Raw genomic sequence first — 72,089 nt, 5'->3', positions numbered from 1 at the left:
CTTCCATAAGCCTGTGTGGCAGGCAGGATTCTGAACAGAACACATATGCACATGTACGGGGGGTGGGGGGGGAGTTCATTAGATCAGCTTGCACAGTAGGTAGGAGCTGGGTAGTGCAGCAAAGGCTATGTACACCGACGGATACACAGCAGTCCTCAGCAGTCCTAATCCAGTGCTTCCCGCCTGGAAGTTCCTGGAGAGTAGATACTGAGTCCGCATTGAAAGGCCAAAGATGCTGGAGTGCAATGTCATCAGATGACGACAGTAGCAGTGATAGTCACACTCAGGAGGAAACAGCAAAGGCAATGCTTTATCCTCAGCCCTCTTCATAGCTGAGCCACTTGTTAGAAGACGTCACCTACACTGGAAGCTGGTCTTCCTGCCTCCAATAACTATTTCTTGAAACATCTTCACAGAGGTGTGTCTCCTAGGTGATTTTAAATCCAGTCAAGCTGACAGTGAAGACCAGCCATCACACCCTGCCTTCTGTGAGTGGGATTCGGATGTGAATGAGATTTGTGGAGTGCCATAATGACTCAGATATAGAATAGGGCATAAAAACAACCTCTAAAACTAAAGTATTATCAACCTTGTGACAGCCCACAAGAAAACAAGACCTCATGGGCCAGCAAGATGGATCAATGGGTAAAGGCGTTTTCTACCAAACCTGACACCTAAGGATGATCCCCAGGCACCACAGGGTGGGAAGAGAGAACTAACTCCTGAAAATTGTCTTCTGACCTCACACATGTGTTGTGGAACATTCACACACACATTATATATATATATATATATATATATATATATATATATGAGACCTCAGTCTACTACTGATATCCCAAATGAACTTGGACATGGATTCCCCATCAGAGTGCCCAGACAAAAACTCATGTTTGAGATCATGGGCAGGGTGAGTTAGTGAATCATTTTCACTTAAACGGCTAAGCTTGTGGTCACGTGTTATGCAGCAGTAGAAAACCAATACACCTGTCTTGGGTTTCAGGTGAGGACAGTCACATAAAGAACACAAGATAAAGGAAAATTCTTCCAAGAAACTTAGTTCTCCTCATAGGAGAGTGGCTGAATGTTGAGTTTTCACTCCTGGAGCTTGCCTGGATTGACTTAATGAAGATGTCTGATTAGGGTGTGCCTGTGTGTGTATGTGTGTCTGTGTCTGTGTGTGTGTGTCTGTATGTGTGTCTGTGTCTGTGTGTGTGTCTGTGTGTTCATGTATATGTAAATGTGTGTGTTCATATGCATGTGTGTGTGTAGGTGCAAGGGGACCTCAGTGTCATTCCCTAGGAGCTAGCCACACTTTGAAACAGGGTCTCCCACTGGGACCTGGAGCTTAAAGATTGGGTAGGCTGGCTGACCAGCAAACCCCAAAAGTCCTCCCGTCTCTACCTCCCCAGTACTGGGGATTGCAAGCCACCATGTGTGGTGATATTTTATTTGTGCTGAAATGTGGTGATATTTTATTTGTATGTTAATAAAGTTTGCCTGGAGATCAGAGGAAATAGCAAGCCAGTAAACACAAATGTCAGGCAGTAGTAGCACACACCCTTAATCCGATCACATGGCAGGCAGAGTCGTGTGTTCAAGGACACACTAGGGAACAGCTAAGCATGGTGACACACACCTTTAATCCCAGTACCAACCATAGAGACCTGGAGGTCTATACAGATAGGCAGTGACAAGGAAGTGAGGTAGCTGGGCTAAGAGCCAATGAGAGGGCAGAGCTGGAGAGGTAAGGTTGGTGGCTATCACTATTTCCCTGATCTCTAGGCTTTCGCCCCTATATTTGGCTTTGTGGGTTTTTTATTGAATAAGACCGTTTAGAAATTCATCTGCAACCATGCCTGGCTCTTATCCTGGCTGCCGAACTGAACTCAGATCCTCACACTTGCTCACCCAGCACTTCATACTCAGTTATCACCCACCCCCTATCTGATCACAGAGTTACAAATATTGGACTTTTAAAGGAAGACCAAAAGCTTCAAAAAAAGAACAGTAAATGTTCCTGGAACCAAAAAGACCAAAAATAAATAAATAAAAATAAAAAGGGTTTTCTCTGTGCATAAAATTTGCATTTGAAAAGCAGAGTGCATTAATATCTTGTCGGCTGACACTCAGAACCCACATGCCATCTCTTCAGAAATGTGCTTACCTCCAAAAGAGAAAGCCAAATATGTACAAGCCAGAAAACAGAAGGCCAAACCTAAGTCCCCTGCCTTAGAGGCTAGACAGTGATGGCAGGGGGAAGGGGGACATCTTGAAAACAATACCTTGAACTGTTGCCACAGAGATAATGAATTCAACTAACCATTAAAGCATTCTTCTGAAAGAAACGACATTGTGAAGCTATTCCCTGGGAAGGATGAGAAGTCACGCACCCCTTCCATCACAGAGAATTTAAAACCCACTCATGTCACCAGCTAACAGGCGGTGGGAGATGAAACCTTTATAGCCACAACAAGCACGCCACTGAGTCCGTCACTTTATAATGACAGCACAAGGGAGGAGCCCGTGCCTTCCAGGTTCCAACACATCACCACAGGGAGATCACTAGCTCACAGAGAGGACAACTGAGTGGGTAGGCCTCCACTGTGGGGAAAGGCATATTTGTCAGCTAGATTGAAGGATCCTGAGGCTGGACAGATGGCTCAGTGGGAAAGAGTGTAGACTGTTCTTCCAGAGGAACCAAGTTTGGTCCCAGAAGCCCTGTCAATAACCTGTAACTCCAGCTCCAGAGGTATTAGATTCCTCTGGCATCCTAGGCTCCTGCACTTGTGCATATGCATGCATGTGCGAGTGCACACACACACACACACACACACACACACACACACACACACAAAATTAAAAATATTTTTAGCCAGGCGGCAGTGGCACATGCCTTTAACCCCAGCACTCAGGAGGCAGAGCCAGGAGAATCTCTGTGAGTTCAAGGCCAGCCTGGTTACAGAGTGAAATCCAGAAAGGCACCAAGAACTACACAGAGAAACCCTGTCTCAAAAAAACAAAAAAAAAAAAAAAAAAAAAAAAAGAACCAGTTGATTCTGTGTATCTCAGGTTCAGCAAAAGACCCAACCTTAGTAAACAAAGTGGAGAGCAATGGAAACAGCTAACATGAACCTCTGACTCCACAGGCATGCACAGACAGACAGACAGACAGACACACACACACACACACACACACACACACACACACACGCACACTTGTGAAGATGCATATATACACACATGCCCAGCACACATGAGCCTACACCAGTGGTTCTCAACCTTCCTAACGCTGTGATCTTTAACACAGCTCCTCATGTTGTGGTGACCCTCAACCATAAAATTATTTCGTCGCTACTTCATAACTGTAATTTTGCTACAGTTATGAGTCATAATACAAATATCTGACATGCAGGATATCTGATATGGGACCCCTGTGAAAGGGTTGTTCAACTCCCAAAGGGGTTGCAGCCCACAGGTTGAGAACCTCTGGCCTATACAAATAATATAATGACCCTTGATCTCAGTTTCCTCCAATAAATCTACCCAGCCATCAAATGCTAGGAGAAATCTGTGTCACTGCCACATTGTTATATTTATATTTGAACCTCCTCTAAGGGCCGCAGTGTACTGCGGCACACTGGACAGTACAGTTCAGCTTTTCTAAACATCACCTGGCTCATATCTCCTCACCAGGAAGCCTGTGCATCTGACATCCATGTCTGCCGTGGCCTGAGTAGATAAAAGGTCATCCTCTCAGCCCACAGAAGGACATGATGGAGGAAACCTCCTGCTCTGCTCGACAAGAGAGATGTGAAGCCAGAATGGCAGCCTGTAGAAGCCACATTCCATCACCCACAGCACCAGGGGAGGTGTGACCAAAGATGGAGCGGAAGGAAGTGAAAATACCAAGCTAGTTTCTCTTTTCCTGTCTGAATATGTCAGAAGTGAATCTGAAACCCTTTCATACAAAGGCTTCCTGGCATCTGGTCGGAGCAAAGCAGGAAGAGGTCTGAGTCTTCCTCTGCCCCCAGAAGGGGAGTGAGGATGAGCTCAGAAACCACCTCTCACGGGTCAGCGCCTAGGCAGAATTATGAGACAATGGGTGGTATGGTCCAGCCTCACCCCCTCACCCTCCTGGCTTGCCTGAGAACTCCCTAGTTTCAACACTGAACGTCCCATTTGCTAAAAGCCCCTCAGTCCTACCTGAGTCTTGTCTGTACACATCAGCGTTGGAGGAATTCCTTCTCAAACATATCCACCCCTCCCCATAAGGACCCAACAACAAACCCAAGTTCACCCCGGGGAATCAGTGTGTTCACTGGGCTTTCTCACAGAGCACGGATGGGGAGTTACTTGCAGGAGTCAGTGACCCCAAAGAACTGGGAAATCTTCACCTAGCTTAGATAGATAGATAGATAGATAGATAGATAGATAGATAGATAGATAGATAGATAGATAGATAGATAGATGCCTTCCCCATAGCCACCGTAATTGGATCCCCCTCAATTATCATCCCTTAGCCTATGTACTCTAGCAACTCCCAACACACATGCACCCAAGGCCATGTGTAATTAAGGCAGAATTGTATACAAATGGCTGGGAAGAGCAGCTGGAATCTCAGATGGGGGTCCAATGGCCGTTTCCACCTATTCCTTCTCTGAGGGAGCTTCCAGTTAACATCTCCACCTGATGGCCGCTTGCAAACAGACAGCTGATCCGACAAAGATGGTGGTGGCTGTGTTGTCCTGAGGGCTGCCTTCTACAACAGTCTGCTTGCAACCATGCACAGTCATGAATGTAAAAGTAAGAAATCTGACTGGATTTGGTACCCAGTCACGCAGCCTTTAATAATGTGATGTCTCTCCTCTACAGGCAGCATCAGAGACTCATAGTTAGCAATGAGCACACGGTTCAACATGTCTTTTGAGAATTGCTTACTGGCACAGTTTGGGTGTGACTTGTGAGTTGTTACAGTCTTAAGGTGCTCCACGATGTCCTAGCTAAGTGCTGCAAAGAGTGGTCATTCTTGGCACTATAGGTGAACTGAGACAGCATGACATCTGTTCCTTAGAGTTGGTCTTAGCTATACAGAATACCTGAAATGGCCCTATCAGTGGGGTCGCCCTGAGCAGCAACAGGACAAAGGCAGAAGCTAGCTGAGCAGCATCAGCAGAAGTGGGATGGATGGTCAGCTCTGCCCCCTCCTCTGAGAGCCTGTCCATATGTGGGAAGGAAGAGTGGCGGAGGGTAAGAAAGAGAGAAGCTGGAAGCTCTTCCTGCCGCCCTCCTCCCCGCACCCCAGATGGAAGTGGAGTCACGTGTCTGCTGCCTTCAGACACACTTATAGAACTGGTCGATAATGTGCCTCTGTTCTCAGCATACAAAATCAATATGAAAATAACCAATGACACAGAGAAAATTTATGATAACTGTCAGGGAAATATGTCCTGTCTGAACGGTGGTGCAGATGCAAAGGCCATGTAGAAGGACTCTAAGACGTAATCGATAGGATCCATTTCAATATGCTGTGCACTTACCCCTCAAAGAGTCGCAGGTGAGCAGAAAGGCGCTAGGCCCCTCATGCCCTCCCTGGGGGCTGGTGCCTGCTTGTCTCAAATCTCTGAGAGCTGGGAAGTTGCCATTTGAGTGAGCTCAATAGAAATGGGGGTAATCTCAAACCCCAGAACACTTGTTAGATAAGGCTTTTCTCCAGAAGGGGATGGGGAGTTTGGGAAGGGGGTTGTACTAGAAGAGCCAGAAGATTGTGATTCTCTGGAGTACCCACTGGAGAAGAGGGCAGAGACTTCTGGAGATCTGGGACCTTAAAACCCAGTCTTTCGCCTCTTCTCCATGCCGACATCCCTCTGCACAGTGGTGTACTAAACACTGCCTTGCTTTTTCTATCACCTTAATTTATTACAGAGTGTGAGCAGCTTGTTCCCCGCGGGACTCAGCTCAGGCCCTCTGAGTTTCAGCTGCTCTCCTTTTCAGTACCCAGTGCCGCAACAGATGCGAGAAATAAAAGTAAACTAGGGAGCCAGGCACGTCGCTCACTCGGTGGACTGCTTGCCCCGCATGCATAGAGCTCAGGGTTTGACCCCATTAGTGCTGGTGTGGGATGGTTACAAAGCTGAATGTGGGGACACATGGGCGTGTCTGTACCGGTTTGGTTAAATGTCCTGTAAATCTATAATTATTCATGGTCCTGTGTAGTGGGTAGCCATTCCCGCTTTGATCTGGAAGTTCCAACCCCCATTAAGGCTTCTGTAACTGTCACGCCTACAAGGTGGGGCCAAGAGAGGACCCTGAAGACCCGAGATCCGGATGTGCCGGCTCTCTTGGTTCCTGGATGCTGGAGGTAGACGGAGCAGAGTTCTCCAGAGAACACTGCCGGACTGCGCTACACCTTTCCCAGACCCTGTTACCCATCCCTTCACTTGTAAGTTAGCCCACAAAATAAACCTCCCTTTTAACTATGTGGAGTGGCCTTAATAATTTCACTAACAGTCCTGCCATGGGACAGTATCTGCCAGGAAGTCTTCACCAGAGCCACGCCAATGCCCCCACATCCTTGAATATTCACAGTATTGAGCTAAATAAGCTTCCTTCCTTCATAAAGTCTTCAGACTCGGGCATTTTACTACACAATAGAAAATAGACTGATATAGCGGGCACACACAATATAAAGAAGTAGCTTCAGAAAGCAGGAATATGAGTGGAGGGAAGAGATGGGAGACAGCGGGTTGGGTATGTGATTGAAGTAAGGTGTTTTATTTTGTTTGTTTGGGGTTTTTTGTTTTTGGTTTTGTTTTTTGTTTTGGGGGGGGTTGTTTTGTTTTGTTTTTGGAGACAGTGTTTCTCTATATAATAGTTCTGGCTGTCCTGGAACTCACTTTGTTGATCAGGCTGGCCTCAAATTCACAGAGATCCACCTGCCTCTGCCTCCCGAGTGCTAGGATTAAAGGCACAGGCCACCACCGCCTAGCTTGAAGTAAGTTTTTTAGGTTTAAAATAAATTATTATGAATTTTTTTTCCTAGCCAGTCATGGTGACTACTGAAAATCTTTATTTTCTACATTTCTATATTAAACAATTATGTTTCTGTAAGGGCAGAAAACTTTGTATATACAGTAAAATTACAGCAGTGGTCTTTAAGCCAAAGTGTTTCAGACTGTATACACCGGTATGTGTGGCGTGAGGGCACACACAGTATAAAGTATTCCTGTTGCGTGTTTAGAACCGAGGCGTATGACATCACATAGGCAAGGGTTACAGGAAACATCTTTGATTCATTACACACATTTGATTTGATTTTGAAGTGATTTTTAGTTGTTGAACATTTAGAAAGCTTTGTCTGTTGCCAAATTTTCCACAATCTCCAAGTTCAGTTTTATACCCCCACACTGAATCATGACTTACAGGTTAAGAGACTCACTCTAAATGTAAAGGAATACATAAGTTAAAAGTGAAAGAATTGAAAACGCCATTCCATGCAATAGGAAGATCAAGGGTGATCACAGTCACATCAGGGAAAAATAAGAGGCTACATAAAAAGCAAGAGGTAAAAATGGCAATATATAGCAATAAAAACTCTTTCAACAGAAAAATACGATTATAAATGTGTATGTAATGAATATCACAGCACCCAAATACATAAAGAAAAATATGGAATAGAAAACAGAGATAGTGACATTTTAATAATAGGAAATTTCAATACCCCAACACTTTAAGTAATGAGCAGAAAAAAATTAAGGAGATAACCAGAAAACAGAAAATTTAAGCAACACTGTAGACAAAATGAGGTTAGCAGACAGAATGTTCCCTCCAACAGTAGCAGAATGCACATTCTTCTCAAGTATACATGGTACTTTCTCCAGATCACATTAGGCTACAAAACACGTTATAACAAATTTAACCATCTTTTCTGTCCATGATAAAGTGAAATTGGGGTGGGAAGAGCTGGATATGGCTCAGTGGTTAAACGTACTTACCTATTGCTCTCATAGAGGACCTGGGTTCAGTTCCCAGCATCCACACATGATGGCTCACAGCCACCTATAACTCCAGTTCTAGGTGATCTGATACCCTCTTCTGGCCTCCAAGGGCTATTGCACACACATGGTGCACATACACTCACACAGGTTCACATACATACACATAATTTTTTGTTTGTTTTTCAAGACAGGGTTTCTCTGTGTAGTTTTGGTGCCTGTCCTGGATCTCTCTCTGTAGACCAGGCTGGCCTCAAACTCACAGAGATCCACCTGGCTCTGTCTCCTGAGTGCTGGGATTAAAGGCATGCACCACCACCGCCCAGCCATATAATTTTTCAATAAAACTTTTTTAAAAGACAAGTGAACTATGATACTGAAAATCAAAGCTGTAGGAAAGGCAGAAAATTTACAAATAGACAGAAATCAAACAGAACACTCTTGAACAGCCCATGAGTCCAAAGTAATAACAAGAGAAAATGTCTGAATGTACATGAAAACAAAACCACAACAAAGCAAAACTGTGGACAGCAGTAAGAAGCAGTCCTAAGAAGGAAGTTCATGGTGCAAAATGCCTCCACAAAAACGAGTTTTAAAAAGTCAATAAAATAACTTTACGCCTCATAGAACCAAAAAAGAAAAGAGCTAAACCCAGAGTTAGAAGGGCTTAAAAGGAATAAAAAAGATTGGAGCATTCATATAGTAAATAGGGAAAAGAATAAAGATGTGGATAAAAACATGGAACACAAAAGTTGATTTTCTTAAATAAACAAAATTGAGAGCTCTTAGAACCACTTAGCAATTATATCAATGCTTCAGAATACAAAGTTGGCATACAAAAGGGAATCACTTTTCAATACGGCAGCAATGGACAAGTGAAACTTGCAATTCAAAATATAATACTCTTGAGCAATATTTTCCAAGGGTGATAAAATAAACATCTACTCATCCCAAAGAAGGCAGACCAAAGTAAGAGTACTGCCAGAGTCTAAGTTGGTGGACAACAAGTTTTGTTGGGGTTACTTGCTGTAGGATGTTCTGTATGGCAAATGTGTTGCTCTGATTGGTTGGTAAATAAAACACTGATTGGCCAGTAGTCAGGCAGGAGGAAGTATAGGCGGGACAAGGAGGAGAATAAAGCTGGGAAGTGGAAAGCTGAGTCAGAGACACTGCCAGCCGCCATGATGACAAGCAGCATGTGAAGATGCCAGTAAGCCACGAGCTACGTGGCAAGGTATAGATTTATAGAAATGGATTAATTTAAGCTGTAAGAACAGTTAGCAAGAAGCCTGCCATGGCCATACAGTTTGTAAGCAATATAAATCTCTGTGTTTACTTGGTCGGGTCTGAGTGGCTGTGGGACTGGCGGGTGTCAGAGATTTGTCCTGACTGGGCCAGGCAGGAAAACTATAGCTACAGTTACTTACAGGAGTAGAGGGAAGGGTTTCTTACAGAAGCAGAAAGGACAAAAAGACAGCTGCATCACTGAAGCCCATCCCAGCATGCATGATGGCTCACGAAAACCGGGAAACCTGGAGCAGGCGGCCTGGCCTGCAGGCAGCGCAAGAGTTCAAAGAGCGAGCTTGGCTGCTCTCTGCCTCTTAAGGCAGCTGAATTTTACTAAGAGTGTCTCTTCGCAGCCCTAATGGTTTATACATGCTTGGGGATGGGACAGGTAGGGATGTGGTCAGTTTCCTGAAGCTTTTGAGTTGTTTACTTCCTAAGTTTAATGAGCTTCTCTGCAGGATGGACTATGTCACCTCCCTTCAGAACACCCTGTGCCTCATTGAGCTTCCCTCTAAAATAGAAGGTTTTAGCTCAGAGGAAATTGTTATACAACAAATACCATTTATATTACTACCAGAAAAAAATAGGTACAAATCTAACAAAATGAGTGATGAAAACTATAAACCTCTGATGAAAGAAATCAGAGAACTAAGTAAATGCAGATGTATTACATGTTCATTAATAGGAAGACTCAATATTGGTACATCAGTTCTACTTGACTTAATCTATAGAGCCACTGGGATCCCAGCAAAAGTTTTTGTGGATATTGGCAAATTTATTGTAAAGTTTACAATCAGAGGTCAAAAATCCAGAACAGCAACTACAATACTGAAGAAAAGCCGATATTACCCAAATTCAAGGCTTTCCATAAAGCCATAATCAGGACAGTGAGCTATTGGCAAAAAACAAACCGGTCAATGGAACAGAACACAGAGCTTAGAAACAGACACATCATACAGTCAACTAGTCTTTGCGGAAGGGGAAAGGTAATACATGAGTCTCCAAACAAATGTTACTAGAAGCATTGGTGTTGCAGGATATTTGGTTGCACTGTGAAACTCTGAGACTGTGTTAATAAAATTAACCTTGGATAAGGGGGCAGAGCCAGTGAGTAGTTGACAAGAATTAGCCATAGAAAGTATGGAAGACCTAGTAAGACAGATAGAGAGAGACACACAGGAAAGAGGAAAGAGAGACTTAGAGATTCCAGGTCCTTTTTGGTTTGGAACTGTGTGGAGAGACACTCTTTTGCTGGGTCTCTGGCCAAAAAAGAAGGTCAGCTGGTTACTTCTCAGCTTCTCTGATCTAACAGGTTTTCATCCCAACATCTGACTCCTGAGTCTTTATGGGTAAATAGAACAACTTAGATAAAAACAGCACATTGGATATTCATATGCAACAATAAAAAGCAATGTAGACACAGACGTCATAGCCTTCACAGGAATAAAGTCAAAATTGATTGAATACTTTAACATAAAATGAAAAATTACAAAACTCTAGAAGAGGACTAAGAACGTGGCTCAGTTAGCAGAGTGCTTGCCTCCATGCAGGAAGCCCAGGCTTCTCTCTCCAGTACCTCATAAACGCAGCATGGGAGCACATGCCTGAAATCCCAGCACTCAGGAGGTGGAGGCAGGAGAATTCAGCAGCACAAGGTCATCCTTAGCTACATACAAGTTCAAGGCTAGATTGGGATATATGTGGCCCTGTCCCAAAAGAGAAGTTATTAAAGTCTCTGAGAACATAACTCAGGAGAGAAATCTAGATGACCTTGGTGTTTCAGATGACTTTTTAGATATACCAAAGAGAGTCTATGAAAGAAAGAATTGATACACAGGACTTCGCTAAAGTTCAAGTTTCCTATTTGAAAGAAACTGTCAAGAGAGTGAAGAACAAGCCACCGAAAGAAAATATTTGCAAGAGTCATATCTGATAAAGGACTATTCCTGAGCACAGGCAGGAAAGTCAACGTGAATATAAATAGCTTGATTTGTAATAGGACAAAGAACTGACTGGGTGCTCGGAGAAGCCGCATGGCCAGTAAATGACCCTTCCACATCATCAGTGAAGTACAAGCTAAAACAACAATGAGATTTCAGAACTCTGTGTGTGTGTGTGTGTGTGTGTGTGTGTGTGTGTGTGTGTGTAATAGAATATAATATATATGCATTCTTTTGTGAGGGAAAGTGAGGTGCAACCTAAAAAATTAGATTCACATGCTATTTCCCTGTGTATACATCAGTTTGTTTTCCTATTGTAGAAAAAAAATCCAGTATTTATTTCAACTAAAACATTTTATCAGAATCCTGTAGAAGGACTGAAATGATCATCTTTATTATATTTCTAAATCATTGTTTAATCCTTTCTTTAAAATCTAGGATGGGGGAACATCACAACCTGGTATTTCCCCCAAATAATTAACTTAAGGAAAACTCAGTGTAGAAGAAGGCTAATATGTTTTTATTTATTTTTATATATTTATTTGTTATGTTAACATTATTCAGCATATGTAAGATTTTGTTTTAAATTTTGTATTTATTTATTTATTTATTTATTTATTTATTTACTTTATGTGTGTGAATATGTATGTGCACACACACCCAGGCATCACAACACACCTGTGGAGGTCAGAGGACAACTTGCAGGAATCCGTTCTCTCCTTCCACCACATGGGTCCTGGGAACTGAACTCACGACCCTGACCTCAGTAGAAAGCCCCGGCCGAGCTATGTCGCCAGCCCACCTGTGAAGCTGTATTCTACCTGGCCACTGTACAGGGCTGGTGCCTGATTCCCATCCCCTTCACCGTGTCTAGTAACCCTCATCATCCAACACATCTTTGCATCTTTATCCTGCTCCTAAACCATCTGTTCTGGGTTCGTTCTCTCACCTACAGTTCCCCAGCTCTTGGAGAACTCTTCTCTGCCCTGCTCTGGGCTGCAGAAGGACCTGTGTGGAACTGTCTGGCCTGTGGATTCTGCTTGGGGTTGGCAAATTAAGTCACTAGTGTAAAACTAAAAGGAAGGCTAAAGGAGGGGAGACGTGTTTATTCCCTGGTTCCCTACTTGCCGCCCAAGGCCACATTTGGATGGGGACAGTCACTCTCCAACAGCTATAGCTCTTGGCACATTCTCATAGGCACTCTCACCTCTGTCCTATTCTGGGGAGCAAAAGCCACAGCTTCTATTTTACAGTGTCTCACTCACTATTCCTTACTGGAGCTCTTCATCTGTCTACATCTTTGCCCAGCCAACTCTTTAACTTGGCCTAAGTTGTTATTTGCATGCACGCTTTTTCCTGACAAGCTCACCCAAGCCAGTCCGAGCTATACATGGGTGGAATGAAGTCTAGATTAACTACAAAACCAGGATCTACGCCATAAAATGAGCTTTCCCATTCATCCGTCACTTCATTTGCAGTTGGCGTCATGGAAGCCGGAAGAGAAGAGCTGGTGGTGCTGTGAGGTAGAGAGAATGCAGGTCTACAAAGAGGGGGAAGCAGCCGTGAGTCAAGCAGAATGCAGGAGCAGGTGCTGTCAGCGCGGGCCAGACACACGGGAGAGGTTAATGTGGGCCTCTCTGAAAGGCTGACCCCGAGAAAATAGGCAGGTGCTGGGGGAGCAACTGGCAGAAGAGGCTCTCGTGGCCATCAATGGGTCTTGGCCTCTGATGCTCATGAACTCCCAAAGAAAATTAAATCTCCCAGCAGATCTTTCCCAAACCTAAGACCAAAGAGAACTGTTGCTCAACCTTTGGGGGCTGCAGGTTAAAGGGCTGTCCCAAATAAAAGTAGTAGTAATCATAATCATAATAACCATAATCATAATTTTAAAAGCATTCACTAGGGGGCCTGAAGAGATGGCTCTAGGGTTAAAAGCACCAGTGGGCTGCTCTTTCAAAGGACCTGGGTTCAATTCCCAGCACTCACATTGTGGCTTACAACTGTCTGTAACTCCAGTTCCAAAAGATCCAATGCCCTCCTCAGGCAACAGACACTCATATGGCACACAGACATACACAAAGCCAAAACATCCATAACATAACATAGCTGTTTTTAAAACCATGTGCTGGGGATATAGTTGAAAGGTAGGGTACTTCTCCAGAATGCACAAAGTCCTAGGCTCCATTCCCAGCATGACAGAAGACAAGCATGTTAGTGCTTGGAATCCCAGCACTGGGAAGGTTTGGGATTAAGTTTAGAATTACAATTAGAGTTCAAGCCTTTCTTAGCTATATAGCAGGTTCCGGATCGGATAGACAGACAGAGGTAAAGAAAATAAAAACTCCGATCACCTAGGTTTCCAGGGCTACCTCATCCTTCTCCAGCTGCCTACCTCAGCTGGCCCACAGAGGAGGCAAAGGGAGAGATACCATCTGTCCTGAGCCTCCTGCCACATCCTAGGCATTCAACCCTCTTAACCCCTAGAAGAAGGTCTCCCCTTTCTGAGAGTACTACAGGACCTGAGCAGATTGTGGGATGCTCCATAGTTGTGTCTAGTCTCTGGACCACTGAGGGAGAACCGCATAGGTGCATGTCAGCACCCATCCAGCAGAAGATGGAAAGGCTACAGGACTCGTAGTGGACTCTCATGGCTCCTTCACCTGAGAACTGCCCTTGGCATATCAATGCCTCTACTCCTTTGGGCTGTGTTTACATGAGGCCTAGTGACATTATAGAGATTCAAAGGACTCTGGGGACAGCAAAGCAGAGAGGGACACCTTGAGTGGTGCTCTGAGGAAAGGCAGGAAACTGTCCATCATGGACATGCTAATGGAATACAGGCTCAAAGACATGGTGCTTTACAAACTTCGGTTATCTGGGTACCAAGGCAATCATCATTTCAAAGGTACAGAAATGGAGACTCAATAAGGCCAGGGGTGCTGGTCTTCAGTCACCCTGAGAATTCTCCGTGTTTAAAAAAAAATACTGGAAGTTTTCTTCCAGAAACACATTTTTTTTTCTTTTCTAGATGTGTTTCCGTGGTTTGGAGACAAGAAGGAATGTGGATTTCATTATATCTTTATTTCATTATAATTGTGTGTATACATGGTTGGGGGAGGGGCGTAGGTGCATGCTATGGCAAATGTGTGCCGGTCAGAGGGTGAGTTATAGGCATCGGTTCCCTCCTTCTATTATTGGAGTCCTGAGGTTTGAACTCAAGTCATCGCCTTGGTAGCAACTGCCTCTACCCACTAAACCGTCTTGCTAGTTTGGGAAGGAATGTGGTAAGCCCTACCTCCTCACCTTGTCATGTAGCAGAACGGGGTGTGAATTACCTGGAGCTACAGACCATTTCAAGGACTGTGCAGAACTGCATGGAGGGGTGCTCTGCAAACTAATTTTTGGTAGTGAACCTTTTCTCCAGAGGAAATCTTATGGGGACCATGGAGGAGAGACAGAAGTCTTGAACTTCCCACTTGAGAGCTCAAATGGAGCCTCAGTCCACTCAGAAGCTCTTCTGAGAATGTGTACAATGCTGCAGAACACAGGAGCAAGTCACTAACAAAAGAGAGACCACCAGATGTCCAGATGCCTACACCAGACTGACATCTGCCCGGTTGTCACACCGAGTGAGCCATGTCACCTCTCAGGGTCTCACAGGCTCATCCTGTGACTCCTTTGGCTCTGGGGTCACAGTTTCTCTCACACATGGGGCAGATGTCCCCTTTGTGAACTTGCAGATGAGGTTAAAGGGGGCTGAGATGCAACCTCACCTAATCTTGTTCGTTCCCCAAGTGCAAGTCCCACCATCTGGGCCCACACCATGTGTCAATGTGGTTCCACACTCCTGTATTGTTGATTTGTTGGGATACTTCATCATCTGCCTTATGGTCTGTCACTATAGCTATTAGCTGAACATGGGGACAAGGCTCAACAAACCTCCCATCTCTCGTTTGCAGTTTCCCTGGAAAAACAAAGGACACACACACACACACACACACACACACACACACACACACACACACAAATGATTAGGTGCTCAATATACTGAGCAGAAACAAGAGAATGTTACCAGCCCCAGAGATCCATGGATGCTGGGCAATATCAGGCAGAAGAACATTTATCAACTGTCTGAGTATTCAAGAGTGAAACAGCCTGACAGCTGTGATTTGCTTTAAAATCGCCCAACAGCTGGGGAGATGATTCAGCAATTAAAGTGCTTACCAAACAGGCACTGGGGATCAGAGTTCCGCTCCCCAGAACCTATGCATATGTCTAATTCCAGCCTCAGAAGGCAGAGACAGGAATCGCCAAAAGCAAGATGGCTAGCAAGACTAGCCCTATCAATGAGATCTGGGTTTGATTGAGAAGCCTTGCCTTGATGACTAAGGTAGAAGAGTAATGAAGGATGATTCTAGACATCAACCATCAATGTGAAGCCTCACATGCAGGTGTCACATGCATCTAAATTTACATGTACCCACACACATGCAAAAACATATATGTATACACATACGCACACAAAATGCACATACACACACACACACACACACACACACACACACACACACACACAAAAGAAAAAAGAATAATAAAAGTTAAAATCACCCACCAAGGTAAAAGGTAGGAGGAACAAGACAAGAAATGGGAAATGTTAGTGACTATCAACTCTTGGTGGGTACAGGGACGTTCGCTGCTCTCTCTATTTGGAGTGTCTCTGAGCTGTTCTATTACCAAAGGCTATTTGTTGTCGGCGCCCATATGTGATACCCGCCCTAGACATTTGGCCTATTCCCCCACTTAAGCTTTTTATTAAAGCTAAGGGCCACAGCGACTGTGTAACTTATCAAGGGTGATGGAGGCAGCTCTCACCCGACTCTGAGAAAAGGCCTGTGGAAAGGTGGGCTTAGACAGGGTTTTGACTTCTTCTAGGCACCTGGAAGCTCTCCAGGAGTGGGAGCAACAGGTGAAAATACCCTGAGAGAGCGCCAGGGCAGGACAGATGCTCTGAGGGAGCAGGCTCGTGACTCATAGACACACACTTCATTATCCAGTTAATACCAACCAATTATCTTGCCTTTTAATCAGCTCTGGGTAAAGCAACAAGAGACAGATCGATGGGGCTTGGAATCAGGCATTGACTGGAGTAATGATGCACATGAGTAGCAGGGCTGTGACCTGGGACTTAGGAGTCTCTGGTGACTTGCTCCTCAGCAAGGTCCAAACACGATCAAGAGAATGACCAGGACAGGACAGGCTGTGTCAGTGATGAATGAGGCAGGAGCTCCGGCTCCCCAACTCTGGAAGAGCTGCTGTCCTTTTGTTCTGTTGCTCTCAGCTCCTGGGCACACAGAGCATTTGGTGAGCATTTCCTGGTCAGCTAGCTGCTGGGCCAGATGTTGGGTGGCAGATTGCCCTAGACTCAGAGCTCTAAGCCAAGATCGGTAACCACAAGAGATGATCAATAATGCAAGTTCAGAAGAAGTCTACTCCAAGTTGGGGCATCTTGGAGGAAGCAGAAACCGCATTCATCTGTGAAGCAAGGGTAAGTTTCTGGCATACAAAACCGTAGGGAGGGCCACCCGGAGAAAAGTGGGCATGTGTAAGATGTGTCTGCCTAGGAGGTGGGGGTGGCAGGCTTTTTTGGGAGAGAGCGGCAAAGAAGGTTCTAGAAGATGGTAGAAGAGATTGACTTCAGGTGTGAGTGTCAGGCTGACAGTAACATAGAGAGCAACTTTCTGATTGATGCACAGGGTCTCCTTCGTACACACTATTGCATGTTGGGAACCAATTTCCTACATCTCCCCCTGTGCGTACCCTCCCCCAGTCTTTGAAGTCCCCCTAGGTGGGCAACAGTGGAGCATACTCCTTGCTCTGTGGCTTTGAGGTCAGGTATAACCTTGCTTTGACCAGTGAGAGCTGGGCACAAAGCCAAGGCTGGAGACGGGGGTTTGCATCAGGGTCTTACCTCTGTAACTCAGCCCTGCCATGACAGAGGTGGACCTGCATAGGTTGCTGCTGGTCCACTGAGGATGCAGACCCTGCCCAAGAGACCCTCAGTCTTGATGAGAGTTTTCCCCAGTCACTGCAGCCAAAGCTGGACAGCCCAGCCATGCCCAGCTTTGGTCAGCCAGTCTCTAGCCATAACACATTCGGAGATTACTCCATACGTCTAGACATCCTGTCAGTGCATGACCTCAATAAATCTGTGTGTGTGCGCATGTCTGTGCACATGTGAGGGCGTATGTGATATGTGCATGTGCATGTGGAGGCCAGAGGTCAATGTCAGGTGTTAATCAGGTCACATAAAAGGACAAAACTGACTCACAAAAGTTGTTGCCTGTCTTCTACATGTGTTGTGGCACACATATGTCTACATGGTCACATGACCTTCCACATCACACATACACAATACATAAATACAATTTAAAACTTTAAAAATATTTTTGTAATCCCAGCACTGGGGAAGCAGAGGCAGATGGATCTCTGTGAGTTCGAGGCCAGCCTAGTCTACAGAGTGAGTTCCAGGACAGCCAGGGCTATTACACAGAGAAATCCTGTCTTGAAAACAAAAAAAAATTTTTTAGAAAGTAAATATTCTAAGTTCCCAAATTATTACACCTTAGACCACAGAAAAACACAACCTCCAAACCTAAATGTTTGGATTTTATAATTTTTATTGATTATTTATTTATTTGTTTTATGTGTATGGGTGCTTGGCCTGCGTGTATGCCTGTGGATCATGTGTGTGCAATGCCTGAGGAGGCCAGAAGAGGGCGTCAGATCCCCTGGGATGGAAGTTACAGATGGTGGTGAGCCACCGTACTGGTGCTAAAAACTGAACCTGGGCCCTCTAGAAGAGCAGCCAGTGCTCTTCATTGTTGGGCCATCTCTCCAACGCAAAATCTAGACGTTTCTGAGGCACTGCTGTGTGCAGGAATACAACACATTTTCATCATACAACAATTCTCTGATGATTTTTTTAGCATGTAAAAACACAGTTCTGAGGTTACGATCAACAGACTGAGTATTTCAGGCGTGTCTGGCACATTTTAGTTTTCTGGTATTGAAATGTTGGCTGACCCTTCGCAGTGGTACAGGTCTCAGGACTGTCTGCAACCGGTACGGGGAGGGGTGCAATAGGAACATTTCAGTTCCAATCCCGTATCTCTCCTTCATGACGGCCAGTTCGAGGTTGGCTTAGTCGAAGCTTCCCTGACCCAAGAGTTGGGGCTCAGGGTGAGGGACAAGGGAGAGAGAAACAGGTAGAAGAGGAAAGAGAAAAGTACAAGAGGAGGGAAAGAGAGGGGCTGGTTCTCTAGGACTGGTGTTCAAGCCCAGCCCTTCTTTCTATTTATCTACCTATCTCTACTTCTGTCTCACTTTCTGCCTCCTCTCTCTCAGAGAATGAGCACAAATGAGCCCAGAGGACTTTGAGCCCTTGGGTGTGGCCACCTGTCCACCATCCTGCCGAAGAATCCCCAGTAGCAAATGCAACCCCAACTTGTGCCCCAGTGAAGCCAAAAACCATGTTTCAGGAAGCAGTTTGACAGATCCTTCTAACTTTGAGAACATGTCTGTCCTCTTCAATGTCTGTAGCAAAGCAGACATCATCAAAATGCAAATCACATTCTTGTACTTTTCTGGGAAAGTATGTTCCTAAGCCCCTCCCACAGGCCCACTCCAATTACCAGCATCCTTCCAACTGTGATCCTTTTCTCATGACTCCAGCACAGCCCACCCTGGGCCTTGGTCCACCCACCCTTGCTTTCCACCCTGCCCTAGGAGAGAATCAGACTACACCAGGCTGAACACGGTAGAGGCTCTTTATCGCCACAAGCAAGAACATCTTATTCCAATGACACAGTCCTTATCTGTCAGACAGAAATGTCCTGGTTTCAGACGTTAAACCTAGCAAGGCAGAAAATGAGAAAGATGCTAAGCCAGATTGCCAGAAAAGCATTTGTCAGAAACCAATATAGCTACAATCCCTAGGGTACAAGGTCATGAGCATGAGCAGCTAGGCATTGTTGTGCACAAGCAAAACTCAGGCCCTCCCTGATCCAAAGCTACTTCCACCACCCAGACACATCTCAGCTATTCACCTGGGAAAAGTGGCCTGCGAGCCTGCATGCAGCGCCACCTGGTGGCTATTTGGTGATCTTCCCGGCTGCCCAGCCTGAAGTACACAGCAGTCTGAAGCAAGCGTATTCCTTCCCACACCTGCTCTCCCATGTTCATTTGTCAAGATGTCACAGATCCTAGTAGTGAGGAAAAACTAAAAAAAGAAAAAACCTAATTCAATTTCAAATAAAGCAATGCACTCACTTTCTTTGCCTTGTGGAGGTCACAGGCTTCAAGTGAAAACAGGACAAAAAGCTAGGAAGCCAAAATGTCAGGGCTTCTGGCTTCACCAGATCCTGAGGTGCCCGAGGGATAGACAGTGGGTGGGTCTCAGCAGTGATCTATCCCTAGAGACTGAGAGGCCCACAGGGAAAGATAAAACAGAGGCTGAAGCCAGAACCTCAGGAGTTCTGGAATCAGGCATCCAAGCTTCACTTTGTCCTGTAGCTGGGTCAGGACGCACCAGGTGTCTGAATGCTACCAGGGAAACTGAGGTTCCCTTTGGGGGTTCTTAGTCTCATTAAAAAGAGAATGTAGCCGGGCGGTGGTGGTGCACACCTTTAATCCCAGCACTCGGGAGGCAGAGCCAGGCGGATCTCTGTGAGTTCGAGGCCAGCCTGGTCTACCAAGTGAGTCCCAGGAAAGGCGCAAAGCTACACAGAGAAACCCTGTCTCAAAAAACCAAAAAAAGAGAATGTAAAAACAGGATGTAGGTAGCACTGCCCTGTAGTCTGGTGTCCTGAACTGAATTAAAAGGAGAAGCTGAGCTGAGCACACGTTCGTCTCTGCTGCCTGACTAAGAATGCAATGTGAGCAGCTGCCTCACAACCCGCCACTGCTATACCAGGAGCAGAAAGGAACCTTCCTTTTTTTAAGCTGATGTTGTCAACTATTTTGTCACAGTGATGAGAAAAATGAGAGAGAAGGGGAGGGGCTGTCTGCCCACTGCCCGCTGGAGTACGTGTATTTTCCTTTTCTGGGACGATTAGCTGTAACCAGTGGATATGTCGATCCCCTCACTTCCAATTGTACAATTCTCTTTAATCTCCCCAGAAAAATGCAGGATGCTCACCCTAAACCATGCACACAGTTCGTCCTGTAAGCGCATCTCTCAAAGAAGATACTACTGTCCTGAGTACTAAATCAAAACCCAGTCAGGGTCGCACAGACAACACATGACCTCCACATCACTACACAGAAATGCTGGGACTCCCATACTTGCTCAGGGTACAGTCATCACATGTCAAATTCACAGGGCCCTTCGTCTGGCCACAGACCTCCTCACCATCACCCTGACACTAGAGATGCCCACCAGCTGCCAAATGACAGGTCTGGGTAGACAGGCATAAAGCCCTGTCTGCTTGTATCCAGGAGTGTTTAAAGATCTCCCCATTAAAACATCTACCAGGCTGGGTCTAGAACTACTTTACACTCTAAAAAGAAAAAATACAGAACATAGTCCAAAGGCTTAACAGCATCCCAGACTCCTGCCTGGAACAAGTGTGGCTGACTCAATAAATTAGTGGGCAACAGTGGTACACACCTATTACCCCAGGACTGGGGTAGTTGAGGCTAGAGAATCACAAATGTGACACCAACCTGGCTATAAAACGAGACCTTGTCTCAAACAAAACATGAAGTTAACAAATGCATTGCCTCCTGCCCACTGCAGTGCACCAACAGACTGCGTCCTCCACGGGCGTGCCCAACTGCTGTGCCAGTATGATTCCAAATGCTTGGAGCGCCACCTGCTGCTCAAAATGTAGAAAGACTGGTTTGTCCTTCCTCCTCAAAATAATAAAATCAGGTTCTCGGCAATTTTTAAGTGGTTTGAGGGTGTGTAGGTTGTCATGATAATCCAAAAATAAGTTAACACAATACACACCAGGTTATCAGACTGATAATGGTATCAAACTGGATTCCATTATCAGGTTTATTTTTCATTTCAGGGGATGCTGGGAGATTCTGCCAGAGGCAAGCTAACGTCTTAGGGATGCATTTATATCAACCAAAGCCCAGGGATTCAGGTACAAGCTGCACACTTGTCATAGAAAGGGCTGTGTGAAAGGAACCAAAGTGTCCTATCTGTGTCACACACATATCTAATTCAGAAGAACCTGGGACAGAATAGTCAGGGTCATGTTCACCATGCAAAAGACAATTGTAAGAACACAAAACATCACCCAGTCCATCAAGCTGGCACAGATCATAGATGTGGCTTTACATTAAGTTATTTTGTGATTTTCTTTTGTTTATGTGGTGGACCATGGGTAGCAGGAATAAGAAATGTGCACCTAATGCTGGACATGTACCTTTAATCCCAGCACTCGGGAAGCAGAGGCAGACGGATCTCTTTGAGTTTGAAGTCAGCCTGGTCTACAAAATGAGTTCCAGAACAGCTGGGGCTACTCTGTGAAATCCTGTCTCAAAACACACACACATACACACACACACATACACACACACACACACACAGAGAGAGAGAGAAAGAGAGAGAGAGAGAGAGAAGAAATGTGCACCTGGTATTGTCTGTAATGTTTAACGTTACAATTTAACGTTTAACATACATTTACAGTGTATAAAATAGTTTCTTTCTTTCTAGTTTGTTTCCATTTCTCTGACTCTGTGTCTCTCTGACTGTTGTGCAGCCATTTCCTCTGAATTGAATCAATCCCCCTAGAGGGAGGAGGTAGGTTCAAAATGAAGACTCAAACTAATGAAACTTCCAAGGCTCAGAAAGTTACTAAAGTTACAAGAGTCAGGAGTGTAACTATCTAAAATGTGAGACTATGTATACAGCGTAAACAACAGAGGGGGAGGTCAACTCTTCAGGAGAGCTGCCTACACCTTGAGCAGGGAGCTCTGACCACACAGCTTCCATAAATTATTGCTCATGCTGGGCTGGGCTCCTCAGTGATGCAGCCTCCTTTGAGTCATACATGTAGATGTAACCAACCGTCTTATTAAATAAGAAACACAGAACCAATGCAAAAAAATTTCTGCCAAGAGATCAGAGCTAAGAGCCTTACCAGCCTGCTGCAGCTAGCCTCTTCAGCCAGGAGACCTCTCCGAAAAAGAGCTACTTCCTGTGTGTTTGTCTTTATATAGTCTTTCTGTTCTGCCTTCTCATTGGTTGTAAACCCAAACACATGACTGCCTCGTCACTGCCTGTCTGTAGAGACTTCCAGGTCTTCTATGGTTGGTATTGAGATTAAAGGCATGTGTCTCCAATGCTGGCTGTATCCCTGAACACACAGAGGTCTACTTAGCTTTGCCTACCAAGTGCTGGGATTAAAGGCGTGCTCCACCACCGCCGTGCTCTTGCTATGGCTCTAATAGCTCTAACCCCCAGGCAACTTTATTTATTAACATACAATTAAAATCACATTTCAAATAAAATACCACCATACATACATGTTCTTCTAAGTAACTCTTCATCCATGATCCTGTAAATAACCCCAACAAGCTAACTGATCACCAAGCTAGACTTGGGTGGTATCTTTTCTCTGGTTTGCCATTGGTACTGTATCTCTGTTCATGTCTCTCCAGAAATCATACAACATTCTCTGTCTCTCTGTCTCTTTGTCTCTGTCTCTCTCCCTCTATTTCTGTGTTTGTGTGACTCTGTTACTCTCCTGATCTCTGTCTGTGTGTGTGTCTCTGTGTCTCTGTGTCTCTCTCTGTCTCTCTCTGTCTCTGTCACACACACACACACACACACACACACACACACACACACCGCTATTTGGTAGATAAATGCATGGATGGATGGTTGGATGGATGGATGGATGGATGGATGGATGGAGTCCATATAGAGGAAGTCTTGGTTCCTTTTCCTGCTGCTGTGATTTAAAAAAACAAACAAAAAAAAACTACCTTGATAAGAGCAACTTAACGGTAAAAGGGGTTCTTTTCGCTCCCAGTTCAAGGCGCAGGCCATCGTGGTGGGAGAGAACCCAGCATCACTTACAGCAGGTGCTCACCCCACACCCACAGTCAGGACAGAGAGGGATGGGTGCTGCCACTTAGGTCTCCTTTTCCCATTTTTACACCCCAGGATTGCAACCAGGAAAACAGTGCTGCCCACAGTGGGTGGGTCTCACCACCTCAATCAATGTAATCTAGATAATCCACCCACACAAATGCCCAGAGACCCATCTCCAGATGATTCTAGAGTCTGTTAGTTGGCAATCAACATTAATCATCATAAATGGTTTACTAGACCTTTCTTTCTCTAAAGGAAGTGCTTACATGACTCACCAGTCTGGTTTGGGTTGATTATGCTGTGTCTCATGACAAACAACCCCCCAGTTTCCACGGCTCATAATTACAACCATCTGTTGTTCTCAGTCGTTCAGAAGGTCAGATAGGGCCACTCTATTCCTGTGTATGAGCCAGCTTCTGGTCCCCTCTAGGGGTCTGTCTTCTTTGACTCGGAAGTCCCAGGGCATGCTCTTTTTGTGGCAGGTGGCAAAAGTACTGGGACCAAGATGAACAGGCAAATAAACCTACAACTGGGGATCAAGGACTTAGGTGCTCAAATCCCATTGGCTAAGGCAAATCATATGACTACCTACAAACTGCATCCTCCACCCGAGTGCTCAACTACTGTGCCAGTTATGATTCCAAATGCTAGCAGCGCCACCTGCTGCTCAAAATGTAGAAAGACTGGTTTGTGGGGAGTGAGATATGGGGGACGTGGTGGGCAGGAAATGACTGCTGGTCCTATTTTCACCACTAAGTGTCACCTGGCTTTTGTTCATTTTGGGTCACACCCTACAAGCTGCCATTTCAAGGCGACACTCAAGTGAGGATGTCTTGGATGTAGGCTGTTCTGCATTGTGTAAGGAGAAGAAGGGATAAGGATGGCCATCTGAGGCGGTTGGCTGCTGTGCTCAGAAAGCTGATTCCCAGGGAGAAGCAGCATCCCTGGGCACATGTCAGACAAGCGCCTTGAGAAGCAAGCACTTGGATATGTGTGTCCAAGAGGACAGCTGCTGGTCCTGCTCTTGCCCAGAGAGGACCTTGTAGCTTGAGTTTTCCTGCCTGGCCCACAGTCAGGACAAATCTCTCTCACCTGCCAGTCCCACAGCCACTCAGACCCGACCAAGTAAACACAAAGACTTATATTGGTTACAAACTGTATGGCCGTGGCAGGCTTCTTGCTAACTGTTCTTACAGCTTAAATTAATCCATTTCCTTTAATCTATACCTTGCCACATGGCTCGTGGCTTACCAGCATCTTCACAAGCTGTTTCTCATCGTGGTGGCTGGCAGTGTCTCTCTGACTCAGCCTTCCACTTCCCAGCTTTATTCTCCTCCTTGTCCCACCTACACTTCCTGCCTAGCCAATGGCCAACCAGTGTTTTATTTATTGACTAATTAGCAACACATTTGCCATACAGAACATGCCACAGCACTTCCCCCTTTTTTTTTTCAAAAAGGAAGGTTTTAACCTTAACAAAGTAAAATTACATATAATTTGGGAATTTGGGCATAGCTTCTCTTACTACTTCCTGCTGGAGGGGGGCGATGTATCTTATGGGGAAACAAAGAAAATTTTAGAATTATGGAATAGTCCATGAGGCTGTATCATCTGAGCCAGATGCCTTCAAACCATTCTGGATGTTGGATCATCTGGGCCATGGTGTCATCGAAGACCTTTCAGGTGGTCTTGGCTGGTCAAACCTGATGTATCTTAATCTGGAACAAATCCATAGCCTTTGGCTTTCTGTGGGAACAAAAGCAGAGACTCTTTTCCAAAGCAACACATTCTTACATCCAAATTTTGAAGTCAAGTTATCTTTAAAATATACATTTTGGCATAACTCAACAGCTTTTACAATCAAATGTTTTTTTTGCAGTTAAAAATCCCAAAGACAACACAATCCAGATTCTCTGTGTAATATTCATCTTCACGTGGCTTATTTTTTATATTAATTTTACTGTCTCTTTAAAGACTTTATTTTTTAAAACTATGTATTTGTTTATATAACTGTATATATCACCTTTTTTGTCTCTTTCAAGCCTACGTATATTTTACACACATTGTAAACTACTACATCTGAATCTGTCTTATTGTGAAGCTATTGCTTTAAACTGCAGCAGCTGTGGCTGCTGGCTCCGCCCACCTCAGCTTCCCAACATGGCTACGTTTACCACCAGCTCTGGGAGCTATCGTGGGTCTATGCTTTTATCCAAGCAGCGTGTAGCCCAAAAACCTCTTTTTTTGTTTTGTACCTGCAAAGGCTAAATCCACCACGCAGCTTAATGTGCCACTTGCAGAGGCCTCATTCCCGCCATACTGCAGGTCGTGCGCATACGCCAGGAACTCACAAGTAGCTCAAACAGGCAGCTGCCGCTCATTTGAGAGAGACAATTAGGAACTGTTTTTAGCTCCGTTTTAGAATCTTTTTTTTTTTTCAGGTTTTAGGTGGAAACTCTTGCCACCACGTTGGACGCCATTTGTAGCTTGAGTTTTCCTGCCTGGCCCACAGTCAGGACAAATCTCTCTCACCTGCCAGTCCCACAGCCACTCAGACCCGACCAAGTAAACACAGAGACTTACATTGGTTACAAACTGTATGGCCGTGGCAGGCTTCTTGCTAACTGTTCTTACAGCTTAAATTAATCCATTTCCTTTAATCTATACCTTGCCACATGGCTCGTGGCTTACCAGCATCTTCACAAGCTGTTTCTCATCGTGGCGGCTGGCAGTGTCTCTCTGACTCAGCCTTCCACTTCCCAGCTTTATTCTCCTCCTTGTCCCGCCTACACTTCCTGCCTAGCCAATGGCCAACCAGTGTTTTATTTATTGACTAATTAGCAACACATTTGCCATACAGAACATCCCACAGCAGGACCTGGTGCCTGTAATCCCAGCATGGGGAGACTGAGACAGTAGGGTCATCATGAATGGTAGGCCAGCCTGGGCTATATAGTGAGTTCCAAGCTAGCCTGGGCTACAGAGTAAGATGTCTGTTCTGTTGTGATTTTTCAAGTCTTTTGACCACACTTCTTTTGCTACAGAATTCAGGGTAATTCCTGCAGGTGCCCTGAGATGATGGCTGTAAAGCTCTTACCTTGCAAGCATGAGATCCTAAGTTCAAGGCCCAGAACCCACGCAAAAGCTGGGCACGATGGAGTATTGTAATCCCAATGGTAGGGAGGCAGTGGCAGGTGGCTATCTGGGGCTCACTGACTAGCCAGTCTGGCCTATTTGGTGATTTCCACACCAGTGTCTCAAAACACAGGATGGACCTGAGGAGCAGGACCTAAGGGTGTCCTCAGGCCTCCACATACCTGTGCACCTACACATACACAGAAATACGCACCAGCTGCTGCAAGCGACTGAGGTGAGCAAGAGAGTAATTTATCTTTCTCTACATGCCTCTACCCACATCACAGACCACCATCTGATCACCTCCATGATGTAAGAAGCATGGGTACTAGAACTACCCACATCACAGACCACCATCTGATCCCCTCCATGAGGTAAGAAGCATGGGTACTAGAACTATCATAAGCCCTTCAGGGAGAGCCTGTGCCTCTCTGGGAATGGGATAGTAATTACCTGTTTCTCCTCCATCTGTTTCTTCTTCTCTCTCCCTAGCAGGACCCAGTGCTTCTTTAACTCCACAGTGAAAGTAACGTAAGAAGAACAGAGGCTGGAACAAGAACAGGGATATGGGGTTGCTCTGCACTGAGGTCCACCTCCAACAGCTAAGATTTTTTGTAAGCTAAGTAATGATGGGCAAATCAGGCCCCTCCTAGCCCCAATTTCCATCTGTAAAGTAGGATGAAAATTATCAACACAAAATACACAGCTCTTGCTTCAAAAAGAATAAGAAATTGTTTATTCTGTGCCAATTGTGAGTGATCGTGGCCTGGCAACACACATTCATGTTGTCCCAAATGACACATCCCATCCTGGAAATGGTTACATGATTTTATTATTATCACAAAATACAACAAAGTCACAAATCAATGAACTTACCAAGTATACTGGTGGTGGAATCAGGTAGGGGCTTACGGCAGAGCAGGGACATCTTTTCTGTAGGCTCTGGATGCTACGACATCTTAGCTTTGGGATTAGTAGAAGCTGGCAGTCAGCTGAGTTAATATGTTCTAACAGCTTTATCTGCTAGGTCAAATATACAGTTTGGTGATACATAACTATTAAGGAGACTAAAGATAATTTTTGGCTCTCAATCTGTACATTCCAATTCTCCATAATCATGAAGTTCTAATCAGTCAGCCTGCAGACGTTTCCCCCATACACACACCAAAAAAGTGGGTTTTTTATGGAATTTCAGCCCATAGAATCATATTTGTTGGTCTCTTTGCTATTCTGAGATGAAAACAAGATTTTACCACAACTGTCAAATATTAAAACACAGCTGTGTTGAACTGTATTCCCCAGCTCTCCCCACCACTGAACAGAGCAGTTATTTTTCTGTAACTCAGAGATGTTTTATTAAAATAGAAAAGCCAGGATTCACCTCATTCATCATATGGGGGAGCTCAAGCCATGGAAAGCACACTCATGTAGCCCACTATGAACTTGACTACAAGGAGGAAACAGAATTGTTATTATCAAAATTCTTCATTCGTGGCAATTCTTATGATATACAATCTAAAATATCATAGAGCATTTAACATTAGGACTTCCTTTTTAAACACTCTTTAGAATATTCCACGTGTCTCTTCTCTTTCTCTAGTCTGGGAAACACCTTGCATGGTCTTCTTCTAGACTTCCACCCTTCTGTATCCTCAAGGAGAGCAGACAGGATAGATGCCCCAGACAGGATTATGCCACCTGCTCAGCAACCTTCTTGTGCTGGCTCTGGAAGCGACCCTCGCTGCTGGAGGATTCCTCCTTCTGTGGGTTCACTGTGCTGGGATGTCCAACCATCTCAATCCAGGGATGCTGAAGGACCTGGTGGGCTGTGTACCGCTTCTTAGGGTCCACTACCAGCAAATGTCTCACCAGATCTTTGGCAGCTGTGGGAGGGGCAGAAATTGGGAAAAGAATGATGAATACATGTGGTTTATAGTGTTCTTTCCTTCCAAGCCATGAAGTGGGAGCCCATGTGTAGCATGAATCTTAAAAGTTCTTATTAATAAAATCACACTTGAGGCCAGTTATTGGGGTGAATGCTGGAAGGTCAGAGAGATAGAACAAGCCACAGCTAACCTCACCTGGCCAACTTCTCAGCTGATCTTGTTTCCTCAGACTGGAAGCTTCTGTGTCCTCATCCCAATGGCTCTCAGCTGAACTGTGCTCAAAACCTAAAAGCTTAACCAGCCAAATGCTTAACCAACCAAATGCTTAACCAGCCAAATGCTTCTAGTTTCTGGTCCTCATGCCTTATAAATCTTTCTGCTTTCTACCACCACTCCCTGGGATTAAAGGCTGCTTTCTGGGATTAAAGGCGTGAGTCACCGTGCCTGGCTGTTTCCAATGCAGCCTTGAACTCACAGAGATCCAGAGGGATTTCTGTCTCTGGAATGTTAGGATTAAAGGCGTGTGCTACCACTGCCTAACTTCTATGTTTAATATTGTGGTTGTTCTGTCACTGACCCCAGATAAGTTTATTAGCATGCACAATATTTGGGGGAATACAATACCACATTTCCTCTCTTTTTGTCTAAAATTTAAAAAAGCTTATAACTAATACAAGAAAAATTATATCCAGTAAGTATATACAATATACACAGTCAAGATTACATTAACGATGTTTAGTCCATTAACATTTGACAGATTCAGATAAAAATTCCACTATATATATTAACAATGTCCAGTCCAGTAACATCTGATAAACTCAGACCAAAAAAATTTTCATTACTTATCTTATTTAAAACAAGTAGTTCCTTTTTAAAAGTAGATTCCATAATCTCCCTTTTTATCTTATCATAACCATATTCTCTCTTTTTTCTTTTCATAATAGATTCAATAGTCTACCTTTTTTTTGTGTGTGTGGTTTTTCGAGACAGGGTTTCTCTGTGTAGCTTTGCGCCTTTCCTGGAACTCACTTTGGAGACCAGGCTGGCCTTGAACTCACAGAGATCCGCCTGGCTCTGCCTCCCGAGTGCTGGGATTAAAGGCATGCGCCACCACCGCCCGGCCTCAATAGTCTACCTTTTGTCATTTTTATATCTTCCCCTTTTTCTTCAGTGTAGATTCATTGATCTACCTATTTATCCTATTATTTTTTTTCTCAGAGTAGATTCAATGATCTATCTCATATCTGATTCTCTTTTTCTTATTGCTTTCTAGGGGTGAAGATATCTTTAGGGAATCTTAAAAAGAAAATTTTTGGGTTAATTGTCAAGTCCTGTATCATTTGTCCAGTCTCTGCATAAAAGGAAAGTTCAGGGCTTGTCACAAGTCCTTGCTCGAGTACTCTGTCAGGCTGGATCATCTCAGCTAGTCATCTCGAAATTATCCTGACCAGTTTGTAGTCCAAAGTCTATCTTTTGGTGGTGTTAATTGGCTTAATGGCTTTATCATAGTCCATGTGGAATCATCTTTGTGGAGTCCTGTCTTCTTTTTGAAGATTTCAAAGTTACTGTTAAGCGTGGTCATGGTTCCCTGCAGACTCTTTTTTTTTTTTTTTTTTTTTTTTTTTTTTTTTTTTTTTTTGCCTCCTCTGTGGTTTGGAGCAATCACAGTCTGATAAATGTCTGTCTCTCAGAACCATAAACATTCTTCCCTAGAAGAGAAAATCTTCACAGCAATTTCTCCCCACCATTTGTCTTGCCAAACTTTTCCAAACTGACCTTTGCCGATGCTTTCTTGTAACATGATGGTCCTGGCAATTTTTCTCTGAACAAGCAGTAGTAAACCCTTCATCCCAGGTAGCAGCATCACTGCAGTCACCAACACGATGAGAAGGAGCTGGCAACATGGAGCAGTAGCCACTGCTTCCGTGGTCCCACCACTGTTTGTGGCTCAGTCCGGGCCGAAGCTTCTCCCAAGCTTCCTAGGCTGGCCTCAAACTTGGGATCCTCCTGCCTCTCTCTCCTTCAGCAAATCCTACCAGCGTGCACCACCACAACCGGCCGAGTGTAGCTCAGGCCTGAGCTGGGGCCCACAAGGTCAGAGACAAGCACCTTTTTCATGAATTCGTACCACGAACGTTAGGCGCCAGATGTAGCATGAATCTTAAAAGTTCTTATTAATAAAATCAAACCTGAGGCCAGTTATTGGGGTGAATGCTGGAAGGTCAGAGAGATAGAACAAGCCACAGCTAACCTCACCTGGCATTTCCATTTGGAAGTTTGTCTTCTTGGCACAAAATGGCCTACTGGGCAAAGAACTGCCCTTGCCTTGACGGCTGACAGTACAAATGCAATGCTGTCCTTTCTGGACAAGCGGGACACAAGGAAAGCGACCACTGTACTCTGCCAAGACAGGGTAAGATGGTCTTCCAGAATTCCTGCTTCTGAAAATGGTCTGTCAGATTCTCTAGGCCTGTAGCCAATTTGAATGCACCAACAATGCTGAGAAACATTAGGTGACTGTCCAGGCTGCCAGCTGCCTCGGTCTACTCTTGCAAGATTCCCAAAAGTTGCTTGCATCCATCTACCATTTCTCAGGTACCATTATATTCCTTCTCAGGTCTTTGATGGGATTGAAGACTAGCAGTTATAGTTACAACTTAGTAGATAGAACATATTAAGTATTAGATTCAGGTTCTTTAGGATAGGACACCTTTTGGAATGATCTTTGTAACATGCTATTTACCTATGCTCTATACTTCTCTGGATTTTAGTATGTGTTTCTTGCTTGATATTGTTTGCATTGGTTGTAGTTCCATCTTATCTAGGTCATTATCCCTCATTATTCCTGGACAATATTTGATAACCATTCCTTTGTATATAGTCTTGTATTAGGTTAGAACCTTCTTATTTAGACAAAAAGGGGGAGATGTAGTGGGTAGCCATTCCAGCTTTGATCTGGAAGTTCCAACCCCCATTGAGACTTCGGCAACTGTCATGCCTACAAGGCGGGGCCAAGGGAGGCTCCTGGAGACCTGAGGTCTGGATGGGCTGCGCTCTCACTTGGTTCCAGGACCTTGGACAGTGAAGGTGGGCCAAGCAGAGCTCCAGAGAACACCGCTGGACTGCGATACACCTTCCCCAGACCCCGCGACCTACCTATCCCTTAACTTGTAAGTTACGCCATTAAATAAATCTCCTTTTAACTACGTGGAGTGGCCTTAATAATTTCACCAATATCCATGCATCCACATCAGCACTATGGGAACGCAAACAAGTTTTCCTTGTTCAGAATGAATGCCAGGAGACGGAACATCCCAGACCTGTTCCAACCACTCATGACCACCGAGCAAGCATTAGAGATTAGGTTAAGCTAAGGAAGGAGGATCACTTGAGTCTGAGCTAGCCTGAGGGAGCTACATAGTGAGTTCCCAGATAGTCTGGGCTAGAGTGAGGCCCTGTCCAAAAAAACATAATAATTTAATAAAAGAAAAAGGAAAGAAATGAAGGAAAGGACAGAAGAAAGAGAAGAAGGAAAGAAAGATGAGCAGGGGAAGAGGAGAGGAGAGCAGAGCAGAGGAGGGGAGAGGAGAGGAGAGCAGAGCAGAGGAGAGGAGAGGAGAGCAGAGCAGAGGAGGGGAGAACAGAGGAGTGGAGAGGAGAGCAGAGCAGAGGAGGGGAAAACAGAGGAGGGGAGAGCAGAGGAGAGGAGAGCAGAGGAGAGGGGAGCAGAGGAGGGGAGAGGAGAAGAGAGGGGAGTAGAGGAGGGGAGAGGAGAGCAGAGGAGAGGGGAGCAGAGGAGGGGAGAGGAGAGCAGAGGAGGGGAAAGGAGAGGAGAGCAGAGGAGGGGAAAGGAGAGGAGAGGAGAACAGGGGAGGGGAGAGGAGAGGAGGGGAGGGGACAGGAGAGGAGAGGAAGAGAAGAGAGCAGAGGAGGGGAGGGGACAGGAGAGGAGAGGAAGAGAAGAGAGAAGAGAGCAGAGGAGGGGAGAGGAGAGCAGAGCAGAGGAGAGCAGAGGAGGGGAGAACAGAGGAGAACAGGGGAGGGGAGAGGAGAGGAGAGGAGGGGACAGGAGAGGAGAGGAAGAGAAGAGAGCAGAGGAGAGGAGGATAAAAAGTGCAGGCAAAGGAAAAGTAGGGGAAGAAAGAAAGGAAAGGAAAGAGGAAATGATAGAGAGAAGGGAAGAGGAAATGATAGAGGAAAGAGAAGAGTAAATGATAGAGGAAAGGGAAAAGGAAATGGGAGAGAAAGAAAAGGGGAAGAGAAATCTAGCTAGTGATGCTGAATAAATAAAACCTTACTTTATTGACCCTGAAATAATTCACTTAGAATTAGCCATGTGTGACCAGGGGTAGGTAGCACAGCTGTGGAGGACAGCTGTTCACTTTTTCTAGCCCCACCCCTAATATCCACATACCCAGGCCAAGGAAACAGACCATGCACCACATCTATGTACTTTAAATTTTTATATCAAACTAACCAACTTTTAAATAAAACATGTTCCCTTTTCCTAAGCTGATAAATACTTTTGCATACTGACAAAACTGAAAAACATGTAAAGAATCCTAAGCAGCCATTAACACTAAATCAAACGAATTTTACTTCCTACTCAAATCCTTACTGACCATAGAGAGACGGGAAGACTGTCAGAAACCAGATCCCACCTCCAACCCCACCCCCACCTCCTTACCCCCCAGGTGCTACAGGGAAAAGCCTCATGGATCTGGCCCCGCCTCACTGCAATCTACTGTGGATGACAGACAGGCCACATCCAGCTGTGAAGAGACTCACAGCAGCTGCAGCCTTCCATCCTTCTCACTAAGAGCCCAGCCTCCTCTCCCTCCTGGGAATCAGAGGCAACCTGGACGTAGGTACACAGCATAGATCACATACTAAGTCTGCTTCCACTGGGCCTATAACCACCACCACCACTACCCCCTCTCTCAGAAACCTCCAAATGTAGAGACCTCCTTTGTCTGGTAGAACTGGAAGGCTCTTGCTTCAGACCTCCAACCTGCCATGCTTATCTGTCTGTGGCCCCTTGAGGGACATTTTACTTAGCTTCTCTCTCAAACCTACCCACTTCTCTCTCTCTCCCCCTAAAACTAACTGGTAGGCAGGGTGGTGGGTGAGTAGAAAATAGAGACTCCCCCCAAGCCCCTGCCTTCCCAATCGTCAACCCAATACCCTTCACCCCAGCTCTGTAGGCTCTCCTCCTGATTCACGGAACACAGAAAGAAAACACCCATGTTTTCACCCTTCTTGAAAGGTGCCCCGAACTCAGTATCAGCTACTCCCACACCTGTCAGCCCCTCCCCATAAGTAAGCTCCAGAGTCCAGAAGTCACAGACTTCTCCTACCCTGCCTAGTTCAAGCTGGGCAGGCTCTGCACCACTCTATTATAGTATTTTTTTTTCTTTACCTGACCATCCCATGACCATTTTGGAGTGCCTATGACTTTAGTCCAGTAACCATAGCAACCATCTGAGCAGAACAATATAGGGGTAGCTAAGTCTGTGATGCTGACGGCCACTGATACCTCCTAGCAGGATAAGGAGCTACAGTTGGTAGCCTAGTCATTCCTCCCTTCTTCCTTGCCCCAACTGCTGTGGTACGTCTTTCTGCATGCTGTGAATATGCGTTGCTCCGATTGGTTGATAAATAAAGCTGTTTGGCCAATGGTGAGGCAGAATAAGGTTAGGCAGGACATTCCAACTGGAGAGAAGAGAAGAAAGGAGAGTGGGGAGACGCTGTGAGCTACAGCCAGGAGAAGCAAGATGAGAAAGTACTGACTGGTAAGCCCCGAAGCCGTGTGGCAATGCATAGATTGATAGAAATGGATTAAGTTATAAGAGCTAGCTAGTGAGAAGCCTGAGCCAACAGGCCATAGAATTTGCAATTCATATTAAGCCTCTGAGTGATTATTTTCTAAGTGACTGCAGGACTGGGGGGCTGGGCAGTACTGGAGAAACACAGGAGGGTGGGGCCAGGTGGGACCAGAGAAACTTATGGCTACACACAACTACAAGTGATCTTGGAAAGTGCTGGAGTATAAAGAAAGTGGAAGGCTAACAGAAAAGATAACTCTATAAGGCAATTTCCACAAGGTCATCATCCATGACGGAGTGGAATTGTTCAGTGATGCAGCTATGTTTGGGTCACTCTTGTTCCTGTAAGTCACTCTTCACCCATACTATGTAAGTAAATTCAATAAACTCATTGGTTCCCCAAGTTGCACTTTTATGGAATTGCTGCTCTGGTCTGTTGTCTGTGGGTGTATCTCGAGTAAAGAGATGTTTCTTCATGTCTGCTGTAGTCAGGCTGCACTAGACTCCATATTGGCGAAGACAATGGCATTTTCAGACTTTCCTTGTCCTGAGAGACTCCATTTTATACATAAATTTGACTCCATCCTGAAGATAAAAGGGGGCAGTGCACCTGGTTGAACACATGACTGGGACCATCCATCCATCCTGGGGATAGAGGGGGCAGTGCACCTGGGTGAACACATGACGAAGACGGTCCACATAGTACCACTCATGAGGCTCAGGCCTATAACTTATTCCCCATAGTAGAAAATGAGCCACTTATAAATTTATTGGAGTGAATTGAGACCATAGGGAAATATAGGTACCAGGCCCAAGAACTTAAACACACCATACTGAGAAAAGGGTGCAACACCCTGACTTGGACCCATAAAGAGGACACTCAGCACTGTAATGGCAAGAGTCCTCCATCATCCTGTTATGTGATACGTGGTAAGTGTATCAAGGACCAACAGGCAGAGTACTCCCAGGTGTCCCTGGGGTTTCAGTTCAGCTCTGTCCCCACTGCTGACAAAGCCTACTCAACTGCCACCTACCCCTCCTCCTGATTGCCTGTCTGGACCTGCCACCTGTCCATCAGCCCTGGCTATAGACCCCACCCTGTCCTTCAACCTCTCAGTCAGACTCAAGGCTGACACTTCACTCTCAAACCCAGTGAGGGACAGCAGCCTGCCTGACAGTGGCAGTGAGGGACAGCAGCCTGGCAATGGCAGCCTTGTAACTGTCTTTAATTTGGGTTCCTTATCTTATCAATACAGATTCTACTTACATCACTATCTGCCCACTTCTGAAACCTCTTGAAATTCTGCTGCAACCCTTTTTAACCTTTTGTATCTATTCAGTAGTATGGTGTGTGTGTGTGTGTGTGTGTGTGTGTGTGTGTGTGTGTGTGTGTATTATCCTATGATATATGATGTAAGAGCTAATATTAGTAACTAAGACTGGAATACAAGAACATGTGCTAACCTTGGCCCAATTACCAATCTGGCAAATTGCTACCATTAAAATTGCTTTGTGAATTTACTCAATAAATTTTGCCTTTGTGGAAAGAGACACAAGTGTGTGTGTTCATCTATGGTGCTGACATAATATGCTCAGGACAACATCTTTCCCAGGAAAAGTTAACATAACACCCCTTCCAAATCCCAGGAGGATCCAGACTGGAAGGCCACATCTAAACTGAGAATCCTCCAAGTCCCTCATCTATGCATGAGAATAGTTGACATACCACTCCAAGCTTCATCCACACCCTCCAAACACCTCTCCAGGCCACTCTTTAAAAGAGTAGGAAGAGCCCCACAGCTCTCCTTCCCAACACAGAGAGCCCCCCAAATCTTACCATCAGAGATGTTGTCCCAGTAAGGAGCGAGGAACTCAAACTGGCCCAGTTGGATGATGTTGAAGAGTTCATCCTGGTCCCTCTCAGGACTTCTGAAAGGGGGGAAGCCACACAGGAGGATGTAGAGGATCACACCTGCAGCCCACATGTCCACCTCCAGGCCATAACCTGCAAGAACACAGAGACAGGAAACCCCTCAACAAGCAAGTAGAAGGTGTTACACTCTATCTCTTGAATTGTGCAACAACAATAACAACAAAAAGCCCCTCCTCCCTTAAGTTGTTTTTGTGGGGTATTTTATCTCAGCAAAAAGAAATGTAACAAATGTGATCACTGATTATAATATAATGTAACTTACTGGAGAGGAGATATACAAAGTAATTGTCCTAGTTAGCTTTAACTATCAACTTTTATATAGCCTAGAGTCCCCTGAGAGGGGAGTTTCAGTTGAATGTGAGCCTGTGAGCAGTATCTGTAGAGAATTGTCTTGATTATTAATCGATATAGGTAAAAGAGCCAAGCCCACTATGAGCAGTACCATCCCTAGGCTTGAGGTGAATAAGAAAACTAGTTAAACATGAGCCTGTGATCATGCCACCAAGCATCGTTCTGCCTTGGTTTCAACTGTATTCCTTGCTTGTGAGTAAGTTGTAATAGCAAGCAGTCTGCCTTCAGGTTCCTGCCTTGCATACCCACCTGACTTCCCTAAGTGACTGACTGTGATCTGGAAGTGCAAGATGAAATAAGCATTTTCCTTGCCCAAGTGGCTTTTTTTTTTTTTTTTTTTTGGTCATTGTGTTGCCACAGGAACAGAATGGAACTAGAACTGAGGTTTTTATGAGCCTCACCTATCACCCTCCCATAAACGGGCGTGCACACATTTTCAAGCACTTTCTGACTTCTCACCTTTAGGAAATGAACACAACTGGTAGCTTTAAATGGACATTAGAAGTTCATTACTAAGCCTCGGAGCAAGCTTACCAAGACACAAATCAATAAGAAGCTAATATGGACAAGCTATCCAGCTTGATGATGACTGTTCAATTCTCAAGCACTGTTAACTCTCGGGGACAGATTCTTCTGCCCCCACCTTCTCTTAAACCTTGGCCTTGGCCTCTAGAACTTGTTCTTTTGTAATCCAGTTCCATTTCCATGTAGCCCGGCCCTCTACTGACTGCTTTGCCTCCTGCAGGCAGGACCCATGGCTTGTTTGAGCTTAATTGTTCTTGTCCTGGCATCACTGGAGAGCCACCAGCTCACCAATTTAGCCATCAGATTAAAGAGTCCCAATATGGCATATTTATCCAGGACTTCCCATCCTTGCCAACAAGACAACAGTGTGAGTCTATACTGATATCTCTCTATATACTGTCTCTATATTGATGTCTCGATACTAATGTCTCTATACTGATGTAGTCTATACCGATGTCTCTATTCTGATGTGAGTCTATACTGTTGTAGTTGGTGTGCTTTCCCCACGAGCTTATGCTAATTTGCTTTGTCTCTCGTCTAACTCACCTTTGCTTGCATTCAAATGTCCTATGTCTTTTGGCGTTCTTTTGTACCACTGTCATCACAGTACAGTGGCCATGACATCCATCATTCAAAATTTAAACACTTCCTGTTTGGGATAAATCTAGGCTCAGTGTACCCAACCCACTGACTCTCTACATCCAGTACAACTAGTGTTCTGAATTCTCCACCCCCCTAGCCTCAGGCATGCTCCATCTCCTCATCACAGCTTCAGGTGCCCGTGCTGATGGGGAAATAGCCACGCCTTCCTCCTATGACTTAGCTTTCAACCCACCGAGCCTCTCTCAGCCATAGGTAAATTCACTTAACAATGCAACAGCTATCAAGCCATCTTCCATATAATTTTTGTTTATATGCTTTGCAAAGTACATTGCCAAAGTGGTTCATTTGATCCTCATAAATGAGAAATGAATATTCCAAGTTTGAAATGAGATCTCTTTTGCCTTTACATGGAGGTTTGTCAAGGAATTTTTAAACTTTTAGCATAAGAAATGTTTCCATTTTTCTCTCTAAGTAGTAGACCTGAGTACAAATGGCCTTCACTGAACAGATTTTCTCTCCCAGTTCTCTCTTTCATCCCATTGTCCTGCCTACACACACACACACACACACACACACAAATAAATAAATTTTTTAGCAAGCATGAGTTCTAGCACTCTGAGATTTTTTTTAACTGCTCCTTGTTGGAAAACACTAAGCATTTGTTGCTTGCTGAGCTTGAGTACCAAAAAGCAAAGGGTAACACTTACCTTTCTCAGAAAGAATTTCAGGAGCTACATATGTAGGCGTCCCACACACAGTAAATATAGGCCTCACCACATGTTTGGCCAGGCCAAAATCAGCCAGCTTCAAGGTGGTAGACTTGTCTTCATTTCGCTGAACCTAGATGGAATCAAAACATCCAAATCATCAAAACTGTGATAGAAACAAAGAGAGGATACTGAGACAGTGTGTGTGTGCAGCCAGATGAGAGCAGCAATAACCCATGGAAGCTTACAGGGTATCCCAGGACAGACTCATCCAGCCCAACCTCAACGCAACTGCTCACATTTTCAACCAAAGAATCAGATTCAAGTTCACTGTGCTATCCAGCACAGCATCACCACGTTATCAAATGGGATGTTCAAATTCACTGATCAAAACCCAGTTTCCCAGCTGCACTGAGTACATGTGTATGTCCAACAGCCCCTGTGATTTGGGCACCATGCTGGACGGTGTAGATGGAAACTATCTCTACTGGGCAGCACCGTGTTATAACAAGGATCACCGGTACATAGAGCATAAACTAACTTATCTAAGAACAAGAAAAGGTCTGGACAGTGAGATGGCTCAGTGGGTAAAGGTACTTGCCATCAAAACTCATGACCTGGGTTCAATTCCCAGGACCCACGTGGTGGAAAACGAGAAAACTTGACTCCAGCCAACACATATGATGTGGCACACACTCCCACCCCACTTCAAATAGCACAAACGATGAGTATTCAAACCTAGTACTATCTTCCTATAAGTCCAAGATGCATGGTACTTCCATACAATAGAAGCTGATTCCATCTGGGAAAAAATTAAGTAACCAGACACAAATTCAAACTCTGGCTTCCTTCAATATTAGTGAGCACATACCCAAGTAAAACCAAAGATCAACTGTCCATATCACACCAGAGAAGCCAGTCGTCAAGGTCAGATGATGAGCAATGCCATTTAAGTGCTGGATGAAAACAGGCTGATTTTATCCAAGAGAAAGACTCACTATTGCTACCATACCCACAAGAACGCCTAGCCTGTCTGCAGCTCACACCCTTGTGTTTCTTCTGGACCTGAACACAGATCTCCTGTGCTCCTATCAGCACTAGGGAATGGAGCCCAAGGGGGAATTGTGGGTCTCCCTGTATCTGAGTCATGGTGGCAACTGGCAGGGCAGGCTGGAGCAGCCATTCCGTCTTTTCCTGCTAGGTAGATGGTTAGATACTCAGGGTCTTTAAGAATGTACCCCTCCATTGTAAAACCTCCTGTTAAATGTGAAAGTGAAATAGCAGAATTGTGACTATGAATCAGAAGAATGGGCTCTGAGTGGACTTTCTGGCCTCAGGTAGAGGCATGACTTTCTGAACTACCCAGAAGATTGTGAAATCACTATCTAGTCTATCTAGTTGCAAGCTTCCTAGTAATGAACAAGAACACACTCTTATGACCTCCCAGAATTCATTCATGGACCTATCAATCACCTGGGCAGGAAAACCCATTAGGGAAAGCTATCTATTCTAGAGAATTTAGAAATAGGGTAAAGCCTGCCTGAGATGTAGGTAATAAAGGTCGACACAGCGGTCTGTTTGGCCATTGTCTACTCTCCCCACTTGGAAGTGTGTCTAACACAGAGTGGTCCCTTTGGGCACTGTCCCCCTGAAAGTGTTCCACTTCACTGTAATAAACACTACCATCTCCACACCATTCTCTATGCACAGCCTCGAAATTCTCTCAGTGGAGATTCCAGGGGGGGAGGGAAAGGGAGATCCTGATTATGTCAGATTTCCACACACGTGGTTCCACCAGTGAACTGACATCTCTACAAGCTGCAAGTGTCTTAGTTGCTGAGTCTGGGTCAAAACTGACATATGAAAGGAAACAATAACAGAGGAAAAGGCTGGAAACCCTTCCTTACCATCTGGAAAAAGCATGCACAAGGAGAGTGTGCTCTACACAGGTCCCTAACTGCCCATCATCATGGGAGTCACGGAACTTCTGACCAATTCAGAAGGAAATGACCAACTCAGGCTCATTCCCATTCTCTAAAGTGCTTTTCTTCCCTAGTAAACTCTCTGTTCCTGTCACTACCATGTGTCCTGGTCCAGTTCTTGTTCTGAGAACCTGGAAATCCCAGTGGGTACCCTGCAGAACCCCATCCAAGTGGCTACACATCATTGTCTCCTAAATTAACCTGGCCAAGAAGAAACCATAGTTTCAGACCCCAAACACGGTTCTGCCCACTCTGTGCAAAGAGACAGATGCCGCCTGAAAGAAACAACAGAATAATTTAGACTAAAAAAATCTAGTTAGGAAATAAAGGGAAAAAAATATTGTTGATGCCTGGAATCACCAGATGGACTATCTGCATTCATATTTACTAGGTAATTGTTGAGAAAAAAATGTTCCCTTCAAAAATATTTGCAAATATTTCCAGCCAAATGATCTGAATTAAAAGTATCTAGCCAATTAAATACACCAAAATAAAATGGATATTCCTATCAAAAATTAACTGGAAACTCCCAATTCCAAAGCCTAGTCCCACTGGGCCAGGAGAGACCAGATGAAATGTTCTGGAAAATTCAGATTTTCATTTGAAATTGTATTATGTTCAGTGTCCTGGATATGTTCTCAAAACATCACATCAGTTTTTAAATGATTGTATGGGCCTGTCTAAAACATAATATGCTGCTCTTTTTTCTTCATAACTCAGTTTTTCCCACCTGGAACTGTAGTGGTATTTTGTTTGTGCTCTAACAAATAAAGCTTGCCGGGAGATCAGATTGCAGAGCTAGCCATTAGTTAATCATAGACCACTAGTTAAGCCAGGCAGTGGTGGCATAGACCTTTAATCCCAGCACTTAGGATCTCATGCCTTTGCTCCCGGTACTTGGGAGGCACACATCTTTAATCCCAGCACTAGGGAGGTGGAGACAGGAAGTGATATGGCTGAGTGAAGAGCGGAATATAAGGCGGAAGGAGACAGGAGCTCACCCCTTTTTGGACTAAGGAGTTGGAGAGGTAAGAGGTGACTGTGGCTAGTTCCTTTAATTCTCTGATCTGTCAGCATTTACCCTGACATCTGACTCTGGGTTTTTATTATTAAGATCAATTAGAATTTGTGCTACATGGAACACCAACCATTGCTTAGAAGAACCAGTGTGGTCACCCCTTTTTGGACTAAGGAGTTGGAGAGGTAAGAGGTGACTGTGGCTAGTTCCTTTAATTCTCTGATCTGTCAGCATTTACCCTGACATCTGACTCTGGGTTTTTATTATTAAGATCAATTAGAATTTGTGCTACATGGAACACCAACCATTGCTTAGAAGAACCAGTGTGGCTAAGACTCTAGCTTCTACAGTCAGGGTTTCCTTAATAATCTCAGAGTTGTCTATTATTATTTTATTAACTATCTATTTTCTGTGAGAGGTGGTACACGGGCATGTATGTGTGTAGATAGAAGTACCCATGCAAGCATAAGGACATTGGTTCTCTCTCTCTCTCTCTCTCTCTCTCTCTCTCTCTCTCTCTCTCTCTCTCTCTCCTCTCCTCTCCTCTCCTTATTTAATGAGACAGGATCTCTCACTGGACCTGACAGTTTAGCTGGGCTGGTTGGCCAGCACCCAGTACCCACCTGTCTCCATCCTCAGACACAGCAATTACAGGTGCACAGTCATGCCCAGCTTTTATGTGGGTGCCAGGGATTTGAACTCGGTCCTCTTGCTTTCATAGCAAGCACTCTTCCCACTGACTGTCTCCTCAGACAAAGCTGCCATTCACTTCACTATATAAACAGCTTTGTTCCACTCCAGGGTATGAAGTGTGTGAGGGTTTGGGTTGTTTTGGTTTTTCAGCAGGCACCTTAACTCTTTGCTTCAGAACACTTCCTATCTCACCATCAGGTCAGACCTCCACCCAAACAATAAACTTGTCTAACACATCCCCCCCACCAGACACTTGTTCACCTTAGATCCTCTTTGCTGACCCAGAAGTCCATCCCTACCTGCTTTCTCAGCTCGCTTTCTGAATTCTCTAAGTTATGATCCTAGGACTCCTCCCAAGTCCTTGTGGGACTTGGTTTCTGGGGTAGGGGTAGGTAATACTCAGGACTCTCATTTGACCAAGCAGCTGAAGAACCCATTAAGTGTCTGCTTCACTGCCTCTGTCTCAAGGCTTTTCTGGCTTTCCTGGGTTTGGAAGCAGTCTGTCCCAAATCACTTGCCCATGGCTCACTCCAACCCACATCTCCAAGTTTATCTAAATTTGCTGTTCTGGGCCATGTTCTTGCTGGGCTGGTCCAGGCCCTCTGCCTGACAGGATGCAGAGATGGCTGCACACAGCATGAGTGACTGACTGGTTTGTCTGTGTCCATGTCCCCCTTTCCAGTCATCGAAAGAATGTCCTGCTTTGAATTCAGGCAGTGTGCACTAGTGGTGTGAGCATCAGATGACCACGCTTGTGCCCTCAAAACCTCAAGTGAACAAAATAATTTTTTCAGACAGGGTATCATGTAGACCAAGCTATGTAGCTCGGGATGACTGTGAACTTCTGACCTCCCACCTCCAGATCCCAAGTGCTAGGATTATAGGTATGTACCAGCATGCCTGATTAATGCAGGGCTGGGGATCAAACCCAGGAACTTGTGCAGTCAGTACTCTATCAACTGAGCTACATCTCTGTCAGGGATGTAATCAATTTGCCTCCACTCTGCACTTCCATAGTATGTCAATTTAAACATGGTTATGCAATCCATCATGAGGTACATACGTATCTGTAATCCCAGCACTCAGAAGGATAGGGATTTCCAGCCAGCTTCCTCTGTATGGCAAGGAAGACCCTAGCTCAGAAAAAAAAGAAAGAAAAAGAAAAAAGAAAAAAAACAAGCATTCAAACAAATAATAAATAGATGAATAGATAAATAAAAAATTAAAAATACACTTCTACTCTCTGAGCAGAAGAGGGCAGCAGAGTACAGACCAACGGCAAGGCACCCTTAAACACTAGATTTGGAATAGGCTTACTTATTTCTGCTAGATTCCTGCTTGAATCTTCATGGTTCTTTGGATCATTTCCCTCCAAAGTACATTTCCAACTAATAAGAACTAAAACAATCTTAGAAACTACATCATGTCAAAATGCCAACGCCACAATCTAATTTACACTTGAACATAAAAGGTACCGTAATCCTTGACCATCATGTTTACAGCCGCTGTTCACAACAGCCAGGAAAGAGAACCAACCTAGATGTCCATCAACAGAAGAATGGTTACGAAACTCTTTCCATTAACAGAAGAATGGTTAAGAAACTGTGGCACATGTACGTACATGATGGAACTTTATGCAGCCATAAAGAAGAATGATATGACAGCCAGAGAAAACATGAACAGAACTGGAAATTATTACTTTAAGCAAAGCAACCTGGACTCAGAAAAACAAAATGTGACATGTTCTCTCAAATACAGACTCTAGACTTTATTTTTTATGTGTGTGTAGAGAGAGGGTGAGTACAGGTCGTACTAGAAAAGAGACTCCTGAGAGGAGAAGAGGCTTCACAGGATGGGGAGCAGGAATGGGGGCAGATAAAGAAAGAGTAATAAAATACCAAGAGGAGGGGGACCAGCAAAGGTAGGTAGAGGTTCTAGGGAGAGGTGTAGGTGTAGAGAGCCGTGCACGGCCGCCCCGCAAAGATGGCACCGGCGTCCGGCTTCCGCCTTCCGCCTTCTGCCTTCCCGATGGCAGGTGCTCCTTATTTGGCTAAGGCTAGGATCTGGCTTGCTTCCGCGCACCTGGACCTAATCTGGCTTGCTTGCGTATGTCTGACCCTATCGGCATTGTCTACGTGGCACTACGGGGTTGATTGCCCAGTGGCTATAAAGGGTGTGGGCTGGCTTTCCCCAGGGAGGAGGAGAGAGAGAGAAGAAGATGGCTTTCCCCGGGGTCAGAAGATTGTCTCAAGGTTCCTGAATAAACTGCTTGGAGAAGAGCCTGGTGTTGCGTCTTCCTTGCTGGTCGAGGCGGACGCGACATGTAGGGAAGGATGATCAGCAAAAAACAAAAGATTATGAAAACGTCCTAATGAAACTCACCACTTGGTATGCAATTTAATTTTTTATCATCTTCTAGTCAGGGAAACAAACTCAGCTTTAATCTGAATATACCAGGGAGCACAGCAGCCCAGAGCACAGCAGCCCAGGGCACTGTAGTCCAGGACACAGCAGTCACCAGGTTGCTTTCTCTTTTCAGCCCAGCATCTAGTTCAGAGGGAAGCCTGTTGAGGGAGGACAGTCAGACATAGGTGCTTCCTAAGTTGGATCTGATAGCTTTGTATTTCACTGCATGTCACATCACCACTGTCATCTGAGAGGATGAGAATCAAACTCAAGATGAGGAATAGGACAGACTCTGCCAGCTCCAATTGGACCAAGAGGCTAGTCTGTTCTCCTAGCTGATCACCCCAGCCTCTAAGCTTTAGGCCCAAGGGCACAATCAGTGCCCCCATAACCCCACCTATTGCAGCCCCAGTTGCAGGCCAGCAGGCAGGCCTGACCACCACCAACCCCCGCTGGACCCTGTAACCTACAAGCCCTAATCCACCCCCCAAACTCACCCATCCTCCAAGACCACAGCTACTCCCTGAGACACAGACTCTGCAAGCTCCAGTTGGACCAAGAGCTCTGATTGGACCAAGAGTGGCTATCTGAGACACAGACACCATTTACACCAATTGGAGGAAGAGATGGGTAGACACCAGTGCAAGAATACATTCAATAACACAAAGAGCAATATGACACCACCAGAACCTAGCAGTTCTACATCAATAAGACTTGAACATCCCAACATAGAAGCAGCAAAAGAAAACGATCTTAAAATTGATTTTAAGAAGATGATAGAGGCCTTTAAAGAGGAAATGAACAATTCCCTTAAAGAAATTGAGAAAAAGACCAACAAAAAAATCAGAGGAATTCAATAAATATCTTAAAGAAAGCCAAGGAAACCAAGAAAAAGCAACAGGTGAAGGAAACAGTTCAAGACCTAAAAATTGAAATAGAAACAATGAAGAAGACACAAACCAAGGAAATGCTGGAAACAGAAAATCTGAGTAAATGAACAGGAACTACAGATGCAAGCATAACCAACAGAATACAAGAGACTGAAGAGAGAATCTCTGGCATTGAAGATATGATAGAGGAAATAGATTCATCAGTCAAAGAAAACATTAAAGCCAACAAAGTCATAACACAAAACATCCAGGAAATCTGGGATACCATGAAAAAGCCAAACCTAAGAACAGGGATAGAAGAAGAAGAAGAAGAAGAAGAAGAAGAAGAAGAAGAAGAAGAAGAAGAAGAATACCAACTCAAAGGCACAGAAAATATATTCAACAAAATCATAGAAGAAAACTTTCCCAACCTAAAGAATGAAATGCCTATGAAGATACAAGAACATTACAGAACACCAAATAGACTGGACCCAAAAAACAAGTTCCCTTGCATCATAATAATCAAACCACTAAACATACAGAATAAAGAAAAATATTAAAAGCTGCAAAGGAAAAAGGCCAAGTAACATATAAAGGCAGACCCATCAGAATAACACCTGATTTCTCAATGGAGACTCTGAAAGCCAGAAGGTCCTGAATAGATGTTATACAGATACTAAGAGACCATGGATGCCAGCCCAGACTTATACCCAGCAAAACTCTCAATCACCATAGATGTAGTAAACAAAATATTCAATGATAAAACCAGATTTAAATAATACCTATCCACAAATCCAGCCCTACAGAAAGCACTAGAAGGAAAAATCCAACCTAAGGAAGTTAGATACAACCATGAAAACACAGGCAATAGATAATCCCACACCAACAAATCCCAAAGAAGGGAAACACATAATACTACCACCAAAAAATAACAAGAATTAACAATCACTGGTCATTAATATCCCTTATTGTCAATTGACTCAGTTCACCTATAAAAAGACACAGGCTAACAGAATGGATACAAAAACAGAATCCATCCTTCTGCTGCATACAAGAAACACACCTCAACTTCAAAGACAGACAGTACATCAGAGTAAAGGGCTGGGGAAAGTCTTTCCAGTCAAATGGACTTAAGAAGCAAACTGGTATAGCTATCCTAATATCTAACAAAATAGACTTCAAACTAAAATTAATCAAAAGAGATCGAGAAGGACATTACATATTCATCACAGGAAAAATCCACCGAGATGATTTAGTTCTGAACTTTTATGCCTCAAATACAAGGGCACCCACATATGTAAAAGAAACATTACTAAATGCACATCAAACCCCACACACTAATAATGGAAGACTTCAACTCCCCATTCTCACCAATGGACAAGTCTGCCAGACAGAAACTTAACAGATAAATAAGGGAACTAACAGACATTATGACTCAAGTGGTCTTAATAGACATCTACAGAACATTCCACCCAAACACAAGAGAATATACCTTCTTCTCAGCACCCCATGGAACCTTCTCTAAAATTGACCACATAGTAGGTCGCAAAGCAAATCTCAACAGATACAAAACAAAAAAATCAACAGATACAAAAAAATTGGAATAACCTCCTGTATTTTATCAGACCACCATGCCTTAAAGTTAGAATTCAACAACAACACAAATTACAGAAAGCCTACAAACTCACTGAAACTGAACAATGCTCAACTGAATCACCACTGGGCAAGGAAGAAATAAAGAAAGAAATTAAAGACTTCCTAGAATTCAATGAAAATGAATGTACAACATACCCAAACTTATGGGACACTATGAAGATAGTATTAAGAGGAAAGTTCATAGTGCTAAATGCTTACATAAAGAAGTTGGAGAAATCTCACACTAGCAACTTAACAGCACACCTGAAAGCTCTAGAACAAAAAGAAGCAAACTCACCCAGGAGAAGCAGATGACAGGAAATAATCAAACTGAGGGCTGAAATCAATAAAATAGAAATAAAGAGAACAGTACAAAGAATCAATGAAACAAAGAGTTGGTTCTTTGAGAAAATCAACAAAATAGACAACCCCTTATCCAAACTAACCAAAAGGCAGAGAGAGGGCATTCAAATTAACAAAATCAGAAACGGGAGACATAACAGCTGACAGAAAAGCCAGAGAATCATCAGGTCATACTTCAAAAACCTGTACTCCACAAAATTTGAAATCTAAAAGAAATGGACAGTTTTCTGGATAGGTACCATATACCCAAATTAAATCAAGACCAGATAAACAATTTAAATAGACTTATAACTCCTATGGAAATAGAAGCAGTCATTAAAAGTCTCCCAACCAAAAAACGTCCAAGGCTAGATGGTTTCAGTGCAGAGTTTTATCACAATTTCAAAGAAGAGCTAATACCAATACTCCTCAAATTGTTCCACACAATAGAAACAGAAGGAACATTGCCAAACTCTTTCTATGAGGCTACAGTTACCCTAATACCCAGACCCCACAAAGATGCAACAAAGAAAGAGAATTACAGACCAAACTCCCTCATGAACATTGATGCAAAAATACTCAATAAAATATTGGCAAACCGAATCCACAAATACATCAAAAAAATCATCCATCATGATCAAGTAGGCTTCATTCCAGAGATGCAGGGATGGTTCAACATACAAAAATCTGTCAATGTAATCCACCATAGAAACAAACTGAAAGAAAAAAACTCATTATCATCTCATTAGATGCTGAAAAAGCCAAATCCAACACCCTTTCATGATAAAGGTCCTGGAGAGATCAGGAACACAAGGAACATACCTAAACATAATAAAGGCAATTTACAGCAAGCTGACAGCCAACATCAGATTAAATGGAGAAAAATTCAAAGAGATTCCACTAAAATCAGAAACAAGACAAGGATGTCCACTCTCCCCACATCTATTCAATATAGTACTCAAATTTCTAGCTAGAGCAGTAAGACAACAAAAGAAGATCAAAGGGATACAAATTGGAAAGGAAGAAGTCAAACTTTTGCTATTTGCAGATGATAGGATAGTCCACATAAGTGACCCCAAAAATTCTACCAGGGAACTCCTACAACTGATAAATACCTTCAGTAATGTAGCAGGGTACAAGATTAACTCAAAAAATCAGTAGTCCTCCTATACACAAATGATAAATGGGCCTAGAAAGAAATCAGAAAAACATCACCCTTTACAATAGCCACAATAATATAAAATATCTTGGGGTAACTCTAACTGAACAAGTGAAAGAGCTGTACGACAAGAACTTTAAGTCCTTGAAGAAAAAAATTGAAGAAGATATCAGAAAATGGAAGGATCTCCCGTGCTCAAAGATAGGTAGAACCAACATAATAAAAGTGGCAATCTAACCAAAAGCAATCTACAGATTCAATGCAATCCCCATCAAAATCCCAACACTTTTCTTTACAGATCTTGAAAGAACAATAGTCAATTTCATATGGAAAAACAGAAAAAACATAGGATATCTAAAACAATCCTTTACAATAAAGCAACTTCTAGAGGCATCACCATCCTTGACTTCAAGCTCTACTATAGAGCTATAGTAATAAAAAAAAACAGCTTGGTATTAGCATAAAAACTGACATGTGGACCAACTGAATTGAATTGAAGATCCTATGAACACCTATGAACACCTGAATCTTGACAAAGAAGCCAAAACTGTACAATGGAAAAAAAGAAAGTATCTTCAACAAATGGTGCTGGCATAAGTGGATGTCAACATGTAGAAGATTGCAAATAGATCCATATCTGTCACCATGCACAAAACTCACATCCAAGTGGATCTAAGACCTCAACATAAATCCAGCTACACTGAACCTGACAGAGGAGAAAGTAGGAAGTAGCCTAAAAGCATTGGCACAGAGACCACTTCCTAAATATAACACCAGTAGCACAGACACTGATAGCAACAATTAATAAATGGGACCTCCTAAAAATGAGAAGCTTCTGTAAGGCAAAGGACACAGTAACTAAGACAAAAAGACAGCCTACAGAATGGGAAAAGATCCTCACCAACACCACATCTGACAGAGGGCTGATCTCTAAAATATATTAAAGAAAGAAAGAAACTAGACAGCAAAATACCAACCAATTTAATTTAAAAAATGGGTGACAGATCTAAACAGAGAATTCTCATCAGAAGAATTCCAAGTGGCCAAAAGACATTTAAGGAATTGCTCAACATCCTTACTCATCAGGGAAATGTAAATTGAAATGACTCTGAGATACCATCTTACACCTGTCAGAATGGCTGAGGTCAAAAACACTGAAGACAGCTTATGTTGGAGAGAATGTGGAGCAAGGAGAATATTCCTCTACTGTTGGTGGGAGTGCAAACTTGTACAGCCACTTTGGAAATGAATATGGCGCTTTCTCAGAAAACTGGGAATCAATCTACCTCAAGACCCAATGAAACCACTCTTGGGCATATACCCAAGGGACACTCAAGCATACTGCAAGGACACTTGCTCAACTATGTTCATAGCAGCATTACTCATAATAGCCAGAACCTGGAAGCAACCTAGATGCCCCTTAACCGAAGAATGAATAAAGAAAACGTGGTACATACATACAATGGAGTATTACTCAGCTATAAAAACAATGACATCATGAAATTTGCAGGCAAATGGATGAAACTAGAAAATATCATCCTGAATGAAGTAACCCAGACTAAGAAAGGCAAACATGGTATGTACTCACTCATAAGTAGATATTAGGTGTAAAGCAAAAGATAATCAGACTACAACCCACAGTTACAGAGAAGCTAGGAAACAAAGAGGACCCTACGAAGGACGTACAGATCACCTTAGGAAGGGGAAACAGAGGAGATCCCAATGAGTAAACTGGGGATGAGGTGGGGAATAGAGGATAGGGGATGGGAGGTGACAACATAGGGAATGAGATGGTCGAGCTGGGGGAGGAACAGAGTGGGAGAGCAATGAAATAGATATTTTGATAGAGGGAGACATTATGGGGTAAGGGAGAAACCTTGTGCTAGGGAAATTCCCAGGAATCCACAAGGACGACCCCAGATTAGACTACTAGCAACAGTGGTGAGGGTGCCCGAACTGGCCTACCCTGGTAATCAGATTGGTGAATATTCTGTCATCATAGAGCCTTCATCCAGTAACTAATGGAAGCAGATGTAGAGATCCACAGCTAAGCAGCAAGCCAAACTCTGGGAGTCCAGTTGAAGAGAGGGAAAAGGGATTATATGAACAAGGGGAGTCAAGATCATGATGGGAAAATCTACAGAGACAACTGAACCAAGCTCAAAAGAACTCACAAACTTTAGACTGACAGCTGTGGAACCTGCATGGGATCAGACTAGACCCTCTGCATATGGGAGACAGTTGTGTAGCTGGGTCAGTTTGAGGAGCCCCTGGCAGTGTGATCAGGATCTATCCCTGGTGCATGAGCTGGCTTTCTGGATCCCGTTACCTATGGTTGGACACTTTGCTCACTCCTGATAAAATGGTGAGGGGCTTGGTCCTGCCTTAACTGAATGTACCAGGTTTAGCTGTCCCCCCATGGGAGAACTTACTCTGCTGGAGGAGGGGATAAAGGTGTGGGGAGGCAGGGGGGAGGGATAAGAGAGGGAACTGTGGTTGGTATGTAAAATGAATAAAAAAATCTAAAGTATTTTAAAATCTAAAAAATAAATAAATAAAGATGAGGAACAGTGGCTTCTCACTCGCCCTGATCCTGTCTCAGAGATTAGAACCCCAGCCCAGAGAAAGGCTCCATTATCACATATGGTCAAACATCTCAACTTAAAAAACACACAGCCCATTTCTACACATCCCTTCAGCCGCTGTTCCTGTTCCATTTTGTGATCTCCTTTGCACACACACAGAGAGAGAGAGAGAGAGAGAGAGAGAGAGAGAGAGAGAGAGAGAGAGAGAGAGAGAGAGACCTTGAAATAGATGTCTGTATACACCGGGTGCAGCTCTTCAGCACCCATGAACTCAGTCATGCTCACATTCCTCTAATTACCCTGCAATCTCTTTCCTCCATCAAAAAGATGAATCTCACACTAACTAGCTGCAGATAGGAAACACCAGAGTCCTCTCTCCTCACCCACCATCCCAACCATTCACAGGTCAAGGCATCACCGTAGGATGACCACCTGTCTCTATTCACTTCTACTGAATGCCCAAAATCAACCTCAGCATCTCCTGCTGGAGCCCAGCAAGAAGCTTACCATGGTCCAGCTGCAGATTCCTCCCCTGACCTTACATAACCTGCAACAGACAGGACTTCCAGAAGAAGATGAAACAGATCCTTCTAGAAGAGACAGACCCTAAGGACAGCTAGATCTTGGAAACTCATGGAAGAGATTTGCTGAGCTGCTTTCTCCAACTAAAAGAATTTTGAGAACTATAATCTTACAACCTCAAAGGGCTCACAAGAACACATTCTCCTAGGAAGGTGACAGCAAGATATTGCCAGTATTCACCCTAACAAAATGACTTGAACTAAAAGCCTGTTTCACTTCAGTCCCTCTTTATTTCAGATTATTAATAATATATAATATTATCATAATATTAGTAATATATTTAATCCATGTTTCTTCATTTAATGAAGTATAACTAATGAGATATGCTGCATAGTTATTACCAATTTTTAAAATTGGTCATACTTGGAGCATTAATAAGAAAAGAGGGGTATATGGCTAGCTTCTAGCTAAGGAGAAGAGTTAGAGCTAGTAGAAAAAATACTATGTAGATCAGGGAGAAATATTATCATGGAGTCCTTCTTGTATATCATATCAGAAGGGAGGGGAGGAGAGTGTAGGGAATTAAGGTCAACAAAATTATGGAAGGAAGAATGGGCAAGAAATGTGTTGGGTCATCTCATTCTAGGCTTTCCTTATCACCTTAAGGACACATATCAGTGCACAATCCCAGCCACATTCAGTAGTTAGACAGCTAGACAAATGTCCTTCATCCCAAGACCAACGAGACATGAGAAAAAGGACCTCCCTCTGTCTTTACGCAAGCTATGACCTGGCCCACCACACCACCACCTTTTCTTCTGTTCCAAGCTCTCAGAGATGCAGCACCTGGGCTGGGGAACACTGATAAGATCCAGGAAAATCCACTCTTTGTATGTCAGCAGCTGATCATCCACCCATCTCATGCCTCCCAGCACCTTTCCAGAACAAGACTCTGCTCTTCCCTCCCTGTCCTACTGGAAGAGATGCTTCTAGAATGACCACACTCCAGCCACAGTGCGCCTCTTCCATCACTCCCCTGCTCACCCAGCTGTCTTAGCTGATGATACCCAGCCTGGATGACTATACTCCCCATCCTGGGTGAACTGGTCTAATCTCCATCTCTTGTCATCTCCTGTGTCTTCCTCCTTCCTTCCCTGGGACTCAGTCAACACTATGCAACCCCTCAAGGGATCACATAGTGGCAGAAGAAGCAATTAACATGGATATTTCTGCAAGCTGGAAATTCTCATAATTAAAACTTTGTTTGCAAGATCTCAGGAGTCTAAATAACCCTAAGGGAAGAAGAATTGTAATATCAGGAAATGAGATCAGTGGGATCAGATGAACTTGGCAATACAGGCCTGAAACGTTACTCCAGGGCCTAATTAGTAGATGTAAATATTTCTGTTGATTAAAACATCATGATAAGCAGCCACGTTCATTAAGAGCTCTTAGTGTGCTCAGAAAGTGTCTGTAAAAGCAGCTGCAGTTACAACCCACTGCTCAGTCAGAAGTTGATGCTAAAATAATCATTTTCCCAGGCTTAGAAAAGACAGGTCTAACAGAGACCCAGCAGCCATCCTGTAAAGTAAGGAAGCATTCAGGAAGGAAGCATTCATTTGACAACACATTTAGGTAAGTGAAGAACACCAACTGATGGATGGTGATCACCATGGCAACAATGATGAATATTGAATCTTAGAAAACCAAACAAATCTGCAACATAATTATCCTATCAACAAACTTGGAAATGGTACCCATACAACCAGCAGTTGTCAAGTCCAGCATAAACCTCATCTTTGTCTGAAAAAAAAAAACAAAAAACAAAAAAAACCCTAGCACTGGACAATGTTTAGGCTCTGGACATGATATGCCAAATTTTACTTAGTTAGAAAAAGGACAAATGTGTTTCATGAGTGTGATAGACATACCTGTTTCAATAAGTGCATACTGACAAATCACCCAGGAAGAGCAATGCATTAAATCTTCCACAAAAGATAGCTCACACATAGCTTTCTGCTGTTTTTAAAGCCATACATGTGCACATACACACACACACACACACACACACACACACACACACACACACACACACACTGCTCTATTTGGAGAAAATAAAACAGACTTTCAAAATCAGAACAAGTTCTGAATGCCAACTGGATTGCTAGCAATGAACAAATCATGTTTGAGCTGAAAAATTATAACCATTCACCTGCACAAGACTTGTATACACACACACACACACACACACACACTCCACTGCCTCAAAGCACTAAAAGATGCCAGCTACGATATTTAATTCCATGAAAAACTGTACCTGCCTGAACTTTCACAGAGATCTGTCCACATTGAGCACATCGCCTTTACTGTTTCTACTGCCCAGAGCAAGTTCACATGCTCAGCCACCGTGGAGCTCACTCTCCAGTGAGATACTGTCGGCAACTCCATCCCCTCACACTGTGAGAATAGACTGAGCCTCAGACCGATTCCAGTACATGGTTAGAAAACACAAGGTAAGCCAGTTGTCCCCAAGTGAAAATAGCCCTGGGGGACACCTGATCTCACATGTGCAAACTATGGGCATGTATTAACTGGTAGAGTGCATCAGTGGGCATGTATAACTGGTAGAACGCATCAGTGGGCATGTGTAGGAAATGCCAGCTCACAGGACCTACCTGGACTCTCATATGAATCCCCCCTGCTTAAAGGATTCAGTGAAAACAGCAACCACAAGATCAGGCTCTGGACATCACATGTGGAAAATGCCTCAGCTCAGACCCAAAAGACAGACAACAAAAACGGGCAAGCGGCAGGGCCTGTGACTCAGCTTGCAGAGCGCTTGCCTAGCACACATGAAACCCTGGGTTAGATCCCCAGAACTCCATAAACCAGGCCTGTAACTGCAGCTCTTGGGAGATGTAGGCAGGAGGATCTGATGTTCAAGGTCATCCTCAGGCTACACAGCAAACTGAAGGCAAGTCTGGGATACATCAATGAACACATCACCCAAAAAATATTGATAATAATAATAATAAAAAGTTCTTCAAAGCAGTAGGAAAGGGACAAGGACAACAACAAATATAAAAATTCCACTTCCCCAAGAGAGTTACTGAAAACTAATTCAGACCATGCAGGCAACCAGCCAAATTATTCTTGCAATTCTATTAAAGTTGGCAAAAACAGTAGTGCCTGAGTTAATGGTCAACATAAACCTCATTTCACCAGAAAATGAGCTTGACTCAGTCTGCCTTCAGCCTGCTCATGAGGGCAGTTCAGGGACACAGCTCTGCAGCCATGCACATTAAAGGAAACATGCTCAATTCCTGACCCCTTTGTCCCATTTTTTTTTTAAAGGCAACTTATTGGCATAACTGTCTCCATTCACTATCACTTTGTCTGCAGGAACTGGTCTCTGAGTGTACCTTCATGATAAATGCCTGGGCACCACAGTCCTTACTATATGCTGATCTTAATAGAGTGCTTGCTGCTTCCCTGGCATGAAATGATGATGTCCAGCTAATGTCTGTTAAATGTCTACCATGTGGCAAAATTGTCCTCGGGTTCATGGTAGAGTCTGAATAAAATCGTGCCTGTAGTCATGGACCTGTCTTTCCAGTGAGAGAAGGAAGAAATGAAAGGCAATGTAGATGGGAGACAGATCAATTGGTAAAAACACTTGTGCAAGCCTTATGATGTGAGTTTAACCTCTGGAAAAGCCAGATTCGGGGGCATGGGCATGCAATCCCAGCACTCCTACAAGAAGGCGAGGACAGAGATGGGAGAAAGGCCCAGAAGCCCCAGGGCCAGCTACCTTGTAGCACACAGAAACAGTAACAAGAAAGATTGCCTCCAACAAGATGAAAGGAGAGAACCAACTCCCCAAGTTATCCTCTGAGTACCATGTGCGCACCATGACATGTGCACACCTGCAGTCACATACATGCACAGTGCACACACACACCACAATAATAATAGTAATAATAATAATAATAAATAAATAAAATATTTGTGTGCTGGTTGATTTTATTGGCTTGACAGAAAAACCTAGAGTTCTCTGGGAAAAGAACCTCATTAAGAAATTGTCACCGGCCGGGTGGTGGTGGCGCACACCTTTAATCCCAGCACTTGGGAGGCAGAGCCAGGCGGATCTCTGTGAGTTCGAGGCCAGCCTGGGCTACCAAGTGAGTTCCAGGAAAGGCGCAAAGCTACACAGAGAAACCCTGTCTCGAAAAACCAAAAAAAAAAAAAAAAAAGAAAAAGAAATTGTCACCATTGGATTGCCTGTAGGCAAGTCTATACAGCACTTGCTTAATTAATGATTGAAGTAGGAGGGCCTAGCCCACTGTAAGAGGTGCCACCCCTGGGCAGGTAGTTTTAGGTTGAATGAGAAAGCAGGCTGAGCAAGTCATGGAGAATAAGTCGGTGAGTGCCCCTCCAGGCTGAGCAAGCCACAGGCCAGCGAGCAGCACCTTTCATGGTCTTTGTTTCAGTTCCTGCCTCCAGGTTCCTGCCTTGAGTTCCTGCCTTGAGTTCCTGCCTTGGCTTCTTTCACTGAACTATGACCAGGATGTAGAAGCCAAATAAACGCTCTCCTTCATAATCTGCTCTTGATCGTGTTGTTTCATCACAGCTAGTGAGATGGCTCAGTTGGGTAAAAGTGCTTGTCACTAGGCCTCAGTTCCATCTTCAGGACCCATATGACAGAAAGAGAGAATTGACTCCTACAAGTTGTCCTCCCTTGAAATGTGGCATGCTCATGCTCATCTTCTACCTACCTCCCTCAACACACAATACATAAATAAAAATGTAATTCTACTTTTAATAATTTTTAAAATTGTATAATTTTATGTGTATGAGTATTTTGTCTGCATGTATATCTGTGCACCACATGGATGCCTGGTGCCCAAAGAGACCAGAAGAGAACATTGGATCCCCAGAATTTGAGTTACAGATAATTTGGGAGCCATCATGTTGAAATCAAACCCAGGTCCTCTGAAAGAACAACCAGTTCCCTTAACCACTGAGCATATCTCTAGTCCTCTAATAAATTTTCCTAAAAATGAGATGTAGAACATATCAGGTGGTGACAGAACCTGTCAGGGGTGATCAGAACTTGTCAGGTGGTGATCATAAAGTGTCAGGTGGTGATCAGAATGTGTCAGGTGTGATCAGAATGTATCAGGTGGTGATCACAGCTATGAAGAATAAAGGGAGACAAAGATTCCAGATGATGACAGTGTGAGATTTGTTGTTTTGACCAAGACTCCCAGGGATACAAAAGACATGTTGGGTTCATTAGCTCACTGCAGTAAGAGGGAACACACTCTGCTAGAATCTTCATTTAACTCAGAGAGCATCCAAAACACTCAGAAGATTGGAACTATGTTGGGTGATTAGGGACAGTTCAAGAAAGCAGTTGGCTTTGGGTTGGGCAGGGTCAGGATGAGTAGTTCCATGGTGTCTCTCTGTTGAGATAGGGCATTAGCCTGCAGGTGGTGGCACATGCCTTTACTCTCAGCACTCACCAGTTTGTGGCCCGGCTAGTCTACAAAGTGAGTTCAAGGACAGCCAGGGCTACACAGAGAGACCCTGTCTCAAAAAACAATCAACAACAATAGATAGGTCATTAAAAAGAACAGGCTCGTCCTTGAAATAACCAACGATGACCTTCAAGTCCTGATTCTCCTGCCTCTACCTAACAAGTGTTGGGGTTACAGGCATGCAGCACCACATCTGGCTGTCTGACTGGGGTTACAGGCATGCAGCACCACATCTGGCTGTCTGACTGGGGTTACAGGCATGCAGCACCACATCTGGCTGTCTATGACTGGGGTTCAGGCATGTAGCACCACATCTGGCTGTCTATGACTGGGGTTATGGGCATGTAGCACCACATCTGGATGTCTATGACTGGGTGTCTTGATCTCGTGTGAAGGCAGAAGAATGAAGCAATAGTCTTGATAGTCGTCACAGGGACATTTAACCACATTCACAACTTAAACAATGCATTCTGACATTATTACAAAGAGATTTGTTTTTGTCTTGATCCACCCAAGATACAGAGTGGCCCTCTGGGAAGTAGGTGTACTGTGACATTTTATGTTATACAGGAGAGTATCACAGCCAACCTGGGTTAATGTGCTGACTCTTTCATGTCAGGGGGCCTCTGCTTTTTCTCATGTCTATTCTCACTCAACCTCCCAAGATACTACTGTTAGTGTTCTTTTCCTATTAAATCAGGAAACTAGAGCTAAGAAGATGACCCACTGAGTAAAGATCCTTGACAGACTAACCTTGGCAACTTAGGCCCATCCTTGGAAATGAAGTAAAGGTGGAAAGTGAGAATTGATTCCATAAAGCTGTCCTCTGACCTCTACACCTGGTGCCATTGCATGCATTCCCTATTCCCATCTCTCTCTCTCTCTCTCTCTCTCTCTCTCTCTCTCTCTCTCTCTCTCTCTCTCTCACACACACACACACACACACACACACACACACACACACACACACACACATATACACCTTAAAGATTTAGTTGCTTAACAATGTACATATATGAGTGTATTTCTGTGCATGTATATATGTGTTCAGGTGCCTGGGGAGGATAAAAAGGGTGTTAGATCCCCTGGAGCGCAGTTACAGGCAGTAGTTAGGTGCCAAACATGGGTGTTGGGTCCTCTAGCAGCAAGTATCCTTAATCACTGAGCCATCTCTCCAGTACCAGGAAAAAAAAAAATATTTTAAAACAACAGAAATCAGGAAACTACATGTTATGCAGCTATTTCTTTCTAATCAAAACCTTCATTCTCAGAGAGGTCAAAGAGGAAGGCTCAGGACTCATGAGGTTTAGAAAGTTACAAGACACAGGCGGTCCCCCTACCCCTCTTAACCCCCCCCCCCAGGTTTTATAAAAAACGGCAAAAAACTGCTGGAGAAGAAAGAAGAGACTCCTCTGTGAAGCCTTCCCAGGCTGAGCAGAGCTCCAGGGTGTAGCTTGGGTGAGTCATCACCATCACCACCCATGCTGGGGTAAGCGGGATGCAGCTGCCTTTGAGTTACCCACAATCCTCTGAGGAACTTCTTGGCCACATTTGTGGTGATAGATTGTGTACCCTAATAAATTTGCCTGAAGATCAGAGAACAGAACAAGCCACTAGATTAAACACAGAAAGAAGCCAGGCAGTGGTGGCACACACCTTTAATCCCAATATTTGGGAGTCACACACCTTTGATCCCAACACTTGAGATCTCATGCCTTTGCTTGGAAAGCACACACGCCTTTAATGCCAGCACTAGGAAAGTTCAGACAGGAAATGATACAGGTAGGCGGGAAAAGGTGTAAGGAGACAGGAACTAAAGTCTTTTGGCTGAGGAAGGCTTTTCAGGCTGAGGAGTCCTAAAGGTAAGAGGTGGCTTGTTCCTTTGTCTCTCTGATCTTCAGGTAAACTTATTAGGGTACACAATATATCACCATATACATTCCTCTAAGTAACTCCAACAAAATCATGGGTTCACTAAGCTAAACTTGGTTGGAATCATTTGTCTGTTGCTTGTGCCCTGTCTGGATGGCACAGGATTTTGTTCATGTCTCCCTAGGAAGAATCACACAACACTAAGGTCCAGAAAAGATAAGGACTTCATCTGGACAAACAAACAAACAAACAAACACTAGGAAGCAAATTTGGAGGGCCTGTCTTCCTGTGCTAGAGAGTCTTATGTCAACTTGACACAAGCTAAAGTCATCCAAGAGGAGGGAACCTCAATTAAGAAAATGCCTCCATAAGATCAGGCTGTAGGCAAGCCTGAAAGGCATTTTCTTAATTAGTGATTGATGGGGGAGGGCACAGTCCATTGTGGGTGGTGTGATCCCTGGGCTGGTGGTCCTGGGTTCTATAAGAAAGCAGGTTGAGTAAGCCATAGGGAGCAAGCCAGAAAGCAGCACCCCTCTGTGGCCTCTGCATTAGCTCCTGCCTCCAGGTTCCTGTCCTGTTTGAGTGCCTGTCCTGCCTGACTCCCTTCAATAATCAACTGTGATGTGGAAGCATAAGCCAAATAAGCCCTTTCCTCCTCAATTTGCTTTTGGTCATGGTATGTCATCCAGCATAGAAACCAAGACACTTCCCCACCAGTGTCATGCAATCCACACACAGATATCTCCAGATCTGCAGACTGGAAACTCCTTGGCAAAGCATTGTCCTCAAAGAGGACACAGGGAGGGTCAGATGGTAGTCCCAAAGGTGGAGAGGGAGGCGCTTGAGGGAGAAGCGCCACCACCAGTAGACATCCATTGCCTATGCCAGAGGATATGTAAATATTCAAGAAATTAAGTCACATGGCCACCATCAAAGCAAACACATTTATCTCCTAGAGAAGAGGAAACATTTTGACTTATTTAAATCAAAAGGCTTATATTTCCATAACAATCAAAACAAATTTATTCAGCAATTTAGGAACTATACGCAAGGTTTTAAGTACTGAAATAAGCACATTAAAGTAGCATAATTCTCGAGCAGCATGATGCAGCTGCTATTCATTCTCTCCTACATTTTATAACTCCCTCTCCAGTAACAGCAAAACTCCCGGCTTACCAGAAGGTTTTCCGGTTTCAGATCCCGGTGGACGATCTTCTTGTCGTGCATGTGGACGAGGGCCTTACACAAGTCTGTGACCATGAGTGCGGCATCAGGCTCTGGAAACTTTACACTTTCTATGATGGCATCAAAAAGGTCCCCTCCTTGAACATACTCCATGATCAGGTACATCTCCGCTTCTGTTTCATAGACCTCATGCAGTTTCACGATATTGGGGTGAGAGAGACTCTGAATAATTAAAATCTCACTGTCAACTATGTCCTCCTTACCCTTCAGCTTGGACTTGTCAATAATCTTCATGGCGTAAGCCTGCTTGGTCTCGCGGTGCTTGCACTCTTTCACGACGGCAAAGTTCCCGTCCCCAATGACCCGACCGATTTCATAGTGCTTCTGCACATCAGCTGAGATGATGCCCAGCGGCCGCAGCTTCCGGCCACTGGGCCGTTCCGGCTTGCTCTCTTCCAGCTTCGTCTTAGGCTCCTTTTCCAGCACCGTCCTCCTTCCTCCTGCCCCACCTGGCTTCTTCTCGTGGTCTGTTTCCTTCTCCTCCCCTCGGGTCCTGGGAAGCTGCGGGGGTTCGGCCTGGTGCTCTCTCAGAAGCCAGGCGCCATGCTTATCCCTGCACGTGTGCCTGGGGTCTTTCCTCGCATCCACCAGCCCCTCCTGTACAGCTGGTGGACCTTCCACGAGGTCCTTCTGGGCCTTGGCTGCTCCTTGAGGGTGACTTTCCTGAGGTTCCGAGCCTCTGTTCTCTTTCTTGTCTGAGTTGTTGCTGAGTCTCCTAAGCTCCTGAGGGGGATTCCTGGGGCTGCTCCGGTGGCTATCACCCTTCCATCCTTCCTCTCCATCCGTTGAGTTTGCCTCAGAAGCCCTCCTGCAGCTCTTGGTCCTCACCAGCTTCTCCGAATCCCACTTCTGACCCCTCCCCAGGTCCAGCTCACTGATGCCCAGAGGGCACCGCTCCCTCTGCAGGCCCAGCTGCAGCTCTCTTTCTCGCTTACACTTTTCACACCTGACGATCTCCCCGGAGGTCTTTTCGATCTCCACCCCCAGGTGCTTCTCTCCACTTGCATGAGTCTCCTCCAGAGTGGCTTCCCTGGGTGTTGGCAGGGCACCAGGTTCTGCTTCCTGTTTGCCTCTTACCCACTTCTTCTGGGCCCTCACCTTGTCTTCCAAGGCCAGCTCTGTAGAGGTCTTGCCCTGATGCCTGGTGACTGTCCTGCTCCCCATAACCTCATTACAGCTTCCCACCTCTCCACAGCGGTGGCCTCCTTTTAGAAGCTTGCTGGGAAGTCTGCTTCTCAGCCTTGGGGAAGCGGCTCTGCTGTGCGGGGCCAGGGCAAGGGTCCGGTTCTTGGGATACAGCTCCTCCATAGCCAACTGGATGCTCTTCAATGTTAGCGGCTCTTTGCCCATAGCTATGAAAGCATCCCCCTCCCTGAAGAAATCAGACACACTCTTGACTTCCCTGCCCTTGAGGGTGAACAGCTTCCGCACACGGTCACTCTTCCACCGTGGAAAGCCCAAGGCTTCAGAGATGTCTGCTAGGAGCTGCTCAAAGGTCTGCACTGACCGCCTGTTGAGGAGCAGGGTGGCCTTGCGGAGGGGCTGCCCACCCAGCTTCACCACCGTCACCACCCTGGGCTTCAGCGGGCTGTGCTCAGCACGGACTGAGTGAAGGCCACTCTGAGGATTGAACATGGGCATGACGGCACCACGTGGCCCCAGGACAGGTTTCTCCAGAGGTCCTCGCCCAGCAGGCATCCAGGAGCTTTGCAGCTTTCGCTCAGAAATCTTGGAGCTTAAGCATTTTAGAGAATGGTCACACGGGCCTCGGTGGCCTGCAACAGGAAAAAGGCAAAGGAGGTTGGTTAGTCAAAGTGGGTTTAAAGAATCCTTTGGACTTCATCGGACTTGACTGATGAAGGTGCTGGAAGTGTAATTCGGTGACAGAGCATCTGGCCAGCACATGAGAGAACTGCTTCATGTCGCAGCCACAATATATACATATGTGTGTGTGTGTGTGTGTGTGTGTGTGTGTTATATGTGTATATGTGTGTTATACATGTATATGTGTGTTTGTATATATGTATATGTGTGTATAAATATTGCTATTCTACTGTCACTGTTTAAGTATATAAAATGATGGACCTTTAAACATTATGTCTTAGCTTCAATCTCCTCCATGAAAGAACAGGAGCCTGGAACTGAGTTAGCAAAAGGCTGAGGTGGCTCTTTTGCAGAGACCTCCCCTGAGCCAGGCCACACCTGGGACCTTCTGGAGTCATAATCTGGTCCATTGAACACAAATTAAAGCTCCAAACTGTCTACCTAGGATGCAACGTGAAGCTAAAACATTCCAGAACTTCAAGGGTCTCTGATCCTTCCCATCCTTTTGCCCAGCTAGATTTTCACCTCCTACAGGGAAGGCAATATGAGAAGAGGGTATGCCCAGGATTTCTATCCTGGAGTGACCCCTAACTATGTCTATAGACTTGGGCAAAGCATCTGTGCTTCCATGTCCTTCATCTATGACAGTAGGTAGGGTAACATTTCCCTCCCAGTTTTGTAGAGTAAATAGGAAAGTGATTATAGTTCATTTAACAAAATACTGACACTTATCAATACCGACTTTCCAATCTTAGTATCGGCTTTGTGTTATCATTTCATTCAATTAAGGTATAAGTCTGTGTGCACAGCTTTGCCTGGCATCATAAACAGGGCCGGGCCAATGCGCTGGGAGAGAGGAGGGTTTAAGGCTGTAATTGAGAGTCTGCATAAAATGTTGCTGTAAAGATCTTGATTTCAATCCATATAAAGAAACCTCATTCTCTAAAAGATTTTTTCCCTCCTTATTTAAAATAGAATGTATCTCAGTGCTACAAAGTGAAATTAACATGTACAATATACAAAGCCCTGAATTATATCCCAATACAGTAACACAAACTTGAAACCCCAGCATGCGGGATGCTGAAGCAGGAAATTTGCCATGAGACTTGAGGCTAGAGCCTGTGTCTAGGCTAGCAGGCTACAAAATGAGACCTTTTCTCAGATAAACAAGGCAGGCACAGCAGCACACGCCTTCAATCATAGCACTCAGGAGTCAGAGGCAGGTGGATTTCTGTGAGTCTAACACCAGCCTGGTCTACATAGTGAGCTCCAGGCCAGATGAGGGATACATAGTGAGACACTATCTTAAAAAAAAAAAATGTGGTTAGAGAGATGGTTCCATGGTTAAGAGTACTGGCTGCCGTTTCAGAAGATTCTAGGTGCTGGGTTTCCAGAATCCCTATAGTGGCTCACAATATGTCATTTCAAAGGATCCAACACACATACCTCCTTGGCCACCAGGCATACACATGGTGTACATATTTTCATGTAGGAATACATCCATGAACACAAAATAAAATAATAATAAAATTAGTTTTAAAAGGTTAAAAGCAGGGGGCAGAAGAAATGGCCCAGTGATTAAGAGCACAAAGTGGTCTTGCAGAGGACCCAAGTTCAATTTCGAGGACCCAAGTCCAGCACCCATGTCAGGCAGTTCACAACCACCTGTGACTCTAGCTCCAGGGGATCCGGCTCCTTCTTCTGGCCTCTCAGGTAATGGCACTCATATTTGCACAAACCCACATGCAAATATTTTAAAATAAAACAAAAAATATTTTTAAAATAACTATATTGTTCAAAGTTTCAAAGTGATTACCTGTAAATGTATTTCAATCCACCACAGCAGAAACCTCATTTGCCAGGGATGGACAGCTTGGCCCACATGTCCACGCAGAATGTGTTTTGTTTTTTAATTATAACATACAGTCTGTTCTGAGACAATTTCTCTCTAGGCACATTGTCGATCAGATGAGAAAGTAAGAGCTGGCACTGATCTTCCCACATGCCATGAATTTATGAGTGTGACAATCACAGTTACAGTGGAGGGATTTATTTACGGGCATCTGTTATACTTCTCACAGTTACCCTGCCCAAGTCGTAGGCAGCAGGAACACTGATCTGAACTCCCTGTGTTATGGACCTGAAGAAGGTTATGATAGAAGGTGACCATGAAATGCATAGGTATGTGTGAAGAGCTGATGAAGAGCATAAGAAAATAAGGAAACTTGTTTCCTCGTGCTCTTCGTATAGGATAGGACCTTGATTCAGACTTATCAAACTCTTGGTACAGAGAACTGTTATCTCAGCCAATATCCCAGGTAAGGGCTTTCCCAAGTAGGAGTAGAGAAAGGATAAGGTAACCCAAAGGATCAAATATTGGCAAGGATCAGAGACCACTACCAGAAAGTCAAGAGGCAGATCAAATGCAAATATGAGAAGAAAGAGGATCAAGAATTATTGAAGGACAGGAGTTAACTTGAGCCTTCAACACTAAATGGGAAGAAGGCCCCTAGTAGAGGGGACCAGGACCCTGCCATGGAGTTGGACAGTTGTCCATGTGGTCCTGAGGTTACCACAAATAAATGTAAAACTCAAGGTGGAGCAGAAAAATTTTGGAGAAATGGTCAGTCTCTACATGAGAGTGTCAAGCCAAGGGATGATACAAGCCTTGACTAGAACAGTATTGGAAGGTGGGAAAGTAGCAAGCTCTGAAGAAGCCCTGAGAAGCAAAATTCCCAGCCCTGCCTTCAAAATCCATGGGCTTTGCAAGAGAAGTGTCCTCTATTCCAGGGAGAAAGAGAACATGGGTCCTCAGAGGACAACCAGGCAGACACAAATCTGTAAACACACTGGTGAAGGTGGACATTCATCATGGAAGGAGGCTTAGAAAGACCCCAGAGAGGTCTTAGATGGTGCATCAGGGTGGTGTGAAGTGGAGCTCATGAAACAGGACCCACACTGGATGGCTTCCACACTGGAGAGCAACTTAGGATAATGAAGATGTGAGCCCTAGTGGGACCTGCATCCTCAAGAGCCCAAACATCGGTCTTCTGATGGGCAGTTTGACCCCAAGGTACCCAGGCCTGGATGGAAGAGGATAGATTGTCAGGACAGCTGTACTTAGACTTTTTCAAAAGACTCTGTCCAAAGCTTTCATAGATCCCAGGAAGTTGAGAGAGCAAGCTGATGGTACCACATCTCTGAACCAAGAAGACAACCGAGGACACAGTCAAATGGAATGTAAATACAGAACAGTTCAGTTTCCACAACAGAACATCAATTATGCCCAGTCTACTACCTAGACACCCATATCATTGGAAGCACCATAGTCTAAAGGAAGACAGAGAACTGCTTCTCATACACCGTCATCACTGGTGACATGCCAAGCTCTCCCAAATGTTGCCACCAGCGATCTTTACCGCCCTTATGACACTGACTGAGACACCCAAAGGGAGATTAAATTTGCTTCTCTACTATTACCTTAGAAGTGCCTCTACTTTGCATTGGTTTTATCTGCTGACCCACTAGTCACCATTTCCCTCAGTGCCTCCCAGCACAGAGGCACAGCACCTGACTGGCTCTCTGTGAGTGGCACCTGCCAGTCCTTAGTCTGTTCTGCCTGACCGTTGGCAGACATCTTCCTAAGCTGTTCATGACAGCCATAGGAGAACTGCTGTGACCCCTATTGCCTCCAGTGTTCCTGGGCTCCTTAAAGACAGTGTCTCTGTAGCTCAGACTAGTCTCAAACTCCCTATGTAGCTGAAGATGGTCTTGAAGCCCTCAGTCCTCCTGCCTCTACCTCCTGAGTGTTGGCATTACAGATGTGTGCCACCATGCCTGGCTTCTGGAGTATCTCTAAGTGAGCACACCTTTCCTCACTTTAAAGGTCTATCCCTGAAACCTTTCAAAACGCCTGTTCCTTCTCGCTCTCTCAGTTGGTTCCCGGTTCCCATACATCACACTTCCACTTACATCTCTGTCACACTTATTGTCTGAAAATCATCACCCCCTTGTAGCCAGAAAGCAGGCTCCTCTTTCTTGGAGGTTCTAGGACCTCAGGATACATCCTAAAGACATCCCAGGACAAAAGAAAAAATAAAAAAAATAAATAAATAAAAAATGGAGGCACCCAGACTGTGAGATCTCCCCTCCTGTACCTACTGCCTCCCTGAGTACCTACATTAATATTTAAGCCAACGGCTTGCTGGTTAATTTCCAATTTGCTGTGTTCTGTAGTCCAGGCCCTCCTGAATTCCAGAGTACACAGAAACCACCTGAAGCTTGTTAAACATACACTGGTGTCCAGTCAGTCTTCTGGAAATGGGTTCCAGAATTTGCATTTCTCATAATCGATGTTACTGGTTCCTGCCCCACACTCTGAGTAGCAAAGATAAAGAATCAAAATCCAGGATCTCCTAGGAGTGTTGCTTGTCTGCAAGTGTTTAATTTTATAGTGAGAAACTAGTGATATCAAAACATGCCACCAAGAACAGTGACATGGGGCATCCAGCAAGGTTACCTTCTACAGGGAATAGCAAACAGGCCCAGACTTGAATGTACACCTTTATTGGCACCAGTTGCCACAAGAACAGGAAGGCTAGGGAATGGCTGGAAAACATTTTTGTGCACAGGCTCCTGAGATCCTGGGAGGAGATATCAGGCTCTATGTCTGAAGAGGGAATAGAAATTGGGGTGTAGCTATGCTGGTAGGGTACTAGCACTCATGAAGCCCTGAGTTCTGTCCCCAGTACTGCATAAGCCGGAGGTGGGGTGCACATCTGGAATACCAGCACTTGGGAAATGGAGGCAGAAGAATCCAAAGTTTACTTATCCTCTAGTACATAGCAAGTTTAAAAACAGCTAGAGACCCTGACTCAAACAAAAAAAAGAGGTGGGGGGCAGCATGGTGCTTATCCAAGTATGTTCACCAATCCTAGAAAGTTGATTCAAGAACCACAGAGCTACAGGGAGAACGGAAGGGGGAAGAGGCCAAATTTCCAAGGCTTGTGTGAGCTCTGGACTCCAGGTGACCAGGTAGATGTGAGAAGAACCACCCCTGCCAGCCACTCTGCACAGGCCCAGCAGAAGCCATGGAGAGAAGGCGGCAGGAGAGCAACAGAGGGAGGAGTCAGAAGTTGCATAGCAACGGGGGTGGGGCGTGGCGGGAGGAGCCACAGTATATCCAAGTGATTCAATGCTCTGCCCATGAGGTTGCAGGTGGAGGGCCTGTGTGAGCAGAAGGCTGCTGGGACTCAGCACACTGGGCATTACTATTAACATGGCCCCATTTGCTCCCAGAGCTGGCAGTAATAGTGACCCTTCTCTCTGGCTCCCTTTCCTCCAGATGGGCATTCCAGCCATTGCCTGGCATAGACTCCCCAGCTCCTCTTTCCTCTCACTGGTTCTGAAGTGGCCTGACTCTGAACAGCCACCTTGCCAGCGTTCTCCATGCCAATCCACCCTGTCCCTCACACTGTCTTTCTCTAGGACACTTGAGGAGGCTGGCCTGCTTTGAGCCTCCAGGGGCTCTCTCTGGGGACAGCTGGTCTTTCCTTCCTACCCTGGGTTTAATGTTTCTTCCCAGTTCACCAACAACTGCATCCCCAAGGCTCCACCACCCACTCCGTGAATTCCCAAAAGGGTGCAGATTCCAGGCCCAGCTGAGTCTTTCTTTGACCTGAATTGTTAAACTTAACTACAACAGAGGAGATTCTCAGTAGCTTTGCTTTGGGCTGGGTGCTACATAGGGAAGGCTTTTGGGTAGGTCCTTTTGGAAGCACTCACCCACCTTGTGCCCACTTCTCCTCCAGCCACCCAGATGCTAAGACTCCACCACTGACTTGTTCCACCTCGTTACTCCAGGCTCCCCAGGCCACTGGCCAGTGTCGGACAGCACTTCAAACACACCAGGCTGGAGGGAGAGTTAACACACTCTCTCCCTGTTAGGTTTAAAAGTAAGATGTACCCCACAGATTCCTGTGTTTGAACAATTTGGTCCCCGGAGAGATGCTGTTTGGGAAAGCTGTAGAACCTTTAGGAGGTGGACCCCACTAAAAGAAGTAGGTCCTTGAGAGGTCCTGTCCTCCCTCCATGTTCTGCTGAGCTATGAGCAAGTGCCTGTCACACGCCTGAGCCGTCGGCCACCACGCCTTCCCTGTCACAGCGGATTGTTTCTGCTCAAACCATGAGCCAAAGCAAACTTTGCTTCCCCAAGTTGCTTTCCATCAGATGTTTGATGCTGTCAACAGGAAAGGAAGAAGGACATGTCCTATGTGTGAGGCTGCAGAAGACACTAGGAAGGCAAACTCCCCCAGGGCTGGGCTGCGGGTCAGTGGGCCGTTGGCTCCATAGTAGAGCACCTGCCCCACATACATATGGCCATGGAGTTCATCCACAGCACCACCTTTGTTTTTGAGACAGGGTATCTCTGTGTAGCCCTGGCTGTCCTGAAACTCACTGTGTAGACCAGGCTGTTCTCAAATTCAGATATCCACCTGCCTCTGCCTCTCGAGTGCTGGGATTAAAGGTCTGTGCCACCACTGCCGGGCTACATTTTTTTTTTTTTAAGCACAAACTCACATGCCTCTGTTTACTCACTTCTGTATCCTCCCTATCCTCCCAGTTCTGTTTGGATGGGTTAGATGGGTATAAAGACACCTGAACCATCCGTCATTACCTGCAGCTGGGACTTACCCATTTGTCGAATGTTTCTGAACAGGCAGAAGACCGTCACTGTACAGGACAGAAGAGTGACGCAGCTTGCAGATTCTTTAAACAGTCACTTTTTTTAGAGTGGACTGTGGTGGTGTACACCTGTAATCCCAGTACTCAGGATATTGGGGCAGGCAGATTGCCATGAGTTGGAGGCCAGTCTGAACTACACAGTGAGTTCAAACCCTTGCCCCTCCATCCTCTTTTAAGTGATATTGACTTCCTAGTAAGACCACATCAGTGAACCCCAAATAACTAAACAGTGAGCAATTAAAATAATCTTAAGAGAGATATTTCAAATAAATACAGCTTTGGGGGAGGGAAAGATTGATCAATGGTTAGGAACATTTGATGTTCTTGAAGAGGACTAGAATTCAGATCCAAGCACCCACAGCTGCTGCTCACTAACACTAACTCCAGTTCCAGGGGATCCAACGCCCTCCTCTGGCCTCCACCTAAGAGACCTGCACTCATGTGCCCGTGGCCCCACACATACATACAATTTAAAAATAAGTATTTTTAAAATATAGACTTTATTCATATTCATGAGAAATGGTACATTTGGGAAATAGTGGGTTGGTTGTAAAAATAAATCATAGGGAAATGTTTTGAATGATTTTGTGCCAATAAATAACACAAATGAAATGTATTAATTCTGTGGAAGACAAATATTACCTGACTTCACTGTGCTGTTATCTGAGTCTTGGGTACACCTGACTGACAAAGATACTTCTCATAAATATTCAATAACATGGTGGCTTATATGATCCACTTGACTTTCTGGTAAAAATTCCCAAGAACAGCTTATATTGAAATAGAAATCCTTTGTAAACAAAAGCAAAGTCACAAATCTAGTCTCAGGAGGACTGTGTTGGGTGCAAAGGCCATCTGAGTATAAATATTTGTGTATGAAGACATCTATCGATATAGTCAAGCAACCCTTGATAGCTGCAGAGAGCGAACAGTTAGCAATCACCACACAGGTCCACGGTGGCACTAAAACAGTTCTTCCTGGATCCTGAGTGGTTTTGAATAAGAGCTCTGGTGCATTGAGGTTGTCCTTTGTAACCACAATATTAAAGCAAACTTTCAGGGTCTGCGGAGAAAATGGAACAGACATAAGACTCCGCAGGGGGTATCAACACCTCAGCAAAATAGCCTGAGCTCAGCTTTGCCCTAGTTGTGAAGCCAGTCGGCATCCCACTGGGCAAAACACAGTCACACCGTGTTCCCAGAGCTGGTGATAAACAGGTGAGCTTCCCCAGTGTCCCTGCAGACAGAATGTTCTAAAAAAGAAATTCTAAAGTGGATGAAGAGTCCAAACAAAGGAGAATGTTGGCACAAAGCAGACTAAGGTGCAAACATTTCCTCCACCTAGGGATCAGATTGGGTTTGGTTTTCTTCTCACTTGAAGAAGGAAAGGGGTGGTGGACACTCGCCACAGCAGCAGGGTGTCCACAGAGCTCAGGCAGCCACCCACCCACTCAGAGAAGCAGAGGCCAGGAGAGCATCACAGGTGCTGGCAGAGTCCAGCATCCTCTCTCTGTGGCTCACCCTGTGAGCAAGGTGCCAGCCATAGGCTCTGGTGCGTGCAGCAAGCACTCAGCACACAGTGCCACTGAGGCAGGCTGCTTCACTGCAAGAAGATCAGCTCCCCCACAGAGCCCACCCCACTTTCTGGGGGCATCAAACACAGATGGCCTCGGACCCTCCAGTTGCCCCTTACAGCTCCGGCTTCCCTGGGGAGTGATGGCTAAGTTTCTGCGGGAGACCTTTCAATACTGTCTCTTGCCATGTGGCAGAAAGAAAGAAAGAAAAAGAGAGAGGGGGGGAGGGAGGAGAAGAGAGAAAGAGGGAGGGAAGGAGGGAGGAGGAGGGAGAGAAGGGAGAGAGAGAAAGAAAGAAAGAAAGAAAGAAAGAAAGAAAGAAAGAAAGAAAGAAAGAAAGATAGAAAGAAAGAAAAGAAAAAAGAAAGGAGGAAAGAAAGAGAAACATGGCTTGCAAGAGTGGAGTCTACTAAATAAATGGATTTGCTTGGGAAGATTCCAAGCATACCAAGCTATTGCCAGGACTGAGGTAGGCTAGCAGTGAATGGACATTATATGAAAGAAGCCATTGGTGATACTAATGAAAACAGCCTGTAGCCTGAGTCTATAACCATCAGAATGTGCCTGCCAAGCACATCAACCATATAACCATGTACATGGGGTTTTCTATCTTTTTGTCCCAACACTCTCTCTGTCTCTCTGTCTCTCTGTCTCTCTTTCTCTCTTTCTCTCTCTCTCTCTCTCTCTCTCTCTCTCTCTCTCTCTCTCCCTCCCTCCCTCCCTCCCTCCCTCCCTCCTTCCTTCCCTGTCTCTCTGTCCCCCTCTCCATCTCCCCTTCCCATCCCTCCTCTTCTTTCTCCTCCTCCTTTTGAGACAGGGTCTCCCTGTGTAGTTCTGGCTGTCCTGGATCTTGCTTTGTAGATCAGGCTGACTTCAAACTCAGAGAGATCGTCCTGCCTCAGCCTCCTGAGTGCTGGGACTAAAGAGGCCGGCCACAAGGCCAGGTGGTGGTGGTGCCCACCTTTAATCCCAGCACTTGGAGGTAGAGCCTGGCGGATCTCTGCATTCGAGCCCTGGAAACCCTGTCTCAAAAAAAACAAAAAACAAAAAACAAAAACAAAAAATGTGGGCCACCATGCCTAGCTCTTCTGCCCCGCACTTTATCTAAAACTTCTCAATCAGCTTCCTGCAGGTCCAGCGTGCCTCTGGCTGGTGACACCCCTATCCCCAGGCAGGCAGTTGTCTCTAACCACTGTTCTTGCTATGTTAGCACTGAGGGCCCGTCTATGCCCGGTTTTCCCACACATTACCTTCTGCTGCCTGAACTTGCTCATTCACCCGTGAATCCCACACACTCATTTACACCAGGCCTGATCAATGATGATTGACAGAGAGGCAGGAGAAACACAAGAAAGCTGCCCAAAATGAAAAGTCCTAGGTATTGGGCATGCACTGGAGTTCTCCAGAGACTCACACTGAGATGTGCACCCTATAAAGACGTGTGTGTAAGCATACCAGTGAATAGTCTCCCAGAGCTCACTGGAGCACCTTCCAACATTTCTTTCATATACCCTTCCTGGCTCAGGTCTGCCAGAGACCCCATGTCCTACTGTCAGTCATCCGCTGAGGACACAAATCTTCTGCTCCAGCACCAACCCTCTGTACAGTCCCAACAGAGGAATTGAGATGCTCTGACCTCTGCCCCTGACCCCTCCAGCTCTAATACCATAGCTTCTATGATGTTGCTTTGTCTACCACAGTGGCATATAGTAGACTCTCAGTAAATACATGTGAATGAGTGAATGGCTAATGCATGGCAATTACTAGTGATTGTCCTGGTAACC

At 44.8% G+C, this 72,089-nt stretch overlaps 1 protein-coding gene across 1 annotated transcript; it reads right to left on the bottom strand.

Annotated features, from left to right (window-relative positions):
- Window positions 1-27,277: 27,277 nt before the first annotated feature.
- On the bottom strand, window positions 27,278-61,928 carry Dclk3 (doublecortin like kinase 3). Its single transcript, XM_059267141.1, has 4 exons — window positions 60,095-61,928; window positions 38,296-38,428; window positions 36,014-36,181; window positions 27,278-28,348 (listed from the first exon to the last, which is right to left on the bottom strand). Exons 1-4 carry the CDS (start codon window positions 61,859-61,861, stop codon window positions 28,155-28,157), a joined length of 2,262 nt encoding a protein of 753 aa, XP_059123124.1. The 5' UTR covers window positions 61,862-61,928; the 3' UTR covers window positions 27,278-28,154.
- Between the last annotated feature and the right edge of the window lie 10,161 nt (window positions 61,929-72,089).

The sequence above is a fragment of the Peromyscus eremicus genome, chromosome 7, assembly GCF_949786415.1.
Source record: "Peromyscus eremicus chromosome 7, PerEre_H2_v1, whole genome shotgun sequence".
Lineage (NCBI taxonomy): Eukaryota > Metazoa > Chordata > Mammalia > Rodentia > Cricetidae > Peromyscus > Peromyscus eremicus.
The sequence above is the reverse complement of the archived record's forward strand: the minus strand, read 5'-3'. Positions and strand labels throughout refer to the sequence as shown.

What these genes read in the sequence shown, in the direction of transcription:
- Dclk3 (XM_059267141.1), bottom strand. Translation starts at nt 61,861, where the DNA reads ATGCCTGCTGGGCGAGGACCTCTGGAGAAACCTGTCCTGGGGCCACGT. An exon ending in TGAAACCGGAAAACCTTCTG is followed by an intron (nt 38,429 to 60,094) that starts GTAAGCCGGGAG and finishes GATTCCATCTAG; the next exon opens with GTTCAGCGAAATGAAGACAA. An exon ending in CTGGGACAACATCTCTGATG is followed by an intron (nt 28,349 to 36,013) that starts GTAAGATTTGGG and finishes CCCCTCCCACAG; the next exon opens with CTGCCAAAGATCTGGTGAGA.